At 42.7% G+C, this 70,847-nt stretch overlaps 4 protein-coding genes across 7 annotated transcripts in view; 2 read left to right on the top strand and 2 right to left on the bottom strand.

Annotated features, from left to right (window-relative positions):
- The window catches only part of LOC113036755 (pannexin-1-like), a 14,393-nt gene extending 5,153 nt beyond the window's left edge, over nucleotides 1-9,240 (bottom strand). Inside the window, exons 1-3 of one of the 2 annotated variants that reach the window (XM_026193217.1) lie at nucleotides 9,058-9,240; nucleotides 2,677-2,876; nucleotides 1,441-1,556 (exon numbers count right to left, since the gene is read on the bottom strand). In XM_026193217.1, coding sequence (XP_026049002.1) covers nucleotides 1,441-1,556; nucleotides 2,677-2,857 — 297 coding nt within the window. In that variant the 5' untranslated portion in view covers nucleotides 2,858-2,876; nucleotides 9,058-9,240. Of the gene's footprint in view, nucleotides 1-1,440; nucleotides 1,557-2,676; nucleotides 2,877-6,180; nucleotides 6,203-9,057 lie in introns of those variants that run through there. The other variant, XM_026193218.1, reaches the window with a different exon arrangement.
- A 5,587-nt stretch (nucleotides 9,241-14,827) lies between these two features.
- Nucleotides 14,828-33,129, top strand: rsf1a (remodeling and spacing factor 1a). 3 transcript variants are annotated; one of them, XR_003274387.1, is made up of 19 exons: nucleotides 14,828-15,206; nucleotides 19,018-19,109; nucleotides 19,227-19,319; nucleotides 19,405-19,610; nucleotides 19,698-19,822; nucleotides 20,605-20,712; nucleotides 21,041-22,361; nucleotides 22,495-22,696; nucleotides 22,790-23,002; nucleotides 23,739-23,843; nucleotides 24,842-24,921; nucleotides 25,058-25,106; nucleotides 25,458-25,564; nucleotides 25,975-26,039; nucleotides 26,428-26,602; nucleotides 26,680-26,912; nucleotides 27,578-27,775; nucleotides 28,024-29,043; nucleotides 30,522-33,129. XR_003274387.1 is itself a non-coding variant. In XM_026191485.1 (18 exons), exons 1-18 carry the CDS (start codon nucleotides 14,867-14,869, stop codon nucleotides 28,788-28,790), a joined length of 4,479 nt encoding a protein of 1,492 aa, XP_026047270.1. In that variant the 5' UTR covers nucleotides 14,828-14,866; the 3' UTR covers nucleotides 28,791-33,129. The 3 variants fall into 3 exon arrangements, 2 of the variants coding, with proteins under 2 accessions (XP_026047270.1, XP_026047271.1); XM_026191485.1 differs by having other exon boundaries at nucleotides 28,024-33,129; XM_026191486.1 differs by having other exon boundaries at nucleotides 14,829-15,206; nucleotides 22,519-22,696; nucleotides 28,024-33,129.
- Nucleotides 33,130-33,916: 787 nt separating this feature from the next.
- Nucleotides 33,917-66,108, bottom strand: LOC113035775 (calpain-5-like). The gene is made up of 13 exons (XM_026191487.1): nucleotides 65,850-66,108; nucleotides 58,781-58,940; nucleotides 48,537-48,668; nucleotides 39,603-39,811; nucleotides 38,400-38,592; nucleotides 38,135-38,328; nucleotides 37,963-38,040; nucleotides 37,675-37,870; nucleotides 37,469-37,591; nucleotides 37,151-37,347; nucleotides 36,719-36,840; nucleotides 36,223-36,359; nucleotides 33,917-36,110 (listed from the first exon to the last, which is right to left on the bottom strand). The coding sequence occupies exons 2-13, from the start codon at nucleotides 58,934-58,936 to the stop codon at nucleotides 35,934-35,936; spliced, it is 1,914 nt and encodes a 637-aa protein (XP_026047272.1). The 5' UTR covers nucleotides 58,937-58,940; nucleotides 65,850-66,108; the 3' UTR covers nucleotides 33,917-35,933.
- On the top strand, nucleotides 40,922-43,716 carry ompa (olfactory marker protein a). Its single transcript, XM_026191488.1, has 2 exons — nucleotides 40,922-41,383; nucleotides 42,241-43,716. Exons 1-2 carry the CDS (start codon nucleotides 41,309-41,311, stop codon nucleotides 42,670-42,672), a joined length of 507 nt encoding a protein of 168 aa, XP_026047273.1. The 5' UTR covers nucleotides 40,922-41,308; the 3' UTR covers nucleotides 42,673-43,716.
- Nucleotides 66,109-70,847: the final 4,739 nt, after the last annotated feature.

Below are 70,847 nucleotides of genomic sequence, written 5' to 3'. Positions count from 1 at the left end.
TAAACTAATGCCTGATGAAACAGACAGAGATAACAGTTTCACTTTCATAGAGAAATGAGAGAGTGTGTGTTCAGTTCTCTGGTCTTACTGTGGAGTAGTATCTCACATCATAAACCATAAAGTTTACAAGTGCTTTAAGAAATTAAACAGATGTGAATAAACTGAAATGTTTATTCACTAAATGTTTAATCTTCTCTCTGGCTCTGTAGCAGAGACCCTCAGCCAGCCGGCCCGATTACTGCAGTGGGATTTCCAGCAAAGCCCTGAAAGATCTCCACTCTGTCCAAACCTTCACCTTCTAACAGGCTCTTAGCTCTGGGCACATATCACCCCCACCCTCATAAATCTCCACTGACCCCTCAGCACCCCTCTGACCTGCTGCACCCAACCACGCGTCTGCTTTCTATCCCTCGCCCAACCTCCACGCCTCTGGGCTCAGAGCCTTCACTGTGGGCTGAAGGCTCTGAGCTTCACATCGACCTTTTTATGAAACATTTAAGAGACTTCTCAAAACTCGCCTTTTTGTTTATTGATGCTCTTATATTGAGTGTCAGCTTGTTTCTGTTCTTTAGGTGACAGATATTAATACAGTTCCATTTTGCTATTGAAACTATGACAGACAGATCACAGACAGATCACAGACAGATCACTTGGACTGGGTGTAAAATGTGGCCTTTTTAAGAAGTGACAGTTTTATGTGGATGCCTCCACGTAGTCTCCAAAAATAAAGTGAATTAAAAAGGGTGGAAACAAAGTTTCCCATGGCGATCACACTCACTTAATATCAACTCTTTATTTTAACAAACAAACAAACATTTTTAAATGAAAAACAAAAAGAAATCAGCAGATTTAGAGAGGGAATGAGCCAAGAGTGAAAGTGTGAAGGCGAACCGATAGTTTGATTTGAATCTAAGCTTCTCTCTGTGATTAGGCTCCAGACTCCAGTGGATTTTACTTAGAAATGAAACCAACTACAGACTGAGTGACATAAGAACCACAAACCCCCCCCAAAAAAGTGGTGAATCATAACAAAAGAAAGATATGGGTATGCCCTTTCTCATTAACGACAAAAACCTGAACCATGAAGAGGACTGGTAGAGCAGACTCACGTTTCAAACCCGACAGAATGAGCTGAAAGGCAGAAAGCAAAGCTCTGAGGGTTAACTGTGCTTTTGTGCACGATCAGCTGTTTGATCGTCAGTTTCTTGTGCAGGTTTATCCGGTGTCATTATAGAAAGATCGTTGTAGGTATGTAAGGAAACATGCACGCCCATTACAGTCCTCAGAATGCACCCTACTAAAAATATCCGAACCACACCCTGAAATCTCAAACCCGAGGCTGCCTGTGAACGTCAGAAAGCTTTCCTTTCACTCTGAATCAAACACAGTGAGATTAAGATGGCTTACACCTTTTCAGTAACTGTAGCACTGTGTGTGTACCTTGTGCAGCCACAGAGGTAGAGTCTGCGTGTGCACGGCCGCCCAGCAGAAGGAGTCCACATAAGCTGCCTGCCTCCATGAGAAGTTAGTCGGAGCAAAGCAGCTGATCTGAGTACCTGAGAGAAACATGGAGACATGAAATAAGCCCCAGCAGCAGGGTCAGAATCAACACAAGTGACACGGCATAACCTTAAGTCCACAGTCTACTTCCTGGAAACAGATCAGGATTCTTGCAAGACCAGATCTGTCTGTGGTTGAGTGGATTTCTTAGAAAGATTTCTCACAGAATGAAGTGACCCAGACAGGACTCGTACAGGTTCGAGTTAAGACTGTAAGGCTTTTTAAACATGACTGTGAATAAAATTGAAGAAAACATCAGTCACACGGCGTTAGAGACGCCAGCTGGTTGGTTCAGGAGACGTTCTGTCAGAAATGCCAGGCGATGAATAAAAGGCCTTCTGTAGGTTCTTTCATCTCTTTTAAACATTCATTTGTTGTTTGTCTGAAACTTGTGTTTTCATGCTGCTGTAAGACAAATTCAAACACACCTGGAGTTTAGCATCTTCCCGATGGACACCTAGACATGTGGACTGGTTCCAAGTTCAGATCTTTAGACCACTTTAGACCCACACAGACAAGATCCGAGGAACTAAGCTACCCGAGAGGCTAAAAAGCCCAACTGACCTCATATTTTATACAGGAAATCTTTTTATAAACCAATGTGTATGTGTTTATCACACCTGTGCCGTTTCCTTTATCTATGAACATAATTTCTGCATCTGCCACCAAAGTACGGACACAATTTAAGAGCAGCATGGAAGAAAAACTGCAGGTAAACCCAAGAAGCGAGGACAGAAAAACGGCCACATGTAAGCAGAAGCAGCGTCAGAGGAAATGGAAGTGTTTTAAGGAGAAGATATTTATGAAAAGGGTAGAACCGTCTGTTAGCCGACACGCACTGAAAAACATCACGGGGCAGTGATTAGAAGCGGAAAACTACAGAAAATGAATAAATGAAAAGCTTTAGGAGAAGAAAACTGACAAAAACGTTTCTATGATTAGAAATATGACAGTGGCGCGTACAGATGTGCAGCTGGAGTCTCTTAAAGGCTATTCAGGCTGGATTCTGTGACTTCTGATGAACTCTTCTTCATGAGATTACCACCTAACATTTAACTATCACACAGTCACCTGCGTCATGGAGCCAACTTTGCTCGTTCCCCCGGCTTCACTCACCGACTGAGACCTCCTGAGCGAAGGCCAGAGAGATGAGGAGGAGGGGAAGGCCCACGGCCACGCAGGTCACGATCTTGTCCACGGCGAGCTCCGTTCGAACGTTGCGGTATCGAGCCTGGTTCGGGTCCTTCAGCAGAAAGTCGCTGAACACGTACTCCGTAGCCACGTGTGCAATGGCCATGTCTATGCTCTGCTCTTACCTGTTGACACAAATCAACAAGCATCTCCGTTAGCACGTCTCACAGAGGTAATGCGGAATCAGCTCGCTCTGTGCCATGACTTTGGTTGTTTTACCTTCATACTATGAAAACGTTTGGCTTAAATCTGATGCATTTTCACAAATGTTTTGCAGTATTTTTGGGTACTGATGTCTTTAGAAATAGCAGATATTCAGAAACTTTGACATATCCTGTGATATTAATGATCAAAGTTGGTTACAGAAGAATTTGCTCGAAACAAAATATTTTTGGCTTTACACTGAGACGCTGAGTGTGGGCTTGTTTTCATCTGGCTATCTGTTGTACTTCTGAAGTTACGAGGGTGTGAAACATGCTTCGAAACTACGAATTAAAAACTGTCAAATTTCGACCCACACCCGTGCACCTCGAGGGCCTGTAACTGTGAAAACGGCCTTTATATATTATATTAAATTGAGTTTGCACGGCTCTGACATGTTCCCCGAGTTCCCGTCGCCTTTTTGCCAGGCAAATTTAATGTGAGCGATGCAAAGCAGCACACGAGGTGAACGTGTCCTGTTACAGCAGCTACTTAATTTCCCAGCTCGCTGCCTAATATCGCTTTAACGCAGCCATAATTAAATAATGCACTAACATAATAACCTGTATTAGTCTTTAATTAGACATTCCAGATTCCATAATGAGGTTTTGCTCATTTTGTTCGCCAACAGCAGCTTTATTTAACTCCACTTTCTCCTGTTTGTCAGTGTTCACTCCGTGAGCACTTTATTAGGATCACGGCTCCATGTGCATTCGTGCAAATTAGCCAGTCATGTGGCAGATTCAGATAATTTGTGTAAACTCTATTATTACTCAGAGTCACAGAGATTAAAGTTGGGATAATCTACGGGAAAAGAAAATCATCACAGACAGAAAGGACACGCTCCATCTGCAGTACTGAGAATATCTGCTAAAAATGAAAGGCAAACCACAGCCGATCTACAGTTTTATCTAAAGTGTCTGTATTTAAATCAAACTTTGACTTCTTGTCTCGATTATTTAGAGCTGCTGGTTCACATGAACCGAAATGGGCGCAGGGGGAGGATGAAGGAGCCTCCTCACTGGCAGTGGCGTGTCTAGAAAATTTTTGTTGGGGGGGCCAGGTAGGGGCACAGATTTGGAGAAGGGTGGCAGATGTAATTGGCAGATAATGTTAAAAACAATTCTATTAACCATAATTCAGTAACCCTGTAAACCTAATAACCGAATGAGCTTTTAACTCTTATTAGAATGAGATTTTAACCACTACTGTGCAAAGTTTTTAGATACTGCGTTGATAAAGGACAAGAGATACAATCAGTGTTTTGTCAGTGTTTACTCAGCATTCAAGGACAGCAATATTTGCATAGTATTTTTACTCACATATAGTACACATATGTTTTGGGCAAAAACATTTTTTAATATTAAAATATGAACATTTGTAACAAACAATTGACAAATTAGCCAATTCCAATGTAAAACTTTATCTGCCTGTTAAAAAAAGAAGATAATCTTCTCACAAACTGGTGTTTGATTTTGAAACAGGAAAAAAGTGGGGAAACAAATGAAAAGACTAACATTTGAATAAAACCTGAAAGCAAGTAAATACTTTCTATGCTGCCTTATGGTAAACTTTGGTAATATTGATAAAGAACAACACTGGCTGACGATGAAATCCAGTCAGCTGGCATGGTGACACTGCCAGTATTAACCTGCAGGGCTGGACTGGGACAGAAAATCGGGCATTTTGACTACAGACCGGCCCCCCAGGTATTAAAGCCATAAAGCCTTTGACTGAAAACAAATGCTGTTGTGACAGTGATGTACAGTCTTGTTGGTATATGTATGATTTCTATACATTTTACGTCAGATAAAAACTTTGGTTGTAAGATTTAGATAATTATTTAATAAAAGCTAGATATTTTAAATGAGAATAAGAAAGAAAAGTATTTCTTTGTGCCCACCTTTCCCTGTTAATGCCCTACCTGGCCCCCTGGCAAAACTTTGCTAGACCCGCCCCTGCACAGTTACCAGCTGTCAGCTGCTTAGAAAAGGATGCTGGTGTTATTTGTCTCTCAGAAACAGTTGATAACTTCAACTCATTCATGTCACCTAAAAGGTAAACCTGTTTCTCCATCACAGCTCTGATGATCCAGTAAGGACATCTCCTGGTTTCATCTTCATGTTTCCCTCTCACCACATATCCAAACCGACATCATGACCAGCAGCTTTACAGCTGTGGCTCCAGCAAACATCAGCTGATACTAGAAATTAATATTAAATAAATTCTAACAACAGCTGATCAAGCTTAAACGTGCTGCTGTTGTTTAGCGCAACATCTGCTGGTTTCCTCTTTCTGGCACAAAGTGGGTGATAAATAAACAAGAGAGACGATCAGCTGATCATTGATCAGTTTCATGATTGAAGTAGCAACAGGAGAGAGAGGGGGGAGAATGAGAGAAGAAGAGGCAGCTGTGCAGCGTAAACACACAGAATAACTCCAGCATTGTGTCTTTTTCCATTCTAGCTAAAGTTCGGGACAAACTGCGTCTCTTCTCAGCTCAATACGAAACGTGTAATATTTTCTCTGAATGAGGGACCATTCCATTTTTTTAAGGAGCCGTTGGCAACTCTACTAACCTTATGAATAAAATAAAGTTCACTATCAGTAACATCATAGCACCCACCCAGCTGTATAAAAACTCCGTCAAACTGGCTAGAACGCAGTATGAGTTATTGCAACTGACAGTAAAAAGTCAGCAACATGAAAATAAACTCCACCTAAACTTAGTTTATATCTGACCCAGATAGACTGCAGGTCATAACTTCTTACCTGAAGTTCAGTTCACCTGACACTCACTGGCGGCTGCGTCGGGGCTCTCCTCCTGCCTCACCTTTCCCTCATCCACCTGTTGCCTCTGTGGAAGCCCCGCCATAGCCACCACCAAACAACTGAGTCATTTTTACACATCGACCTGCATCTGGCCAATCCACCACCTCTCATTGTTCATGCCGTTACAAAAAAAATAAAAAATAAGTCACTGGGGATATGCCCGGTATGCCCGATGGCCAGTCCAGCTATGTTAACCTGCAACCAAATCTGCAGCTCCATACAGCAATGTTACGACTTAGATTACATCTTATAACTCATAACTCTTATGTTAGCTGCCCTCAGTAGCATACTGTCTGAAATATTCGACGGCTGCAATAATTCTTTAAGTGTTATTTTTTCCTTGGTATTCTAATTTCACCGAAGTTTACTAAACTCAACAAACTTAATATTACTTACCGGGACATTTATTCTGTCCTCATTTTCTTTCACCGAAAAATTGTTTCCTGCAGTGCGTCTTTCGTGCTTGGCTCTTCTACCTTTGCTAACGTGATGCACATAGCGCAGAAGCCGATGCTGCATTCACTTACACTCGGATATCTGAGCGTCACCGTGAAAACATAATCGTACATTTGATATTTGATTGAATTTTATTGTTTTGCCTTTGGGGTGGCACCTGGGGTGGCCAGTCTGGTTGGGGGGGTGGCCTGTGCCCCCCCAGGCCACCCCGCTGGACACGCCATTGCTCACTGGACATTTCTTTGGTCTTTGGAGGAAAAACCGCTCACACCACTTAGTGAAGGTCAGGCCACGTTCCTGCTCCACTTCCTGCAGAAAACTCATAATCAGCGAGCTGTCAACATACTTTAAGACAACTCTTGGTCCACGACAGCTCTGACGATCGATCCCTGAGGGGATCCAGTGCAGGGCGAGAAACTGCTGGACAGGGTTTTATTGAGGCCGACCCTCTGAACTCAATCTTCCATCTTTGGGCACCTTTATTTTTTATTTTATCAACTGTAGAAAAGCATTAAACAGGCTGGAACAGTCAGGCTGTGCCACTCCGAGTGACCTTCGGCGTAAATTCAACATGTTTATGGAACGAGGCTCAGCTGTGAGCATCACTTCAGACCCTCAGCAGTGTTTTCATGCTCAGCTCTTAAAGCCGGCACTCAGAGACACCGACAGTCATGTCGATGTTTTCCTCCATGATTCACGGTGACAGCAGGCGTTTTCTGGATCTTGTAGTGTGTTTGGTACGGGTTCTGTCTGCAAAGCAAACTGCTCTACAGGGATATTGGTTTCATTTTGCTCTACTGAACAAATATTCCAACAATTTCCTCTTAATAAACTGAAGCTCGCACACAGTTTCACTTGTCAAAGGGTCAAAAATAGCAGGAAAACACACAGACCTCTGTTAAGTAAAGCAACACAGCCTCTTTGTCTTCACCGTGTGTGCCAGTCCTTCTTACATCCACAGTTTCCCTCCTGATCTAAATATTCATCATGAGCATTTCTTGGAAGTCTGGTTAAGCTGAGAACTTTTGCTCTGTAGTCATTAACATAACAGCACAGAGCTCTTTAAAATCACCTTCTGTTAAAGCCTGGAGCCTCACGGTTATTATCCACAGCGTCATGCCATGAGCAAAGATTAAGATTAGTCACTATGAGTCATGAGGTACAGGCCACTTCAGCCACCAGCGCCGCTGCTCCTCAGCTGTGCAACCTCAGACTCGTGGAGTAAAGCGAAGCCTGATTTTAATAAAGAAGGATTTCAAAACCCCTCGTGATCATCTTCCCACGACATCATCGGCCTGCTTTGTTTGCTTTACTTGTTTGTTTTCTTCATTTTTAATGCAAAGTCTTCATTATTCTCAAAGATGGGCTGACTACGTAACTCCGGAGCGTCAAACATGTTTTAGTTCAGGAGACCCGACCTGATCTGAAGTGGGAAAGACGACTGCATAACAACACACGTCCCTCCAAAGGTTTTAAAGCTTAAAGAAGCAGAATTAGAAAATACAAGAAGAGTACTTCAATTTGTCATGAATTGTTGTACTTGGGAAGTAAGTTTTATCAGGCTAAATATACCTGATGCTAATGACAGTGTTACAAAACCTCATGTCAATCTCCATGGCACTTTTAAAAAAATACAAATCAGGGTTGGAGTTTGTTTCCTGCCGCGTGTCTTAAGAGCTTGAAAAAAGAAGGTAACACTGTGGTTATGAAGGGGTGGGTGTGGTCAGCAGCAACACTCAGGTATGCTGTAGTGTTTAGGTGATGATCAGTTGGTGCCAAGAAAATATCCCCCACACCATCACACCAGCAGCAGCCTGAACAGCTGACACAAGGCAGGATCCATACTGTTCTTTATGCCAAATTCTGACCCGACCATCTGAAACCCACAGCAGAAACTGACACTCACTCCTTCCAACCTTCTGTTGTTTAACGTCGGTGCCCCGTGTGAACTGTCGTCTTAGCTGAGAACAGGAAACTGAAGCAACAGCGATGCACCAAAAATACCGAGAGGTTGTGGTCTGGCCCTGCAGCCCATCTGCCGCGCGCTCCGACGCGCTGTGGATTCAGAGATGTGCTTCTGTGTTATCTTGGCTGTAGCACGTGTCTGTTGTTTGAGTTACTGTTACCTCCATATCAGCTCAAAGCAATCCAACCATTCTCCTCTGCCATCAGCGACACCACTTTACTCCAAAAACTGCCGCTCACTGGATATTTTCTCATTTTCTGACCACTCTCTGAAACACTCTGACCCACCTGTCTGGTAGCAACAACCATGCCACGTTCAAAGTCACTTAAGTCACTTTTAAGTCCCCATTCTGATGCTGTTTGAAAATCAGCTGGTCCTACATGTCTAAATGCACTGAGCTGCTGCCATGTTCTATTAATAAACAAATGGAAAAGTGTACCTTATAAAGCTATAGATAGAATTTAATGTCACAGAGGAAGGACAGAAAACCTTTAAATGTAGAGTTTTTGTATCTAAACAAGGTTGCTGTTGTTTTTTTAAATCTCTTAATGATTTTTGACCTGTTTGTCTCCATCTAACAATAATTCCAACCTTCCAGACACGTTCCCTCCTCTGTAATGCATCACCATAATGAAAAATATGGACTTATTAATAATTGTACTTTCACTTTCACACTTTAAAAACCGCCGGTGGACCGAAAACGACCGGTTCTGGCCGGCGGGTCGCAAGTTTGACACCCCCGACGGCTGGGGTGGCTAACAGCGATGAAGCGGCATAAACAGACGGTAGAGTGACTTTTAACGAAGCTGTGATTTACTCAAAGCTGGCACACATCATAAACCCGCGCTTACCTGCTGCTGCTTCCGTCAGGTGTGTATCAAAGCGTCATGGCCGCGGTGGAGGCTGTGTGCAGCGGGAATCACTTCAGGTGCTTTCCAGCGCAGCTGCTCGGCGGTGTGGCCGCCAGGCATTCAACAGATAGAACAAAACAACTTTCGAAATCAATCCTCTTCCTGTAAGACTCAAAACTCCTTCCGTTCATCTTCGTGATGCCTTCACATTGGCTCAGAATTTTCCGATCTCTTGCTGCCTTCAAGTGCAGCGCGGGATTTTGTAACTTGTAGCTCGGGAGTCAATCGGCGAGCAAACTCTGCTGAAAAATCTTTCTTTCTTTCTTTCTTTCTTTCTTTCTTTCTTTCTTTCTTTCTTTCTTTCTTTCTTTCTTTCTTTCTTTCTTTCTTTCTTTCTTTCTTTCTCTTAGTAGTATTTTATCTGATATATAGTAGTAGAAGTATTTTATCTGATATATAAATAGTCACTGATCTTAAATTTATTGCAGGCTACACACATCAGAGTTAGGTGCTCATCCAGAGGATGCAGCACTAACTTTTATACACTCTCCGAGGGATCGTGAAACTTCTGTTTCCAGAAGTCATGCAAATGACTAAAACTGTGTTTATTGGTTGATTCTTAAGATATTCATTCAACAGTCGCCTCAAGGTGCTTTATAATGAAGGTAAAGACCCTACAATAATACAGAGAACACGCTACAATCAAATGACCCCTTATGAGCAAGCACTGAGCAAGAAGTAGGCTGGGGCAGCCATCTGTGATGTATTTCAGTGCTGGACTTTGTAGACAGTCCCTGCATGCTCAGCAGGCATACAGACCAGTGCTGTTACAAAGGTCCAGGTCAGAGGTCAAGTTGTTTTTAATAAAAAGAGAGCAGAATGAGCTTCAGTTTGCTTCAGTAAGTAGTGTGAAAGACTACATTTTAAATTGCAGGCCTGCTGCTGCTGATTAAGACACGGACACCCAGCAGGACTGATGTACATGACACAAATGTACAAAGTTTGATGAGCCCTCACCGAGTTTATTCATTTTTTTCCACCCCTTCATCAATAATTACACGTAGAATGTATGAGTACATAAATCAGAGCACCTCAGCTACAAAAATTTAGGGCACAAAAATATCTTCAGTAAAAGCTTTAAAGTAGCTGATATCAGATGGAAAATTAAGCTTTTTTCCATAAGTGTGAATGCATCGTGAGCTGCTGCTTCAATAGTGGGTCAGTCGGCCTTTCTCTCCTCTTGTTCTCATATTCCTTTCATTTGCTAAAACAGCTCCTGCTTCTGTGACTCATTTTGGAAGGACTGTAGCTTCACACTAAGTTCAGTTTGGTGGAGACTAATGGCCTTGGCAGTGCAGTGGAAACATGAATGATTTTGTTGCACTCTACCTATTTTTTTTAATATACTTTCAAGTTTAAAGGTTTCAGGAAATAATATTCTAGTTCTTCATTTATTTGCTTGCTTGTTTCTCAGCTCTTGGGTGGGCCCCTGCGCAGGGCTCCCATTGGATGATTTGGCCCAGTAAGTATGTCAGCTCACAACCATCTCTGCGCATAAACCAGAAACAAAGCTTTACAGGAGACATTCACAAACCGCTGGAAACCTGGGAGACGATGCTGCTCTCAGAACAGCGACTAACACCTCTCCTCTGACATCAGGACGGCAGCGCAGAGTCTCGGCACAGTGAAGACACTTCAGCACCAAACTTATTCCTGCTGCTGTTACACACAATCATATACACACATCTTTATATGCACGTGATGTTAGGAAACTATACTTACTGCTGCACACAGTTTAGAATCCATTATGACTTTTTATTTGAACACTGATATAACTAAAGGCATTTGTTGGTTTTCATATAATATATTCAGTTTTCTAGGAGTGCACACATTTAATTAAAACAATCATATTTACTTTGTATGTTTTCTCCGAGCTCCAAAGAACTCGTTAACTGCAGAGGATCTGCAGTTAACGAGTTGTAATAAAAATGTTCTGGTTGTAATAAATATGATATAAAGGAACACATGTTTTATTATCTGTTAATTTAATATGTCCATTTGTTCAGGTTTATATACAGTTGCTGTGTAAGCTTCCCCTCCTTTGTGTTTGGTTGACCTCATTTTTAAACCTGTTCACTTAACAACTACTTTTCTTCATAGTTTGGGGAATTTTTCTCATAACTCTTCTATCTGATTAAAATCTAATTAGCTTCCACACTTTGTCCTTGAGCCTCACTGCTTGGGTCCCTCACAGGAGCTAACCACAGAGCAGCCGGTCATTAAAACACAGCATGTCTTTATCCCGTCTTCCTTTTCTCACCCAACCGGTCGCAGCAGATGGCCCCGCCCCTCCCTGAGCCTGGTTCTGCTGGAGGTTTCTTCCTGTTAAAAGGGAGTTTTTCCTTCCCACTGTCGCCAAAGTGCTTGCTCATAGAGGGTCATATGATTGTTGGGTTTTTCTCTGTATGTATTATTGTAGGGTCTACCTTTCAATATAAAGCACTTTAAGGTGACTGCTGTTGTGATTTGGAGCTGTATAAATAAAATTGAATAGAATTTAATTAAAACACACTTTCTCTGCTTGAATCTTTGCAGCTTGTATTTTGATTTAGTAAATTTGGTGTTTTATTTTAATCCCTTTGATTCTTGAATATAAAGATATTAATAAAAGAGTTCGACTTCCCTCTTGTTTCCCATTTTCTATTTAAAAAGTCTGGCATGATTGCCTTCATCTGTGTCTGTGCTTTGAATGGAGGTATTCAGTGTGTTTGTGATGGGTTCATGTGTAGCTTGAACATAACTTTAAAAATTAGTGTTCAAACAGGGTGACTGGTCCCTAATGTTTGCACTCAGGGAGCCTTCGGATGAAGGCTGTGGCACAGTTTAAATGCTGGCTTGTTGCTATTTTACTAGTTAAAATTATAATATCGTGTTAAAAATCGTGTAATTGCTCTTTTTGTCTATCTGTTGTAGCGCTGTGGCCACAAACTCTCTCTTCAGCTTTCAGAGCGATTAATTTGCCAACAAAAGAGACACACAGGTGACTGAGTATCACCTATACCGCCACCTGTGGTCCTTTCTTTTTCTTTTCCTCGTCAAATTTTCTATATTAGGTATCCAGTAACGTCAGCAAAGTTAATTATTTTGGTCACGATATTCATTTAGAGAAATGATGATATTATAAAAGTCTTAATCAACCCTGGAGTTTCCCTCCTCCCCGGCACGATTTGTTGTTTCTGAGCTGGGATTTCCGGCTCAGATTGGAGCCCGTAAAGGGAGCATCCTCCAGGGCGGCGTGACTGTGGATCTGCGCAGCATGCAGCAGCTCTGTGGCAAAGAGGAAAAACACTGATTCATAGAAACGCAACAACAAGCAGCTCTTCAAGCTGAAGTGTGGAGAAGAGTGATGAGGAGCGGCCGGGATCCTGTGCCTGCGTCAGGCTCCCGGTTCGCGCCTGCGCCTCTTCTGAAGTGTGGCCATCTGAGATGAGCTGTTCTGCTCTGGAAATATTTGGGGCGTCAGAACGAAAACCATTTTGAAGTCATATTGATGTTGGTCTATCGCTATGAATTCTGGGGATTCTCGTTCTGCCCTCCGCGGTCCTCCCAAACTTCTCCAGCTGCGTCAAGTTGCAGTGAAATGGGCACAAATGCGCCGGAAATGGGAGGATGTTACACTAGAAAACATAACCGAGAAGCTGGAGGGAAAAAGAAACCCTCAACTGTCCGCTCTCTTTCAGTGACTATCGATATAACGTTTTTGATAACTAACACTTTATTAATCCCAAAAGGTGGAAAAGTCCTAAAACCACACAGGAAACCGATTTTTTAAAATAGCTTAGTGCAATACAATGTAACGTATCAAGACATTGACCTTACTAAGGTAAACAATAATAAAATAATAATTTAAATACACATATTTAGTAATAATACGATTATAATTTATTGGAATCTGAAATTCAACAATGCAAAATAAACAGAATAAAGCATATTAAGATTTTAAAACATAAGCACAGCAATCATGAGGTTGTGTGGGTGCTTTGAGATCATAAAGTGGCCAATATGTTCCCAAGGTGTGCAAATAAGAAGCTGGTTCATCAAAATGGGTATGAGTTATTGTTTTTGTATTTTTTAAATAGATTTTTTTGTTTTGTTTTGTTTTTCTTGATGCATTCTCAATCATCCAGGGAAGTAAATCTCCAAAAAGTTGATTCTGTTCCTTGGGGTGGACCAATTTTTGGCGCAGCGTGTTTTGGGGTTTAAAAGCCACAGAGACCCGGTGTTTAGAAAAAATGTGTCTCAACTGCTCCGATACTCCTGACACGTATGGGATCACTACAGGTTTTCACTTGGGCAGCGGTTGTCCTTCTCTCGTGGATCGGCTGGAGCTTTCTTTAGGCGCCTTCCCAGCTTTGACAAAAGTCCAGCTGGGATAACCACATTTACTCAGGGCCTTCTTGATGTGCTGTTCTTCTGCCTCTCTGGCCGCTGTGTCTGTGGGGATGGTGTTCGCTCGGTGTTGTAGCGTCCTGATGACACCCAGTTTGTGCTCCAGTGGATGATGAGTCAAACCTTAGATACTGATCCGTATGTGTAGGTTTACGGTACACGTCAGCTTTTAGATGTCCCCCATTACTGATGGAAATCTCACAGTCTAAGAAGGCTAACCTGCCACTTTTCATATCCTCCCTGGTGAATTTGATGTGTCGGTCCACCGAGTTTATGTGATCCGTGAATTGTGGTACGTCCTGAGATTTGATTTTCACCCAGGTGTCATCCACATATCGGAACCAATGGCTTGGTGGTGTTCCAGGGTAGGATAGTGAAAATCAGTGGTCTTTGATCGGTGGGTTTTGGTCAGTGGTTGTTGATCAAAGGTCATGAGAATTTGCATAATTAAGATTAAGGAACTGACCTCCCAGCCCATTGTTCCTTCAGTGGGCTGGTTTCAGTCATTATGCAAATGTACTGTTTATAAGTTTGGGGAAACCTGCAGTCAGCTGAGACTGAAGTTACCTGGATGAGTGACGAAACGTTTCTCCCACAAAACGCTACGTCCAGATGAACACAATCAACTTTTTTGGAGATTTGTTTTGTTCTGTTTCTCAGCTTAGTATCGCTTTCTGGAGCGACGTCATCACTCTTCCGTTTTATTATTTCTTCAGTCATAACATGAGTCAGATGCCAGATGTGAATGGAACAGATGATGTAAATAGAGACCCACATCTGTCTCAAACACACATGTATCCCCCTTCTCGGGCTTAATTTTGTTTGATAAATTTGACACAGACTAAAACAAAATACATTTCCTGTGTGTTTTCTTTTCTTTTATATTCTTTTGTTGGTGTTACGGTTCACTTCACTTTCACTGCAGTCATTTTTTCTTTTTAAATTCAGCAAGTTAAAAAAATGTTTTTCATTCCTGCTTTTTAGTTTTAGTAAACTGTAGACACTGAGATCATGAACCGCTATAAATGATAAATGAATAATCCTCTTCCTGGAGAAACTTCGGCTCTGCTGCCAGGGGGCAGAAATCTCTATCACCTCATACCACACCTGCTTCTATTTGTTAAGATTTCTAATTATTAAACGCCCTGTTGTATCATATTAACATTTTATTCATCCATCTCTTTATTTGACCTCTTTGCTATTTTCTTTTTAACAGAACTCCTCGTTTTGTGTCTTTTAATGTAACAGTGCAACTCTGTACCATGTTTCGTTTTATTTAGATTCTCAACGTGGTTTTATTGTAAATTGTGTTTGATATTTTGGCCCTGGGACAGAATAAGTTCAAACCTTTCAGACAAGTATGTATTTTGTCTGTTTCATAACCTGGATGTTTTATTGTGAAAGTCTGGACCGGAAGCTCCGCGCTCTCCCTCCGCGCAGCCTGACGCCGGTCGACGCTTCGCTCCCTCCATTCATTTCATTCGCACACAGTCGCATCCCAGCAGCGAGCCGAGCCCTCCCCTCCTGTTTCTCTCCGCCTGGAAAGATGGCTGCTCCGGCGGTGTTGAGGAGCTCCGGCCCGCCGCTCTGCCCGAGCTTCGCGGAGGTCTGCTCGTTCCTGGAGCGGTACGGAGCGGCGCTGGATCTGCCCGAGATGACTTTCCCGCAAATGGAGAGATATCTACGGGACACGACTACAGGTGAGAGCCCGGTTGATGGTAGTGTTGGTGGTGGTGGTGGTGGTGGCGGTGGGGCGAAGAAGTGCTGGAAAGCTGCGACACTTGAAGCCAAAGAAGGGGGCCAACACCACCACAACAACCACCATCACCATCCTCGTCACGGTCGCGATGAAGATGACGAAAACTGGAGTGTGTGCGCCTGTGTGTGTGTCTATGGCCCAGCAGGACAGCATCACACCGAGAGTTTAGGCAGCTCAGATCGGCTGTGGCGTTTTTTCGGGTCCCGGTTAGAGCCACTTTTCTCCTCGCAGAAATCGAGTCCGACTCCCCAGTTTCCGAGGAAACGTTCGGGCAGCTGGAAAACACTGGCGTGCTAACATAGAGCTAGCAGACGCTCTGAATTTAACAGTTTGGACTCTGTGCTGAAGTTAGGTGAAAGAGACCGGGGGCACGACATTTGGCCCGGGGTCCCGCGGGGTTTTAGTTGATATCAGGTGACAGGTTATCGATGATTGTGTCGAGGTTGCTATTGATCCGCTCACGTTAAACTTGATGTGGGAGCCATGATGCAGCAGTGACCACACACACAGCCAACCAGCTCGCTCCGGAGCGCTGTCAGGTGTAATTTTTCACCGGCTGCCTCACTGGCAGGCGGGCTGAATTGACAGCAGTGTCCAGTAGGTTATTGGTGCTGTTTGTGTGTATGTATTACAGCTTTAGTGGCTATTTCAGACCGCTGTCACCGCACAGCGGCGACGTTAGCTGAAAACACTGGATGTTATTTTTTTGGCCGTTAGTGAAAGGCTGTTAAATGTGCGCATGCGCAGAAGGCGCAGATTCCAGCCATTGCTAACTAGTTAGCTTCAATTATTTCGTCAACTTTTAATAAAAGTAGAAGACTTACCGCTACACTTAACACACCACGTTAGGATTTAATAAACATCCATTTCAGGATTATATCTGTCGAATGAGTAGCTTTGTAAATCGCTTCTTCTTCGCTGGTGACTTTAAATGACCGTTAGATCTAGTGCTTACTAGCGTATAATTAGCCCATAGCGTTCAGATAAACATAAGAACTAAAATGTCCATGGTAGTCATCAGTAATGTATCCCTGATATTTTTGTTGAAATAAGTAATAACCATTACTAATCTGAATTCTAAATGTGATTCTGGGATTTTTTTTGTCAGTTTACCGTGCCAACAGAGAAAACTGGAATTTCCCCCAAATTTTGGAGTTGCGTAAAAGCCTCACACTAGACCACACAACGAGTCACAGGCGTTTAAGGACTTCCATAAAGCCCAGTTTAATATGTCTTAATGCTGGATTTGACCTAATCCCCATTCTTTTCTGAGTTCCCAAATAATAATAACAATAATGATAATAATATAATCATAATAAAGTTATAAATAGATTTAGTCTACACAAACGGTTAACAGAAGCAGAACCCAACAAACTAAATGTGAGACAAAGCATATTTTTTGTGGGGCAAAGTGGGACACGGTAATAGTGCTGAGAGGTAGTTTTAGAATTTAATATAGTATGTTATTCTGTATTTAACTGCAGCTAAAATATGGTTATTTGTATTTTTGTAATGCAGTCTTAGAACGTCAAAAAGACACTGTGCTCTTAAAAGTTCACATATTCAGTTAAATGGAAAAAAATACAAATTATTCACAGACAAGGTGAAGTTATTACACCTACCCTACCATTTATTCATATTAAACTGTTAATAGCAACATGTTTAGAGCCACACACAGTTAACTATATTTAAATATATATTTAACTATAAAGTATTTATAACATAGAAAATAAGCAAACTATGGATTTTACAGGTTTAGTGTTGAAATGTGAAGAACATTCATGCTTATCGTGTTTGCTAAGCAAACACAGTAGACATGAATGGAAGCAAAAGTTTGTCGTTATGGTGTGATGTGAGTGTGCTGTTATTTTTGCTGATCATCTCTGTTTTTCAGCTGAGATGCACACAGATCTGCGCTTCTCTTTTTACGCCAAACATCTCTCCTGAGACTCACCTAACTTTTGTAAACTAGAGCCTGTCATTGTCTCAATATAATAATACAAAGATTATTTTACTTATTTGAGATCTGGAAAACTCTTCAGTTTCAGCAGCTAAGAAAATTAAAACCAAGTCAGTGAATAAGTACAAGTATTAGTATAGTTAAATAAAGTGTAATAAGTGGGCCCGGGGATTAAAAATGGTGTGGAATTCCACAGAAAGAGGAAAACCTGGTAACTGTACTCACATTCCACATTTTAAAAAAAATTAATCATTAACACTAAAAAAGGATCCAAGTTGAATTTGAGTAAGATAAAGGTCAACGGGATAGTAATAGCAAACTCTTTATTTTCCCTACAGAAATCGTGCTAATTAAACTTAGTACCGCTGACATAAAGCAACAACATCACTGTTGACTAAAATTTAATTGCTAAAAAAAAAGAAAAATAAACATCCTTAGATTGAGTCTTGGTAGTTTTATTGAGTCTGGGATGTCTGTGAGTTGTCTGCCTTTAGAGTGTGTTTTTATTTGTAATGTAATGATGATTAAACCAGTTAAATGTAGTCCCTGAAGAGTACTCTACCATATTTTAATGACCAAGTAAATGGTCCCTACTGTGACAGCAGGACATCTTTTCAAGCATGCAATGAAAATGAAATGGCCAAAATGAATGAAGCATTTCCACAGTTTAAATCCAGATATAATTTAAATATAGTTTAATGCTTACCTTCTTCAATCAATTTCAGATCTTCATTCTTTTATTTTTTATTTAAATGTGTGATTCAGCATACCTCAAAGAATTAAACATTAAAAAGTGTGCTTTCTCTCCTGCAGCACCTGTCTCAGGTAAACTCGCTGATTAAATACTTCTGCCTTATTTGAAACTTTCTTGCGCCCCCTACTGGTGGCAGGATCTGTGACACAAACATACAGCATGGCTCTGACAGCAATAATAAAAAAGAATGAAATTAATAAAAACTAAACAGTTTCAAACGACAAAGACGTGAAGTGAAATGAGCCAAGCCACTCTTCAGACTAATGAAATAAAACTGTAATAATGTTTCATTTAGAATCTCAGTTTATGGCTTTTAACCCACTGATGTGATGGGCTGACAGTTGGCTGAAATATTCCCTGAAAATCAAACATTTAGTCGACTAAGTAGCTGCCTTACTCATTTATTTTGTACCCGTGACACAGTAAATATTTATTAGTTGGACTGAGTTTCTGTGCAGAGGTGATAAGAAAAATGAAGCTGCCATATATGATAACTGGCCCAGTGAGCAGTGTATTTGTTCGGGTGAGCCTGGTTTTATCGCAGCTTTTGATAAAAATGAATTAAAAAGCCCCCCCTACATCTGAAGTGGTACATGCCAGTCAAAGGAGCTGTTTTTGTCTTTTCACAGTTTACAGGTGGTCCTGTTTAGATTGATATTCAGCTGTGGTTGGTTGTTAGCATAAACTACAAATCTTCTTGCTTTTGATTTGTCTAAAGGATTTTTCTGCAGATATGGTTAGTGCATATTTCACCCTCTTAATAAAAAAATGGGAACATTTGTGTTAAACACTTTCTTTGGCTGCTGAGAAATAAAATAATTTAACAATTTGTCAACATGCCATAAGAATGTAAGCACTATCCGACAGTTTGTGAGTGACTGAGCTCAGAAATGGCACACAGAGAAGTGAGAGATCAGGTTCAGATACCAGAATAACACAGCGAGGCCACTTCAGTGGGGTGAATGTTTGTTGACACTGGTTCTGGAACATTACGATGAACTGTGTCGTGTTTCTGATCGCCCTGTCTGTGTTTTCCAGTTCCTAAACCACTCGTGGAGCTCCATGTGAAGCTGCTCAGGAAACTGGGGAGGTCTGTGTCTGCTGACCGCTGGGAAAAATACCTGGCTAAGGTGAGAGTTTGACATGAGCTCAGGAGTCAGGAAGGAAGGGTAACGTGTCAGTCAGTGGGTAAAGGGACGCAGTTAAAACTGAAAGCTTGATCCTAACAGAATCACTGTTTCTTGTAGGTCTGCCAGGAGTTGAATAGCACCTGGGCATGGGAGCTGGAACAGAAGGGCTACCAGGAGATGTCCATGGAGTGCAAGTCCAGCATCCTGAAAGTATGACACCCTACTTTAGTTTGTATAAAAGGCTGAAACTTCTCCAGACAAGGCGCTAACTACACTGATGTTCTCCACTCTTCAGTACCTCTGCGAGTGTCAGTTTGACGAAAACCTGAAGTTCAAAACGGCGGTCAACGACGAGGACCCGGAGAAGATGCGTCTGCAGCCTGTAGGTCGGGACCGGCAGGGCCTGATGTACTGGCTTCAGCTGGACCAGGAGCAGAACATCCGGCTGTACACGGAGGAGCAGGACGATCTGGACGGATCCACCTGGAAGTGCATCGTTAGGTTGTACTTTTGTGTCAAGCTAAAGTTATGTAGGTTGTCTCATGTTTGTCTTTCTGCTTACACTCTTATGTGCGCCCATCCTCTCAGGACTCGCAACGACCTGGCAGAGGCTCTGGAGCTGCTGAAGGCTCAGGTTGATCCAAACCACAATCAGGAACGAGACCAGAACCAGGCTGGATCCAGGAGTGCCAGCCCTGGACAGAAAGAAGCTGGTACGCTGGATTATTGAGTTTATATAGTTGAGTTTTAATCAGTGCACAGAGTAAATGGTAAATGGCTTGTATTTATATAGCGCTTTACTAGTCGCTTTACATAAAGCGCTTTACATATCCAGTCATCCACCCATTCACACACACATTCACACACTGGTGATGGCAAGCTACATTGTAGCCACAGCCACCCTGGGGCGCACTGACAGAGGCGAGGCTGCTGGACACTGGCACCACCGGGCCCTCTGACCACCACCAGTAGGCAACGGGTGAAGTGTCTTGCCCAAGGACACAACGACCGAGACTGTCCAAGCCGGGGCTCGAACCGGCAACCTTCCGATTACAAGGCGAACTCCCAACTCTTGAGCCACAATTGGATAACAGAGGATTTGTAAATGCATGGTAGTAATAACCGTATAGTTTAAATGGAGTAAACCTTCAAAATCATTTGAAGGTTACACTTCATGTCTAAAAAAACATGCAACCAAAACCTGAGAGATTCCTGATTTAACAACAGCGAAACGATAACTTCCATTGAGGCAAAAATTATACTGAGTAATCTCAAATCCAACTAATACAGGTCAAAACAAATAATCTGAGTCCACAGCAGCTGATCTTTGTCTAAAAATGTATAAAATCCCGCATCTCACCACAAAAAAAAAAAAAAATTATTATTTGACCCTACAGAAGCAATTTTAACGGCAAAAATTGTTGAGATTTTTTCTGTCCTTTATAATAAACAAACGTTTGATTCAAACTATTGTATTTTTTTCATATTGATGCAGGGGATGAGACGATCAGAAGCACCAACCCTGAGGCCTCAAAGACTTCAGAGGACTACGCTGACAGCAAGAAGGTTGACCCTCAAAACAGAGAAAAACAAACCAGGCCAGGTATGTAGGTGAACGAAACTGCCTCAGGTTTCCATCCACTATCCAAAACTAGCAAAACCATTAAAAGGACACACTAAATGCCCAACAAGGACATACAAAATGACCAAAACAAAATACGAGCAACCCGAAAGAGACTGAAGAATCAAAATGAGTTGCATCCATCCATCCATCGTCTTCCGCTTATCCTTGTCAGGGTTGCGGGGAGGCTGGAGTTTATCCCAGCTACCATAGGGCGAGAGACAGGGTGCACCCTGGACAGGTCGCCAGTCGCCAATTTACCTAACCAACCTAACTGCGTGCATCTTTAAAACCTTTTTTCTTTCTGCAGAGGTGAAGGAGGAGCTCACACCGCCGCCCATCAAGCAGGAAAACGCTGATGCTGAGGTGAAGGAGGAGAAGACGCTCCTCAAACCGTCTGTCTTTGATAACCGCGTGAGCACCATCACCACAGTCATCAAATCAGAATCGAGGGACGCCGACGCCCCCAGGAACACAGTGTCTGTTGTCATGGCGCCCGTGGCTAAACAGGAAGAGGAAGCGGAGCGAGCGGTCGTCAGGAGCAGCCAGCAGGCCAAGATACCACTGAAGAAGAGGGAGCTCAAGCTGGCAGAAAGCTTCCACAGCAATCACCTGAACAAGACCAACAGCAGCAGTATTATTGTCTGTAACCCGTCAGTGATCCACGCCAAGGACGGTCACGGAAGGGAGGCCAAGCTGTCTAACTCTTTAGTGCCCCCTGGTGGTTCATCTGCCTCGCAGCCGCATCTGGTCGTCAGCGCATCAAGGCTGGAACTCACCAATGGGAGAGCTTTGCTGCTGCCGCACAAAGATGGGCAAAATGGGGTAGTAGGTCAGGTGGTGGGTCACGTAGGAGTCATCCGCAGCCCATCTGAGCGTCACAGAGCGCCCGGTGCCAAGCAGCAGGAACAAAACGGGCCAAATTCAGACCTCCGGGACTTGAGAGCAGCGGAGGAACAACGTGAAGGGAGCCGGCAGTCAGTGTTGGTGAGGAAGGGCCTTACAGAAGGGGAGACACCAGCGGGAGCTGCCACTTCTTCTCCTCCCCCTCCTCCTCTTCCTCCTCATGCACTAACGGAGGCTCCGGCACCCACAAAAATGGACTCTGTTGGTGTTTCCTCGCTGTCTGAGAATGCAGAGGAACCCAAGAGGCAGACAGCAGAAAATGAGGGTAAAAACACCACAGACGAGCTGGACAAGGAGAAGAAAACTGGGCAGGATGATGAGAGGGAGGAGAGGAGCAGGGAGGTGTCTGTGCTCAGTGTGGCAGAGGGATTAAAAAAAGACGACCGAGTGAAGAATGAAAGAACTTTAGTACAAGCGGAGGCAGAATCGGGAAGCTCTGTTTCACCTCCGAAACTGGACCAACAGGATAAAAAGGACGACCAGGAGGAGGGCGTCAACGGTGGGTTAGCAGAGCAGAAAAAGGCAAAGGCCTCGGAGGAGCGGCAGGGACTGCTGGAGGAAGCCTCCTCTGAGCTCCAGAAGGAAGGAATCAGGCTAAAGATCAAGATTCCTCCCCACCGGAGAAACAAGCTGAAGGGGAAGGCGATGAAGGAGGAGGAGAAAGGGAGGGAGCTGGAGACGCAAGAGGAAGGGAGGCCGCTGAGGAGGTCTGCGAGGATCTGCAGGTATGTGTTCAGTAAAATCCACGAAGCTGGGGGATTACACAGTAATGTTTGTTTATTTTTGTCCATTATTCTCAGCTGCAGTCGGTTTGATTGTGACGATAAATTCATCCCATCTAAACCTCTTTTCTTGAAGATCATCTGCTTTGCCAACCTGCAGGCCAAGCTCGAAGGTGGCTGAGAGCCAGAAGAAGAACCCACAGAAAAAACATGCACTACCCACCAGAACGAGGGAAGAAGAGGAGGAGGATGAGGATGAAGAGGATGAAGAGGAGCAGAGCTCAGCTACGAAGAAAGACAAAAAAACTGAACCCGTCGAGCAGATAAGGAAGCGAAGGGTAACAGTTCCTGTCAGGTCATTTTTACCTTGTTGCTCTTTTTCTTCGTCTCTGTGACCATCTCGTTCTCCCTCTGGCTTTCTGTACTTCCAGGGTAAACGAAGGCACCGGCGCCCCCGGTGGTCAAACATACGCACAAAGAGACGCAAACTTAATGAGGGAGGGGAGGTGGAGGACAGGGGGAGGAAACGGGGAGAGGAGGAGAGCGAAGGAGGGAGCGACTCAGAGGAGGAATCGTATAAATCCGAGGAGATTCCCAGCGAGGACGCCTGCACTCACTGCTGCCTGCCCAACCACCCCGAACTGGTGAGTGTGCGCTCGCGTGAGTGCTTACAGATACAGAGATGTCTGGACGCTGCGCCCGGTTCTGCTTTAGTCCTCATGACTTGAACTCATCATGAGAACATAAACGTGAGAGCTCATCCTCCAGGCTGTGCTGACACTAGAAGACACTTGTTTAAGGTGTCTGCGGTCTGTGTGCACACGTGTGTGGGAGTATAATCCTGACTTAATGCTCAGGAGTCTGAGTGGGAGGAAATCCAACATCCCAAAATCTTCTGCAAGTCTTTTTTTTTTGTTTTTTTTGGAGGATGGAGGCAGTTTTAGAAGCAGGTCAATGGGGGTGTGGTCAGCAGACCAGATGGTTGTAGCCAGAATGACGTCACTCATTAGTTTGTGACGCCCCGTTATCAAACTCCAACTTGAGCATTTTCACCATCATGCATCGTGTTTCCTTAAAGTCATTTCTAAAAATAATTCGAGGGTCTGTGTCTCTTTACTTTGAGTATATAGTTTTGTGCAGAACCTAAAATGCTGCTGAAACCTTTTCATTTTTTATTGTGTTGTTTGTAAACTGTCACCAGTTCCAGCTGCACTCTGAAAGAATTCTGTAATAATGTCTAAATCACAGAGACACGAACAGAAACTCAGAGGCTGCAAAGCAGATGTTTGATAACTTTCTCTGAATAAAACCATAAATGTTAGAAGCTGTCATCTCTGCTGGTTTGTGTGGAGTTTAATGTGTGTGTGTGCCTGTCCTTAGATCCTGCTGTGTGACTCCTGTGACAGTGGATACCACACTGCCTGTCTGCGGCCGCCTCTCATGTTGATCCCTGATGGAGAGTGGTTCTGTCCCCCCTGCCAACATGTAAGTGTGACACTGAGAGGATGGACTGATTCCGTCATGTCTGCTGATGAGAATATAACTCCCAAAGTCCTGTTTATGGTTCAGATAACTGACAGGAGGAAGCAGTTTTGTACTGATACTTGATGCTTGCTCACGAAGAGTGAGTATAAACGCCACATTAACAAGTTCCCAGTTAACAAAAGCCTGGATCCTTCCAGTGTAGCTTTGCATGAGTCACAGTTTGAAATAATTCTCCTTAATTCATCCTCACACTGAGGGCCTCAGTATGCCTGCCACACTGGTCACTCTGTATGCTGACTGTGGCAGCTACATACCAGTTTACCAGTGCTGGGGTGCGAGTACTCACTGTGTTGTTCACCACTCAGACAAAAGCTCCAGATCAGCTTTTGTAAAAGAGGAGAAGAATTAAAACTGGAAGAAAAGAAACCTCCCTCATTGTAACCTGAGACTCGCTGAGCTTCTGTGTCATTAACACTCGTGTCTTCAACCCGGCGTCGGCACAACGCAGCAGATCACAGAAATAAAGAGGCTAAAATGGCATCAGTCAGTTTGCACCAGCAGATGTGGCGATCGTAACGGCCCCATGAAACAAGCCCTTTTAACTCCACCCACTTTGAGACTTTGTTTCGATTGGCTGGCCCTCGTAAACAGAGCTTCCATGGTCACATCCTGAGCTGTGAACCATATAAGGAGGATCCGTGTTTGCTGACATCATACAGATCCAAGTGTAGAAAAAACTGTCTGGAACAAAGCATTTAAAGCAGGCTGAAGCTTTTTATTTGACACTGGGTCCACGTTTGTTATGAGTATCTGTCATAATGGTGTATGCTTGCCAGAAAATATGTAAAAGCATAGTAGTTTCACTTAGACCAGCCCATCTGCTTGGCTTACTGTGTAAACAGTTTAAAAGGGAGGTGAGGAAGATGAGTCGACATCAGTGTATAATTTATAGATCACAGAGTGACAGAGCTGCGGTGGTTTGTTTTTCCTCTGTTCAGAAATTGCTGTGTGAGAAACTGGAGGAACAACTGCAGAATCTGGACAGCGCTCTGAAGAAAAAGGAGAGAGCAGAGAGAAGGTACACACACACACACACACACACACACACACACACACACACACACACACACACACACACACACACACACATTTGGATGAAAATGCTGCGATCAGCATTAAAAGTTTGACACAGCTTCTCTGTTCTTATCTGTCAGGAGGGAACGGCTGGTGTACGTAGGAATCAGTGTGGAGAACATCATCCCTGTGAGTACATGAAGAGCACGGCCTCTTCGTCACTTCATTGGAATGATGCTCCGCCCACTTCCTTTTGCCTCAGACTATGGAAATTAAATATCTGCATTTGTTAGAATTTTTCTCTTCACTGAAATGTTTGAAAAAAAAAATCAAAAGTGCCAAAAAACAAATGTAACAATCAAAGCTGTTACTAAGGTATGTGAGGCACAATCAACATGCAACAAACACGGCTTCTAGCTCCAGTGTCGCTGTTTTCTCCTGCTTTCACATAAACACTGTGTTTCATCTTCTGCATCTTAAATCTGTAGAAGTTTAGATTTTACTGTGGAGCATTTAAAAGAATGTTGTTTGGTATCCTAGGAGGGAGATGAGGAGGAAGAGGAGAAGTCTGCGAAGAAGAAGGATTCCAAAAAGAGCAAAAACCTCGGAAGGCGATCAACCAGGACCAGGAAGCACATCAGCTACAGGTGGGTGTCGCCTGGGGGTGTTCAAGGTGCTGGAGGAGGTTTTTACAGTTGACTCTCAGTTGTTGAAGTATAATATTTAAAAAAAACATAGAAAATCTTAGAACTACTTTTAGTTCAGTTTATCAACATAAACCGGCTGAAAATTCTGCCGTCATTGATTTACATTAATTGGGAGGCAATATGGTGGCTGTATTTATGCATCGTTCCAATGAGCAGAAGCCACGAAGACGACACCTTCGTGTGTGTCTGTGAGTTCTGGTGATGGGTGGAAGGGTTATGCTTCTGGCTGCTGACCTCTGCAAGCCACCAGGCTCTTATAACGCTGCCTGCAGGATGATTTAATGACCCGCACACGTGGGGGGAAAAAGTGAAATGACAGAAAGAGGCTTCAATCAGCTGTTTTGTTCCAGGTTTGATGACTTTGATGATGCCATTGATGAGGCCATAGAGGAGGACTTCAGGGACCTCTGTGGAGGTGAGTGGAGGAACTGCAGGCCCAGTAAGGCCTTCTTTTAGATCCCAGTTAAATACTCATTCACATGGTTTATATATCAAAGTGTCTTCATATGAATGTTATTCTCTTTTACATTCTTAGCACAGTTTTATTCTTTTGACTTTCAAATTTTGGATTATTTTAATCACTGTATGTACAAATACTTCAGACTGCATGTCTGGCAGTTTATGAGGGGCAGCCAATCATAAAAAAGCAGTTTTAAAGAGGGAGGAGCTTGTTTGAGACAGGAAGAGCTGAGGGGGTGCACTGAGGATGAACAGATGAAATAAATGAGAACATCCGGTCTGCTTTCATTTACTTTCACCCAAAGTCGATTTTTCAGCACTCACGTGCATTATTCTCGCTTCAGGAGCGGGGCGGGGCAAAGACCTCCCCACCAGCCTGTCAGAGGACGGGAAGGAGAGTCAGCGGCCAATTAGAAGCCAGACTCACGCTGCACGGAACAGGAAGAAGCGGAGACTGAACGACCTGGAGAGCGACAGCACGGCGGCGGAGAGCGAAGACGAGTTCATGCTCAGCAACAGGTGACACAGCGGGTTCTCTCCAGATTTCTCACTCATCTTGTTTGCCGGCTTATTTATCCCCCTCTTCCTCTCAACAGCTCAGAGGACGAAGATTTCGGCGCATCCGGAGCAGACGACGATGAAGAGGAGGAAGACGAAGACGCGGGCAGTGATGCCGGCAGCTGGGATAGCAAAACTCGCCCCAGACAGGCGCTGAGAGGAGTGGTTAAACACAGACCCGGCAGGAGCCGTGGGCGGGGCAGGAAGCGGCTGAGACGGCGGCGGAGACGCTCCTCCGACGAGGAAGAGGAGGAAAGCGAGGAAGAGATGGGTGAGACGGCAAGATTGATTGATTTTATTACAGACTGAGTTGTGTGTATTTAGTGGAATAAAGAAGTTTAACAGTAGATTAAATAAATATTAAGACAATTATCAGAAAACTATAAATATAGTTAATTATAACGACACATTTAACACAATCCTGGAGTCCTCTACTTTCCAGAACAGGGGAGATGTGAGACAGGCAGGCAGTGAGCAGCAGTTTGGCTTCATGCTGAGAAAGAGCTCTGCAGATGTAATGTTTGCTTTCAGGGTGTTGATGGAGAAGTTTAGAGAAGCTCAGAAGCAGCTGCGCTGTGTCTTTGTTGATCTGGAGAAAACAGATGATGGCGAGAAGCTGTGCTGCTGCATGAGGAAGCCAAGAGCAAAGTGAGGGTGATGCAGAACATGCACAAGTACAGAGAGGCAGTGGTCAGGTGTGCAGTGGGAGCGACGGATGGTTTAAAGGTGGAGGTGGGATTACATCGGGGGTCGGCTCTGAGTAGTTCTGCCTGACCTCATCTGTCAGCGGAGTTTCTGTGGACTGTGATCTGCGGGGAGAGCCGGGGAGGTTCAGATAGGAACAGATTACATGTGTGTGAGTGAGAGGGAGACAGATGGAAAGGTGTCTCAGTGCTGACTGATAACTAGTTCACTTGTTGGTTGTTGGTCTCTCAGACTCGGATCAGTTCAGCGACATGACGGACAGCAACAGTGACAAAAAAAGGCGGGGCCTGAGGCGGGGCCAGCGCCAACAAGTCAACTACCGTGAAACGTCGGAGTCGTCGGACGACTCGCGAGCCTCCGCCAACAAGGACAAGGTGAAGCGCCACGGCAGGCCTCGCAAGGAGCGTCTCTCCAGCGACTACAGCGACGGTCAGTCACCATCAGAGCGTAAAGGACGAGTTTTAATCAGCTCAGTCGCCCTTAAGGAGAAATCTGCTCGATGTTTTCCAGATTTATCTCCATAATGGGGAAAAAATGTCATATATCTTACTTTATCCATCAGTAAGTCAGCAGGTGGTAGTATCATAACTATCAATAAGCAAATGTTTACCTTTTGTTGATTTTAGGAGTCATTGATTTTTGTTCATAATGACTTTTTCTGTCTTTTTTTCCTTCAGTGTCGGCTTCTTCCAGAGATTCAGAGGAGGACGATTATGAAGACGAGGAGGAGGATGACCAGAGGAGGAGAGTGAACAGGAGGAGGAGACATGAGGAAGACTTCCGGACAAGGAGGACGAGAGACAAGAGGAGGAGGAGGTACGAAGAGGACGGGGGAGAGAGAAGGAGGCGGCTGAAGAGGAGACTGCAGGAGGAAGAGGAGGCCGAGGAGGAGAGAGACAAGCGGAGGAGGTTAAAGAGAACACACAGAGAGGAAGAGGAGGACCTGGAGAAGATGGGGAGGGGGAAGAGGAGAGAGATCCTGTCGCAGCAGCGGCGCAAACGGCTCGCCCAGATGCTGAAGAAACGGCGGCCTTCGACGGACGAGGAGGAGGAGGAGGGCGAGGAGGACGACGACTCGTATTCTGAGTCATCATCGGAGGAGGATCGTCCGGTCCGCAAAAGACTGAACCGCATCGACTCAGATGACGATGAAGAGGAGGACGAGGAGGACGAGGACGACGAGGATGGGAGACAGAAGACGGTGACCAAAAGATCTTCAACGGGGGAGAGGAGAGCTGACAGCGACGCTCAGGAAAAGGCGAGGGGCCGCAGCCTGTCTCCGCCAAACGGACATCGGACCTCCAGAGGCCCAGAGCCCAGAGACGCTGCAGGGTCGGGCAGGCAGGGCAGGCACAACGGTCCCTCACATCCGGAGGAGGGGGAGGGAGAGGAGGAGGAACAGAGGGACTCCCGAGACTCTGTCCAGAACAGTCTGCAGTCATGATGGCTGTGTGCGTGCACAACGCTCGCTTCTTTGTTCTGCTTTTTCTTTTCAAGCCTCCCGCCCACTGCCCGGATCTCACTCTGACTCACGTTCCTCACTCTTCTTCTTCGCCGTCGTGTTGTGTTAGAGCGCAATTGTCCACAGTTACACGCTGGAACAGAAACTCATGGTTACCCATTTTTATAGCGGGCAGGCGGGCGGAGCTGACGCCTCCCGGCAGCAGGATGGCTCCACCTCACCGTCCACCCGACAGGTCCGTGTGACACCATCACAGCTGGGGGCGGCGGTTCGTCTGTCGTGTATTTCATCTTAAAGCACTTCATCATTCTCATAGCACTTAATGAGCCGGCACCGAGGAGGGCGTCGGCATCAAAGCGAGCACTTTGGATCAGGTGACGGTCGGAGAAAACTCTCTCGAGGCTGAATATTTGTGGGTTTGAAGTGTCGCTTGGACAAAACTTTTATATATAAATATTAGGATTTAGAAAACTGGTTAATCATTATTTAATGATATTTTATAAAACAGTGATTCTCAGTGTGGGATGCAGAGCCGCAGTGAGCTACGAAGGAACTGCAGGTGGACGACCAAGTTAATTACACTAAATAAATGTAACTTTTCAAATTTCTAATGAAGTTAGAAATTAAATATTGACATTTAAAAATGAAACACCACTACTGAAAAAAAGCTGCCTGTTATGCCCCCAGAAAATGTAATTATTTGAGATAAAAATAATCAGAGCCTGCAGCTGGTCCATGAAACCGACACTTTCAGATAAAACTGAAAGTCGGATTAAACAGTTTGTGCTCCACAAAGATAATTTGGTTCTTCAAAGCAGCTCTAAGGTCAGATCTACACGGCTACACGTTCAGTGTAACCGACGATACATGATGTCCGGCTGTGATTGGTCGATTGTCTCGATCCTTCAGCGTTCCCGATTGAATCATTCACTCCAGTCAGTTCACATTGTTATTAATTTGCACAGATTTGTAGGAAAGAAAAAGGTCCTTAAACAGCTATGAATGACGTGAGCCGGCCGCCGGCCTTCATCGCCCTCTATAATCAGCTCATATTTTCACCTCCTTCCTCTTCTTTGCTTTTACCTGCCAGGCCTCAGTCACGAGCCTCATTCTAACCCAGCAAAACAAGACATCTCTCAGTACAAACTGAGTTTTTGCAGTGATGATTTTGTCCTCCGCTGGGATTTGGGAGGATTTTTTTAAAAAGTCCTGAGGTTAGGGTGACGGAGAGCTCCAGGGGTTAAAGGTCACAAAGCATCATCTGCTCTGTGATCTGTTTATTAAAAGCTCAACAGAAAAAGTTGACTTTTGCCCTAATGTGAGAGTTTATGACTGAAGAGGGAACGTCTGCCGTTTCATTTTGTGTTACCTTAAACTGTTCGTGCTGTCTGTGAACACTGACTGTGCTAATCCAGGCTTTGAGGAACCAAATAAATCAGATTTCTGTTACCGGGTTTAACCGATCCTGGAACTTTTTTAATCGTCCGGAGGTGCCGGCGCTGAAAAGTTTTTAGAAGTTGTTGTAAATATAGACTCTGAATCTGTAGCGAGCTCCGTCTCCACGTCACCGCTTCGGATCCAAAGTGTCTGGCTTCCTCTCGTCCTCGTGCCGGCGCGTTCGCTGTACATACTCTGCCTGTTCCTTGTAAGATAATAGACGTTCTGTTCTCTTAGTCCTCTTGTAAAATATAGTGTTATATTTTCTATACGAAGGAGAGGAGGAGAGATGCTGCTGCGAGCGACCTGCAGATCGACCGGCGACCAGCGGTTTTTGTTTCCGCAGCGGAGTTCCATCAGAGCAGCGTGGAGCCCGTTCACCAGTAAAACCCCGTCTCACGGCTCAGTCCCGCCCCGCGTCTCCGGAGCGTTTTAACAGTTTGAACGCCTCGTTTTAAGGAGGAACAAATCTTCATTTCTGACCGAGGCTCAGGGGAGGAAAACGAACACCGATCACTAATCAGAGTTTTGTTCCGTCAGCTTCTGTTTAACCGTCGCACACAGTCGAATCACTGTCAGGGCTTTAACCTGCTGTTAATGAAAAGAGGCTCCATTTATCTTTAAATTTCCACCAAGCTCACCTTTAAAAGTTGGACTCAAACATTTCCGCTGACCTTACCGAGACTTTTTTTTGGCACTGAAAAGTTTTTCTTTAGAGTTCAGATGATGATTAAACTTCAGGCCTGCGTTTATCAAACTACTCAGAGTTCACCTCAAAATGCTCTTAGAGGTGTAAAAACGTTTAGAGCAGCTGTTTTTGGATACTTTAAAATCATTTAATTTTACTCAAATACTAAATATAATTCAGTGTAATATAGTTATAATGCATAATTATATCAACAGGAGGAAATACATGGAAAAGTACAAACCCAGTCAACATGTTTGTTTTTTTATGCATTAGTATATTATTGTTTCCTCACAGCCATCACGATGAATCTGCTTTGAGACCTTATAAATGGCTGATGGCTCACAGCGGGCCTGTTCTGCATGATTCAAAGTTCATAATAATCTGTATTCATCTGGCACTGGGCCTCAGTTCAGCTCCAGTATCTGAAATGAGCTGTCTTTGCCCCGCCCACTTTAAGTTTCTTCTGATTGGCTGCCCATCGTGAATGGCATGTGGGTGGGGCATCTCTGCCACAGATGACCATATGAGGGATATCCTCTCTCTGTAACATTATACAGATTATCCATTTCTCTTTAAGTGGTTTGATAAATTCAGCCCTGATGATTCGGTTCTGATTGGATGATTTCATGATTTCAGCTTTGAATATTTTTTAAGGTGTGATGTGTAAAAACTACACAGGCCACTGAGTCCGCTTCCATCATGACAGACGCAAACCTGAGCGTTAATACTGACTCACAGAAAACAAGGCGCCTGTCTGAGCAAAGCTACTTCTTGTCAGGTTGGACGTTACAGTCAGAGGCTCAGAACAAGGCTAACGTCGCAGCTGTTACATCTTTACGTTGTGCTGTTAACTTTTATTAGTATTTCTAAACTGACAGTTTTACAAACGGCACCCTTTAAAGGTGCTTTTTGTAATGACCCTCTGCTACATGTAACTAAACTTCACCAGCAGGGGGCAGTGTTTTACTGGCAGTTGTGTTGAGATGTTTTCAGACGTGTGCTTCTGTTTGTTGTTTTTGGGGGGTTTTTTTAAACCACCGCGTCCACTTGACTCCCGCAGGCCTTCGTTGTAAATAAGTTGTTCTTAATGACTTGCCTGGTTAAATAAAGGTTACGCTTACTCACTTGTGGCATAAAAGTGGCATTACAGGAAAGTGCAGCCCCAGTTCACCTTGAACTGAAACTCTTTAATGGACAAAGTCACAGCATCTCTTTTCTTTCAGCTTTGGTTAAATCAAAAAAGTTTGAAACTATTTTTAAATACAGGAATTTACAAAAAGTTCCTTTACAGAGACCTGGCAGCAGAAACGGAAGGAAAGACAAAAAGATTTCATGTTTTTAAAATAAAGTTTCCTGTTGGTTCTTCTTTTTATGAACAGAGTTTACTTGGTCAAAGTCTGAAGCTTTCGACGTTCACGAAAGATTTGATTTTTCTGCTTTAAACACATCACAGAATAATCGGTGTCCAGTGATGCTCTTGAACAGCACAGACGCCGATACGTCAGACGGGAAATGCCTGAGACATTTTTATTTTTAAATGAACCGTCAAAGAATCCAAAATATCTGAGCTGAAGATAATAAAGATGCAAACAGTGGGAGGTTCTCACATGCGAGCAGATGGTTTATTTAGTCTTTTTTTAAAATCCTTTTAAAAGCTGATATTACTGTTATTGTTGTTCCTGAGCTTCAGAAAAGGCTTAGCTTCCTGCTGGAGAACCTCTGTTCCCTAAAACAGAGGTTAATACTTCACTCATGGCCGAAGCTCACCGCCAGCTCTCTTGGTAAATATTCTTTCAGGTACTTTCCGTGCTTGTTCAGGTGTTGCGGGACGGTTTGTCTCATTATCATGTTGTGTTGGATTTAAAGTGGGTTTTGGAAAATCCCCTCCATGCTGAACTGCAGTGATCTGAGTTTATATTAATTTTCAGTCCCGTGTGTCAGTAAAAGCTTCTGCTGACCCTCCACTCACCTGTTTAGCATTAAGGGCAGGTTAAAATGTGCTTTTTACGCCTCTAGTCTGAAATCATTCCACTGAACGCGATGTGCTGAGTGTCGGCCGCCGAAGCTGTTTAAACTGTTCAAACTGGATGTGACTGCGGCTCCTTCCATTTCTCTGTTGTACTGTTACCGTAGTACTGGTGTAACATAAATGTTTTCTAAGTTATTAAAACCGACATCCCGGCATCTCCTCGAAAACAGTCTCCGTGTCTCATTATCATTCCTTCACCTGGATCTGTTCTGCTTTCCGTGTTTGTTCATTCCAGTGAAAATAGCCACACTTCCCAGATGAACTCCTCACAGTCAGCTGGTTTGGTGTATTTTAATCAAGCCAGGAAAACTTTGAAACTCATGAAATATTCAGAGTAAAAGTCCAAATTTTTTGCTTTTTATTTCACTTTATTTTTCCAGCATTTTGAGATCCGGGGCTGGAAAACACTTTAAGGCAACTGAATGCAAGACGGTCATGGTGAGCCTGGTAGCAAATGGATTTAAAGGGAAAAAGAGGTTCATTATTGATCAGCAGATCAAACCACATGGTATTGAAAATGTACTTTTAACATTTTTACAGTGAGATATTAGAAAGGGATCACACATCACGAGTACTGATGCTTGTTTCTGTTATTATGGGTCATTAAATGAAAGCAGGTGTGGCTGTGATATCACATGACACAAAAACGGGGTTTTATTTCTAAACTTCATTTGGAGCTGCAGGTTTTGAACAGCTGAAACTGAAAACATCACGTGAAGATTTCACAGTAAATCCTACATAAACACTGCTGATCAGTTATTTTAAACTTCTTTTACACGATCATTTCTATTTTTTTTTCGTAGAGATACATTTATAGAGTTTAAATGTAGTTTGAGGACACATGCAGTACTCGGCAAACTGGCTTTTGTGATGATCAGTGAGTTTGAAGTGAGGCTGTGGGATTTTTATGAAGCACAACTTTAGTGCAGTGCCTCCATCAAACCACACAAAGGGAAAGTTTTTAAAAGTAAACTTTATTTAAACGACCATCAGACACTGCAGGAGTTGAACATAAGACAGAAACAAAGCTTCTTACAGGCCTGATTACATCAGACTGAACAGCACTGAAACAGATCGACTGTAATCAAAGATGGACAGAACCTCGTTTGTGGAGGTGAGAAACAGGATATCAGACATGCAACTGAATTTCATTGTCTGTCTTGAAACCAGAATAATCGAGCCGTTCATCTACTCAAAGCTCTCCTTTTATCCTGTTATAAATTGAACACACCCCTTTCCTTTAAAGTGGTATGCTCCATAAAAGCTTACACTAACTTAAAAGCTCATTCCCTGCCAATTGACCCTGTGCCCCCTTCACCTCCTTTTCATTTCACTTGGGTTCATCTGGATTTGATTTAAAGTTGAAAGCAAAAAACTGTAAAAGTACACAAGACGATCTCGATCTGAAGAAGTGCGCGTTTGTTGATAACTAATCATCTTGTAGGACAATGTTGGTATCGGACACTACCCGATGACTGTAGGCCAGAAGGAGTAATATAAATAGAAGTAATAGAAAGTTTGACTATATGGATTACACCCAGAGTAAATGGTGTAGAAAGACCAGGGTCAAAGTTTACCAAAGGAGCCCAGATCTTCAGTCATGTTCAAAAATTGAGATTAAAGGCTAAAATAATTGTGATTCTGACTTCTGCAGTAATCAGAAAGCCTACTGCACACCTGAACACCGTGTTTATTCTGCTTTTTCCCCCCTAATACTGGCCGTAAATCACAAAATAAACAAATAACTGGCACCATGAACTCAAGCAGGGCTGCATTCTCACAGGAGAGTGGCTGCCCTCTGCTGGCCATTAGAAAGAATGCAGCTGCCCCCTCACTCAGTGGTCTCAGCGGGTTTGTGAGCACACAGCTCATCCACAGGTCTACACACATCAAGTCAAAGATGGACAAAGTGGTCATTTTAGTGTTACCGAGTGATCTACACTCACTGAGCACTTTAATAACAAACCCTAAAAATACTGAGCTGAGACCTTGCTCTCCAACTCAGGGTCGTGATAACTAGGGAGGCGTTATAATGAAGTGCGAAGCGAGCACTGAGATTAAATTGAATCTATAATGAAACATCACAAAAAAAAAATCATTATTATATTCAACTAAGATTAAAGTGACTCTGGGACAGTTTTACAAAGAGACGACAGCAGGCGGCACAAACCTGCTGCAGGTAGATAATCTCATGCACGTCTGAACATGTCTGCTGTCCGGATATTTTACAGACTGCTGGTACAAATAATGAAGTGGCAGATTTTAAAAATCTTTGGCATGTTTCTGCCATGAATAACAAACACAGAGTCCTGTGCGAGGATGACACGTAAACAGTATTAGCTTCATAACGAGCGAGAGCACGCGACCAGAGTTCACCTCGGCCGTCAGGAATGAACGCGTGGAAATTAAAGATAAAACACATTAAACTGTCTAATAAAAACTGACATAGAGAAGCTGCTGACAGAAAGTTAAATCTGGGGAAAAAGAAAACGTGAAAGTGTAAACAAATTTTTACAATCAAACTCTGACGTTTTCAGGATATTCCATAGACCGTATAAGAAAGATGGCAGCAGCCACAGCCATGTTATCCATTGGTTTGCCGTGTCTGGTTTCTGAAGCCTCCAGTTGAAACTTTTTGAAGTGGGTATTTGGACTTTTTAAAAACACTTTTGGTCTCTGTTAGATTCAAAAAATTCCCTCCTGTGGTTTTTTTCATGAAGGAGGGAAAAGGAGGAAAGATGTGGAGAATTCATGAGGATTCAAAGGAATTAGATTTTTCTCTGCTGCCTGTTTCAAGGACTACAACATCCTTAAAATGGACTACAAAAATTCAGGCTGTGTAGATGAGATCATGCTGCTGAGAAATATCATTTCGTTAGCTGCATCCATCTTTTACTTACAGTCTATGGATATGTCTGTGAGACATTTCCGGGCGTTGTGGAACTTCAGAAATGTTTCCCGGCTCCAAATCTTAGATACCGGTGAGTATCGAGCTCGTCAATATCGCAACAGTGATGGTACCAGAGAGGTCGTTGTCACGGCGATCGCCCTTGTCCTTCAGGTGGAACGTTTTCTTTATTTCTCCCTGTTCGGCGGGCAGCGTCACCTGACCCAGGAAGGAGTCCTTCAGCACGTTGTTGTTGTAGATCTGAGAGACACAGAGAGACAGAAGGTCAGCGCTTTAAATGTACACACACACACACACACACACACACACACACACACACACACACACACACACACTTCTGTGTGTTACAAACCTCGATGCCGATTGGCTGGTTTGCTTTCTTCCTGTAGAAGAGCCCCTTGGTGTCGAAGACGGGACTGCACGTGTTTTTATAGACCGGCGAGCAGACCTTCTGTCCTTCGCAGCGAATGATCACGTAAGGATCCGACGCTGGAGAGACACAGTTGAGTTATCAACACTTCAGTGGACATTTCATGATGTTTCTGAGCTACAATTTACAGATGTCCCCTAAACGCATCGCATGCAGGTCTCACCACACTTTAAACATTTATTTATAACAGGACTTTAAACCACTTTATTCTGAGTTTTCCGGTTTTATGATCGGAAGCCACTGAATTCAAAAGCTGATTAATCATCAGGCCGTGATCTGCGGTAAAAGTCTAATACCCCAAAACGTTCTCACAAAGCCAAACAAACATGCCTGAGTGGATCGCGGTGGTTACGTCCGTCTTTTATATACAGTCTTTAAGGTGTAAGGCAGGTTTCCTGTGAAGAACAGAAGCATTTACCTCCGTCTGAGTCCTGTGCAGCGAGTCCGTCGGCCTGCAGTATGTGGACCTGAGTGACCAGAGAGGGATAACCACACATCCCCGACCAGCAGGTCTTCTGGGGCTCGTCCAGAGTCAGCTCCCTGCGGGACAGACAGGAAGATCCGTTTCTGTGGTTCAGTGTTTAAATGTGCAATGCTGAGTACACACAGAATGATAATTAATGCTTTCATGTGTTGTTGTTTTCATAAAGTCTTTATTGGCTGCGTGTCTGAACTGAGAGGAAGCCCAAAGATCTCCCCTCACTCTCAGTTCCCAGCATGGAAAACAAGAGTTTATTTTCCCCTGAAAGTGCAGCAGGGAGGCCGTCCGCCGTCTTTACTGTTCGCCTACATTAATAGAAACAGAAGAAAATTTCTAAAAATGGCGAGCTAAACCACGTGTGCCGCGTACTTGCAGTCTGAGGTGACATCGGTGAAGACGCGGAGCAGGAAGTCTCCCTCCAGGCCGGGGTCGAAGGTCGTGGGTATGATGACGTAGCGGCCCTCTTTGAGGTCGATGCGCAGGAAGACAGACCTTGAGTTGATGTAGATGCTGCCGCCAACCTTCTGCTGGGTCACGTGCATTCGGTACGTCCTGTTTAACTCCACCTGAACAGGAAGCAGCAGAAGTTTTCACTCCAGTTTAAATGACTGAATCCAATACAGCCACAGCCGTCCTTTAAATACAAACGACCTGGACATTTTATAACAACGCCCATGAATATCTGACCTTGTGTATGTCGAAGCCGATCGCCAGGTTTTCTCCTCGCCCCCCTCTCAGAGTGGCCCTGCGGTCCTTCTGCTGCAGACAGATCAGCACCTCATCCTCCGGCTTCTTCACGTCAAACACGTACTGCGACACACAGAAACGAACATGCGCACAGTCATAAACGCACAGGATGAATTTTAACCTGAAACTCTGAACAAATGAGACACCTGCGGGTTCTGGAGAAAGGAGTGCTTGTTGTTGGTGCAGCCCCCAGCTCGGTTGAGCAGCGGGTCATCGTGGCGGTGCCAGGAGCCCCGCATCACCGCCTCCTCCCAGGTCTTGTGTAAACTCAGGTAGGATGTGTTGATGAGACGGCACAGGATGAGGTCGGTGAAGTTGGCGATGAAGTCATCAAATGTCATCCTGCAGGAGGAGGAGAGAAAGGACTGGTATGATTTACTGTGAGATAAAGTTGAAAAAGAGCCACCAGGTGGCAGCGCAGCACTAAAACTCACCAGAACTCTCCGTCGTCCTCCACAGTGACGCCCATCTTCTCCCGCTCACTCTTACTGACCTTCTGCCACTCTTCAGAGCTGCAAACAGGCACAAACGCTTCATCTGTATCATCTGTATCACACCACAGATCTCAACAAGAGAACCTGTTCAAAGGATTTCTCTCTTCCTCACCTGTCGCTCCACGGCCCGTTCCACTCTCTCTTCCCCCAGGGGTTCCTCATGCGGATCATGTTGAGTTTGTCTGACCTGAAGTAGGCCAGCAAGCCGTGGCCCAGCCTCACCTTGCGGACGTCCGTCACGGCGTAGGCGTGGCCCTTGACCAGGCCGCAGTCCAGCCTGGCCTCCATGTCCGCTTGAGTGGTCGCCTGGAACGACACGTCGAGAAGATGAATGAATTCGTTTGGCTGGCGTGGGTTTGCGTTTGACGTGTCCTTACCCGGATCGAGCAGCTGATGAGGCCTCCTCTGTTGTGAACCTTCAGGACTCTCTCGAACAGCTCGTGCTGCTTCTGTTCGTCTTGTTTGTACCCGTTCTCTATCAAATCCATCGGCTCGGACACGCCTCCCGTGAAATCCACGAGAGCATCGGCCGTGTTGCCCCCATCCAGAGCTTCGTAGCACCCGTACATCCTGGAAAACACACAAACATTTACATTTATTTTTACTATAAACAAACGTTTGAGTCTCATTCTGCTTTTCAAGTAACTGTCCAGATTTACAACAGAGTCAGGGATTCATGCCCTCATTTTTATTGCTAATTAAACATAATTACAGGGAGTAAAATTTATATTTAATCAATTTGACGTTAACATTGTGAAATGTTAAACTAGGATCACATCAGCACCTGTTTGAATTTCACTGTTGATGAGAAAACAGATCTGCTGTGGTGGTCCCTGAGTTTAAGGGAAAAATGTCAGAGTTAAAAATCGGACCCCTCAGATTTCATCTCTAAAAGCACAGAAGGAAACTTTATACTGGACTCATTCACGGACTCAGTTCACATTAATCCTCCTTTATCTTATGCTGCCTTTGTGAGGCTCCTCAGCCCATTTTCATCTGAAAAGGGTTGTTTTAGCTCCTCCCCCTTTAAACTAACCCTTTTCTGATTGGCTGCACCTTGTAATCAGAAGGTTTCAGCACTTGTGAGACATGAACGTAGCTTCCGGGTGGGAAAAATGAAGCCACTGTGGAGGTGGCTTAAACCTGCGTTCTATCTGAAGTCCACCAGATGGCGACAGCTGTGCAAAGAGACTTCCTGTCCTATGTTAGTTTGTGGGAACACTTTCCTTCAGAGTTTAAGGTGTCAGTCCTTATTTTGGGACAACCTCACCTGTTTGTATGTTTCAGGAAAAAAACCCCATCCAATCAGAGTTCTTAAAATTCCTCCATGTATCGCGTTATTGGTTCTGAGCTAAATTACTTTAATTTCAGTTCCTGTTTTTATGTCACTGGAGAGCCTTGGGTCAGTTTCTAATGCATTTGTGTATTCCTGAGTCATTTCTTCAACATGAGTTTCCTCGAGTGTTTCTTTTCTTTCCACAGCTGTAAAATATTTAAGTGATTTTATTTCTTCCTGCCTCTTCATATCCTCTGTTTTTATTAGCTGCTGTTTTCAGTTACTGATCTGAGGAAGTGCTTACTTGGCGTAGGCCTTCTCCACCAGCGCGCTCCAAAACTCATTGCTGTCGTTGGAGTGGCAGTACACCAGCTGTCCATTCACCGTGGGGAGCCGGTCATCGATCACTACGTCCACCCACTCTCCAAACCGCCAGAAGCGGAAGTGGAAGATCCCGGCGTAGGAGTTCGGTTTGTCTTTGTCCCACTCCTGATCCTTCCAGTCAGGAATCACCTTTGAAAAAAAAAAAAACCCCAGAAAAAAAAAAACATAAAAACCATGGTCATCACCCCACTCGAGCTCAGACGTAACCGCGGTGTGCTCAGCTGTGTCATATCTGGGGAGCAGCCTCCCGGGGATCTGCGCCCTGAATCCAACAGGAAGTCGCCCACAGATGCCGTTTTGGTCATTTTCAGGCCTTTTACACGCCTGGAAACATCTGCACGTCAACGTTAAATGAGGTTCAGCGCCACCTTGTGACATTGGGAGTTTTATAACTCGTTTGTTCAACAGCCAATTAGAATCCAGGGCCAGACCTCAATCACGCCCAAAGGAAACACCAGGACCGCAGCTCAAAGGTGCGACTGACCATCGCTGCTTACAGCGTTATTTATTTTACAGGTGATGTCCTTGAAGGCTGTTTTAAATGTAAGCCACATATTAAACAAACAGTATGTGGACATAACAGTGTTTAAAAACGTGTTCAGGTGCAGACAGGGAGCGATTGTGGGTTCTCTAATGTAAAATATATTTTCTCATCTTTACTTTCTATTAAAAAAAAAAAACCAATGTAGATAAACACAACAGCTCCACACTACAAACACGTACAGAAAAAGATTGAAACGAGCGATTTTCACTCGTTTCCCATTAATGACATTAAGCGTCTCTGATTAACAGGAGCAACTCAGGATTAAAGTTTTTAACGAGCGAACGTCATCCATCCACATCCTGCGCTGAAACCCCAGCTGACAACACGTTGACATAATCCATACACACACACACACTCCCCAGTGAAGTGAGTGATATAAATAAATAAGCGATCCATTGAGCTAAGACGAGCCGGGCTCCCAGAAGCCCTCAGGAAACTCCCACCGTTCCCTGTCATACGTCAGCAGCGTTTCCTGTTGCTTAGCACCTTCACACATCACCTGCCTGCTTAACACCTTAAAAAAAAAAAAAAAAAAGACCTCAAAAAGTATTTTCAAACGTTTTGTACAGTCTGTAGAGAAAAACGAATCTACAGAAAATGCTCTCAGCTGTTCTGTGTTAGCTTCAGCGTTCATGTCAAATATAAACTGCTTTACAAACAGCTGACCTGTGTGATTCTGCAGAAATGTTCAGTTTCTGCAGGAACGTCTGACTCAGGCTGGACGACCGAAATAACCCGAGCAGGGTTGGCTGCACAACCAGACGACTAACAAATGTGACCGTTACTGTCACAATAATCAGATGTTTGCATCGATCTCATCTCTCCTGCCCCCTCGTGCTAATCAATACGTCCCAACCAAACTACCCAGTGGGCTCCAGGGGGGAGATGGGACAAAATGAGAAAGTGGTACACTGTGATGGAAACTGTTGGGAAGGGAGGAGGGGGAGAGGAGCCTATGAGAATAGAGTGAGAGAAGAAAAGAGGCTGAGACTAGAAACTCCATCAGAGCTTCATCTCTCACAGCATCCATCCACACAGGCAGGCTCTTCCTTTCTGCTTATCCCAGGAATAAAACCTTAGAGATGGACGCTGATGAGGCCAAATCTCCCTCCAACACGATTGTGCTGGAATTCAAAGAAGACACCGCGCTGACAGAGGTGAGGCTTTTACTTCTCAACTTCAGATGCAAAACAGAAAAGTCTGTTGGCACAATGTGTGGATGAAAATTTCAGAATAAAGTGCAGCTGGATCAGAGCAAGTACGGTTTTTAATGTTTATTTCATATAAAGTTTCATTTTCTGTGTAACTTTAGCTCTTTTTAATTATTATAATGTGGCGGGGCAAAATGTAAAAGGTCAAGTGTGTGATGGTAACAAAGATGCACAAAAGTCCCATCAGACTGACGTGTGATCACTCAGCTGTGTGGCTGTCACAGTGAACTCCTCAAACAGCACAACAGGACATATCTTTTGTTGGCTAATTCCATTAAATATGCTCCAAAAGGCACAGCTGAGAGGTCCAGTTCAGTGCGTGTGTTCATTAGCAGATGTGTAACAATCAGCTGTAACAGTCTGTGTCGGCAAGCCTGCCAATCAAAGCAGCCGCACTAACTTTACAGTCAACAATTTATTTATTTTTTAAACATTTTTTAAAACATTTTAAAAATAGAGCAGCAGTGCCTGTGACACTTCAACTATCATCTCCTCTGTGGAGTTGCACAAAATATTTTAAAAAAATGATAATAGTTGATAAAACTGCAGACTCATAATTTTAATTTTATAGGTGTGAACGGCACTTTGTATAAAATAGCCCAGAGAGCACATCATCCGTTTGTGCCATTCATCTGCTTTTCTTTTAAAAACACTGCTTATTCTGACACAAATGCACAAACCTTTGAGCCCCATCACCTTCCCGTCATTATGAGTCTTATCAGAGACTGATACCGGCACCCAGACTGAAAGTTTCCTCCAAACCAAACATGAACTGACTTCCTGTGTGCTTCTTTCCTGTGCAGATGATGCGCCTTCGCGTGTCCTCCCTGCAGCGGTCAGGGCAGAAGCGTCAGGACGGCGAGCGTCTGCTTCTGCCCTACGAGGCCGTGTATCGGCTGGACTTCGCCATCCAGGAGCTGAACTTCTCCCGCTGGTACTTCTCCCTCTCCGGCTACGGCCGCGTCACCATCACCGGTATCTGCCAGCACTGGACCCCCGACCTCACCAACCTGATGACCCGGCAGCTGCTGGAGCCCATTGGAACATTTTGGCGTAATGCCGGCGACCCCGAGGACTCGCAGCTCAAGTGCCTGGAGGCGGATATGCAGGAATTCGGCGAAAGGATTGCAGAGCTCGCCAAAGTCAGGAAGGTCATGTACTTCCTGCTTGCTTTCAAGGACGGGGCCGAGGCGGCGAATCTCAACTGCTCGATCGAGTTCACGACAGAGAAATGACTTTTATTTAGTGCCAGTAGAATCCTGATAGAGTCCAGAAGAAGCCTTTAAAAATTTCTATTCTATCAGCCATTGTTTTACTGTTGATTAGAAAAACCTGACAACTCTGTTTCAACCAATCAGAGATAGATGAGCTTAAATATTCTCCCTCGAACTAGTTAAACAGTAACTCTCTTTCTATCTTTGAGTGTAAGTAAGACGCCGGTTTGATTTTTTTTTAACAACAAAAGTTACATAAACACCAAAAACATGCTTTAAAGCAAGTATTTCAACACAAAAGCAACATTTTTTGTGAAAATAAAACCTGAAACGAACACAATGACAAGAGAAAGAAAACAAATGCTCTGAATTAACACTTAATATGCTTTTATATATGTTGGTGCTAATTAAAGGGACAGTTCACCCCAATGGATGCAGTCCGGTTTCTCTATTTCACAGACATAAGATCCATTTGTCAGTGTGTAAAAAACAACTACATTAGAAAATTATAGAAGATATCAAGCAAGATGAAGAGCCTGGTATCAAAGTATAGGTACAAAGAAAACTTTTCATATGTTTTAACTGGTTTGAAGCCCACGTGGTGATATGAGTTTCCAAACATTCTCCAGTAAACAATCAGAAACATTCAGTGTATCAATGCTGGTTTCTGTTACAATGTATCACATCTGAGAAGTTTTGCTATTGAAACTATGCTAAATACAATGTTACTGATGCTCGCAGGTCTATCTACTAGATTATTTAATTAGGTTTCATATAATAAATATTGACAGTTTTTAGAACCTCTAAAATTTTCTGAAATTATTTACCTTTGAATAAAAACACTAAAAAAACAAAAACAACTTATGATCAGCTGACTGTTTTAACAACATGTCGATTACTTTGTTTTGTGACTGTTGACTTGCTGCAGTTGTTGTTTCGTTGTTTCTTATTCCTTTCATTGTTTCTATAGATAACCAAATATTTCCACTGCATGCCTGCTGATAGAAACAGAGATCAATGGTGTGACGCCAATTAAATAACCACTGAAAGCCGTGTGTGTTCTCATTGGTGCTGGTTTTTATTGGTGTTACTGAGCAGGAAAGAAGTAACGAGGGTGGGGACAGTCGTACACAGTGAGGATGTAAGGAGGCAACAGTGGAGGAACTTAAACGTAGTTACAGCACTTCAGAAAGACATCTACTGTAATGAAATTTATTCCCCACGCTTTGCAATTCATTATTGTAAATGTAAATGTTTTTAACAAATGATCAGACAAAGGAGGGGTTGTGGTTGTTTATAATTTAAACACTCTTTGGATCTTCAGATAAAGCTCCAGAGTGTGATCAAAGTGTGGGTGGGCTCTTTAGTTTTTTTAAAAGAAGCCAAATGAGTCTAATTATAGATTGAATGCTGTGTTGAGGCTGTCATTTTCAGCATCTATGTGTATGTTAAAATTAAATTGCTCACAATAATTATTTTAGCTGAGCACCAAATTAGATAAAAAGTCTGAGAAATCAGAAAGAAACTCAAAGTGTCAGGTAGATGAGAGAGAAAAATAAAACTGGTTTTTGAGTTTTCTAATTAGCATTGACATATCTACAAGTAAGGCTTTAGATAAGTAAAACTCCGCCCACAACTTTATCCAGCATCAGAAACCTAAATGAAACAGAGCTTTTAGATCAGTGTGGACTCACAGGGATTGTGCACTGACCGCATTACTGGAAACTCAGGCCATGGTCAGCAGTGTTTTCCCTGCTCAAAATGGGCCCTTGAGGGAGTCTACTAACGTTAGCACAATGGGTCATAGTTAAGACACCCACTGTTTACATGTTGCACTCTACACCTGTTTAGCCGCTTGATAAACAAACTATTTTATTTTTAAATTTCTATCAGGTCATTTCCTGTTTTATTTTGTTATTGTGGGTACTTGTCTGTTCCTGTCAGCTCTACTTCCTCCCTTCCTGATAATTGCTCCGCCCTCATTAGTGTTTTCTGCGTTTAGCTTCTCTTTGCTCGCTGCCAGATTGAGCTGTGCTGCTTGTCAGGACTAGTCGAGCTTTCTAGGAACACAGGAATTTGTGTTCTTGCATTCGTTCGTCTGAACCTCATTTAGATTGTTTGTCACACCATCTTCTTCCCATGTGTGCCCACTACACATTTTTGGACTTTTAGACTGTCACCTTCTGCCACGTTTACTAAAAAAGTAAATTAAACCTACTTATAAATGATCAAAAATAATCTTTATTACAGTTCTGCTGATTTTCCTACAAGTTTTCCTACACCTGTGTGTCTATAAATCCACCATTATAACAGTATATTTAATTGTTTGAAGAGGTTAGAGGTCTGTGTTGTAACTTGTGTGATCCTGCTTCCTCCTCTCTGTGTTTCTCTGTTGCGAATGAATGGAAACAGATTAGAAAAACTCCAGCGTGTCTTGGTTTGCTCTACAGTATCTGGTCTTGGCTTACAATAGTTCCCACTGTGGTTCCACTCAAACTTTCCACATTACTGAAACAGGCTTAGCAATAAAATGATGGGGGCTTTCTCTCCAACAATTCCAACAACAAGAGCTGGGAGAAGCTTGCAAGTTGAGTCGAGTTGTTTTTCCTTTTGACAGTTCTGACATTTCCTTTTCATGCCTCCTAACCACTGTAATCTTTGCATCACAAGATAATAAATAAAAAAAAAGCACCCTTTTAACTGGACATTGTAGCAGATAACTCGAACATTTTGCCCTCTGGATTCACTCATTTGAAAAATAACGGCAGCTACTTTTAAAAAATGGTCACAATCTTCCAGGATGAACATTTGCAGCTAAGAAAAACGACAGTTTTACCTCAAGATTTCAACCTCTGCATTTAGGTTCAAAATGTTTCGCTCTTACTTTCTGTTTATGATTAAAGAGAAATCAAGTTGAACAACTTTTAAGTAACTTTAGAGCTTCTTCCTCTTATTTTACTTTTTAAAAAGTGCAATTTATAATCAAAACACAGGAAAATTGTACCACAGTAAATAGATTGAAGAAATTTCCTTTTTAAAAAACAGAAGCACAGCTGATAAATATGATGCTTTTTCTTTATGTACTATTTTGTGTAAATTCTATAGCAAGAGAACAGAGTTGTGTAAATGGTGCCAGGAGTCCATCCAGGTCGTGTGGCTGAAACTACAGCAAAACTCTGGAAAAGTCTATTTGCCTTTTGTCCACTTGAGTCTCCGGGAGTATTAAGCTAAGCTGTTAAAGTTAATCTTCATTTTCAGGCCCTCCCCTCCTTTATTTATTTTTAAATCCTTAACGTGTCTTACAGGATTTCAACATTAAGGAGAAAGAACTGAAAGGGAGTGTGGCTGTTAGCTCCTGGAAGCAAAGCTGTTATTAGAGAATCTGTCTCAACAGGCAAATCATCAGAAAGTGAAAATAAATCATTTCAATCAAACACAAAGAAGGAAACATTGTTTCAGATTTAAACAGCTAGCGGCAGTCTTAGATTTGGCGATATTTAACAGTTCCCAAACTAAGACCTTAACTTTATTAATTATAAATGTGTTATTTATGTTAAGTGTTACTGAAACACTTCCACGCTCTGTGTGCAACACAAACACATCATTTCACACAACAGTAACTGTTGTATAAGCGTCCGTGTGCTTTGCTGTCGTCACCACAGAAGCGGTTTTGTTTGTTTTCGGACCTTTGAAGGGTGTCAAGACAACTGGGTGCTCCACAGAGGCAACTACATCTAAAACAGACTTCACTTTCCCTCCAGTTGATGGAAAACTAGGAGGCTGAGAGGAGGCCCTTTGAGAGCAGAGAGGAAGCAGGAGGCAGCAAGTGTGTGTGTGTGTGTGTGTGTGTGTGTGTGTGTGTGTGTGTGTGTGTGTGTGTGTGTGTGTGTGTGTGTGTGTGTGGTTACACAGGTTTTTCATGTGTAACAAAGTGTTGATTTAATGGTAAAAAGAATAAAAGCAGCCTAATTAAATACTTCTAGAACAGTGGTGATCTTTCCCTCAAAGCAGCAGAAAGTAAACACACTTTATATCTCAATATTTAAGACAACATTTTGGATTTTAAGCATGTGGCTAAGTCATTTTGTCTGCAACCCACAGCAAATCTATTCATCAGTTTATACCGCCATCTTATGGACAACAGATGTTACTTCCATCGGTGACCTCCGACACCAAAGGCTGCATGCATTTGGATTTGTTTGGCATTTATTAGCAGGAAGCTCCAACAGTTATGGATGGACCTGCATGCGAGCATTACCAAAGATGGGGTTTGATCCAGATCTGCATCCTGGAATATTTTTGGAAGGAATCTTTATCACGAGATGGTTCGAGATTGGGCGTATTAGATCAAATCTTTGAAAAAGTATCCGATTAGTTTAATGCCCAAAGGGAGAAATCAGTTTGATGTTCTCAAAAATATCAGAAACTATCGGTATATCCCGGAGCAGGGAGACGTGTGCAGTCCTGTTCGTGTGCTCAGTAAACCGGTGATAACACAACAGCAGAGGATATTTGTGTGGTCGAGGATATAAAACTATGAACTGAAGATATCTCACGAGCACAGTTTCATCTGGAGATGTAATCTTTAATCGATTAAGTCATGAAACATCGCTTCCCTCGTCCCTTATTTCATAAACATTTATACGGACAGCACTTAATCGCTCATCTTAGACCGTTTCACGTTGTCTCACTTATGGACCTGCGTTAAGCCAGATGATTTTCTCCAGTTTAAATGATGAGCATGTTAGTCAGCAGGAACAGCCCTAGTCTTGTAAGCTCTTTCCTCTTCAAGACTCAGTTCATGGCTGGTGTGGAGGTTTCAGTTTCAGAGAACTTCCATTAGCAGCTAATCGATAAGAAAAAATCACTCAGATTACACAAAGTGCTGCTTAAACACAACTAAAGGCAACACACCCACTCACAATAATCTTACAAGCTTCTCCACACATGTCCACACACACACACACACACACACACACACACACACACACACACACACACACACACACACACGAGCCTCCTTCTCTCAGTTCAGCTCAGATAACATGAAAAAAAACAAAGTTATAAACTATCGAGATAAATTTAATTCAGTTATTTTCATTTTCTCCCTTTTCCCTCTATTTTTATTAGACATTACAATAATGAATGTTTAATTATTTACTTTTACTTTATTTTTTTTTAATATATATAGCATTTACTTAAATCACCAAGCACATTTTTTCCTTCACAATTCTGAATTTTCAATCTATTTTAAAATACTCTGATATGCTACAAATTGTAGAAGTGCATTAATGATACAGGACACTTAAAACTGCATGTTTTTATCCCATGTCAGGCCTCGTATCTAACGTGTTTAAAATAAATATTAATATTCTGCAGCTGCTTGTTTGTGAGTTTTGCTGTAAAAACTTCATTAAAATCAACCTGACTGGAAATAAGAGCTGAAACATCATTTTATGACTGAGGATGGCGTCAGACAGGAGCATGCTGTCTTCACAGTGCTCGACGATGCACCAAATCATTCCTACCTGTAACACCTGGATCATCCTCACTCACTGTTTAGTTTCGCACATACTGCAGTTTATATTTTTCTATATTTCACACTCACACTTGAGCACCTTTAACAAATGAAATTTCCCCTTTGGATTAATAAATGTCAGACTTCTGGATTATTATTATTTGTTGTTGCAACAGTTTAGGCCTTTATTTAAGAGCCCTCTAGAAAAGCCCCCGTGTGCCTCACAACAGCCACGGCTGCATTGTATCCTGGGAGTTGGATGCCACAGGAGTGTGGGACCAATGCCTTCTCTCTCCTATAAAGCCTTTCCCACCACGTCTATAAAAATCTCTGGAATGAGTGCAGCTTTTGTTCTTCCTTCTCTCACCTTCTGCCATAGAGCTTCTCTGGAGGCCAGACTGGAGCAGGCGGCTACGAACCAGCAGTTTCCCAGCTGACCTTGGTGCAGGTCATGAGCGCTGATGCCGTCCACAAACAGATGGGGGTCGCTGGTCAACTCCTGGAACAGCAAAGATGAGACAAATCATTGTTGATAAACTAATTTTCTTCCTTAGAGGCATTACATACACTCAAAACTCTGTAACTGATTACTCATAAAATCGGACCCACAGGCAGCTGTACAGGAACCATCACGGCCCCTGTAAAGTTAATACTTATCCTCATCTTCTTATTTACAGGCACAATTAATCCACTTCTAACCGTATTATAATTTAATCCAGGTTTGAATCTTTTTATACTGTCTATTTTATTGCAGTGTGTCTCTGGAAAACAGCAGGCGGATGTGGTCAGGACAGCTGCCAGGTGTGGATGAACGTAAAGCGGGGCGTTACCCGGAGCACTCGGTCAAACATCATAATGTAAATACAGAGTAAACTCACTCCCCGATTAACTACAAGTCTCTTCTGAGGGTTCAAAGCCAAACAAACCACAGAGGCAGACTAACGGGACGGCAGCCAAATGATAGAGGTGGGATAAACCAGAGCACACGCCCAGGAAGACCACTAACTGTATGTAGAGACAAATGTACACATGGCTCCACAAAGTTAGCCTCTCAGGGTCTTATATCTGGTGTAGAATTGATTAAAAACAGTATGTTTGTGTACTGCAGATCTGAGCAGAGCCAGCCCACGGCAGGAAGAAAGCTTTACTGTGTGCATTCTCCAAATTAAAGGCCACTTTTAGTGCATATAGCTACTATACATGCACAGACAGTAAAGATCCAGTGTTTCCCTAAGACTGTATTTGAGATGATGGAAGAGGAGAAAGATGGAGGATGTATATGTGTTTGCTCTCTGGGACAAGAGATAACAGGTCTAATATTCAGCTCCATTTCCAGTCAGCTCTCCATCCTGTGGGCTGACTGCAGTTTGACTACAGATGGTGGTCCTTGGTCTGCTTTGCAGCCTCAGCATAGTTGAATGCAACTCTCCACCTTCTGCAGGTGCTGGGTAGAGATCCAGTCACAGAGAGGTAAGAACCTCTCCTGGAAACAGACAGTATAAAAGATGAATGTCGCCCTCCAGGTCTGAAAAGTGAAGCCAGTGCAGAAGTGCCTTAAAAAACAGCATTCTTTTTAATGGCCACCAGGGGGAGACTCTTCTGGTCCCCAACAGACTTTGGTGGCGCTGAAGTCGATGTTGAAATGAGCCTCAGCTGCCTCTCTCTCTCTGTGACGTCAGTAAACACGATCCTGAGGAGTTTGAGATCATACTAAATAAAGCATGATGGTCATTTAGTTAATTATGATTATTATTAGAGTCAGAGTTTATAAACCAAGAGTTATGATTGATAGCTTGTTAGCCAATGAGCACGTCCCTCGGATTCACTGCCAGAGCTAGCCTTCCCCTGTCGCGCCTGGTTTCAAAACACCAAGATAGCGATGCTGAAAACGCTCCACACTCTCATAAAAGGGCACGGTGTGATATCAGGTTCCTTTATTTGTACCCGTAAGAGGATTTAACCTGCAGCAGGTGAGTCATCCATACAAACTCAAAAGAGATAATATCAATTTAAAAAAAAAAAAAAAAAAAGAGTCAAAGGAGCTTGCAAAGAAAAGCGTCTGGACTTCTTTAAGTTGCTTGAAGACGTTTCACCTCTTAATAAACCTAGTGGGAGTTTCCCCCCACAGAGGGACAAAAGGACCCCCTGATGATCCTCTAATCGCCTGAGCCAAGGTATGAAACTGGGTGTGGGTCCCAATCAGCCAGAGTTTCGGGTGTGTTCATTGTGAAACCTGGCCCCACCTTATCATGCGAATTCCTGAGGTCAGCTGGCCCAGGATGTGAGTGGGCTCTCAAGGGATCTCAAAACTGGATTATAGATGGCAGAGAGTTGGTGTCGTAAACCACCGCCTCTGTTCAAAAATGGTCGCTCACAGTGGACATAGATGGCTTCTTTCACTCCTCTTTCAAACCATCTGTCCTCTCTGTCCAAAATGTGAACATTGGCATCCTCGAAAGAGTGTCCTTTGTCCTTAAGATGCAGATGGACTGCTGAGTCTTGTCCTGTGGAGGTGGCTCTTCTGTGTTGTGCCATGCGCTTGTGAAGTGGCTGTTTGGTCTCTCCGATGTAGAGGTTTGGGCATTCCTCGCTGCACTGTACAGCATACACCACATTGTTAAGTTTGTGTTTTGGAGTTTTCTCTTTCGGGTGAACCAGTTTTTGTCTGAGCGTGTTGCTGGGTCTGAAATACACTGGGATGTCATGCTTGGAGAAAACTCTCCTGAGTTTCTATGATACACCGGCTACATAGGGGATGACAATGTTGTTGCGTCTGTCCTTCTTATCCTCCCTCGCTGGTGTCTGGTCTTCTTTTCTGTGCCTCTTTGCTGACTTTAAGAACGCCCATTTAGGATAGCTGCACGTTTTGAGTGCTTCCTTTACATGTGTGTGTTCCTTCTTTTTCCTTCAGGCTTAGAGGGAACATGTTCTGCCCGGTGGTGTAGGGTCCTAATTACCCCAAGTTTGTGTTCCAGAGGGTGATGGCAGTCAAAGAGGAGGTACTGGTCCGTGTGTGTGGGCTTCCGGTAAACTTCGATGTAGAGGTTGCCGTTCTCTTCAATGTGCACAGCGCAGTCCAGGAAAGGCAAACAGTCGTCCTTTGTGTCTTCCCTGGTGAACTTGATGTTCTTATCCACAGCGTTAATGTGCGCAGTGAAGGATTCCACTTCTTGTGTCTTGATTTTGACCCAGGTGTCGTCTACATATCTGTACCAGTGGCTGGGTACTCTTCCTTTGAAAGAGCCAAGAGCCTTCCTTTCCACTTCCTCCATGTAAAGGTTGGCTACAATAGGTGACACGGGGGAGCCCATGGCACAGCCATGTTTTTGTCTGTAGAAACCCTCGTTGTATTTGGAATATGTAGTGGTGAGGCAGAGGTCTAACAGTGGGCAGGTCTGATCGGGTGTGAAGTTGGTCCTGTCTTCCAAGGAGCTGTCTTCTTGTAGTCGTTTTCTGACAGTCTCCACGGCCTCCGTGGTGGGTATGCAAGTGAAGAGAGAGACTACGTCAAAGGACACCATGGTTTCATCTGGATCCAGGGTAAGTTTCTGGACCTTGTCGGTGAAGTCGGTGGAGTTCTTGATGTGGTGTGGGGTGTTCCCCACGAGAGGTGCAAGGATGGTAGCAAGGTGTTTAGCAATGTTGCAAGTGGCTGAGTTTATGCTACTGACTATGGGTCTGAGTGGGACAGCTTCTTTGTGGATTTTAGGAAGTCCGTAAATGTAGGGTATGGCATCCCCTGGGTAAAGGCGGTGATATGTAAGCCGGTCAGTGATTTTGTCCTTCTCAAGGTCTTGAAGGCAAGCTATAACTTTCTTTTTGTAGCTGCTTGTGGGGTCTCACTTTCAGGTTTCATAGGTATTGTTGTCACTGAGGAGAGTAGTGATCTTTGTGTGGTAATCTGTAGTGTTTAGGACCACGGTGCATCTTCCCTTATCAGCTGGTAAAATAGTGATGTTGTGGTCTTTGCTCAGGGAAGCGACGGCCTTCTTTTCTTGTAATGTGAGGTTGGGACTCTCCGCCATTTGACCTTAGAACTGAAGAAGCTTCTCAGATGAGAGGTGAAACATCTTCAAGCAACTTAAAGAAGTCCAGACGCTTTTCTTTGCAAGCTCCTTAGACTACGATGACCTGGATGACTGAGAACCCTCACAGAAATTTAAAAAAAAAAAAAAAAAAAAAAAAAAAAAAAAAAAAAGATAAAAGAAAAAGAAAAATGGGAGAAGTTTTCTTTAATGATGAATCTAAAAGTGCTTTTAATACACAGTTAACACTGTCAAATGGTTAATTTCAAATATGAACTTTACTCTAAAAGTAAGAGCACTGTGAGAAATTCATAGAGTGAAAAAATAGTTCCTTCTTCACTTTTGCATCACTGCAGGACACAAAATGTCTCAGGGATCAAAGTCCTCACTTTGACGCTTTAATGCACCACAGCTTCATCTTTATACGAACTCTGCTGCTCTTCCACTGCAGCACGAGCCGTGCTTTAGCATTTTTCCATTAAGCTGTAAATCTATGACATCATACCGATTTGCCCGAAACATCAACACATACTGGCGTGTACAAAATTATCTGGGCGGTGTTCCTCGTCTGTATCTCCCGATTCGATCACTGACGCAGACGGAAACATTTCTAATTTACGATTCAAAGATGAACTTTGAATCACTAAATAACCTTTGATATGTAACTGCCTTACCCAACGACCGCGACCATCATTATCTGCATGTCAACATAATATTAACACGCCATGAACCACCTCCTCGCCATCCTTATCATTCCACACACCTCATCGCCTACATGAACAATAATTTACTTCCACACGCTTTCAATTAAAACTGCTTGTTAAATCCTGAGTGCTGCAGCGCTTCTTTTCGACTCCACGTGGAGTTCAAACATGGACTAGAAATGTGAGCAGAAACCTTCAGGTCACTTGCCTACGTCTGTATCATCTGTTTATAGAAGTTAGCAGTGCAGGAGCCATTTTTGATTCGTGTTTCACCTCTAGCCACCAAACGCTGCTTCTCCATCTTAACTTGTGTATTTGTGCATTTACTTCATGCATTCAGGAGAATTAGAGGTAAAAAAAAAAAAAGCTTACAACCATGTAACATGCAGGATGCTGGACAAGCGAACTATTCTGATTTTAAACTAATGATTTCTTTTATTTAACTTATTACCTCATTATTAACATTTCTTTAGTTCAAAGCTAAATTGTTAAACAGAAATTTGGAAAGTGAAGCAAGTATCAGTCAATAAGCCTCTCAGTGGCATTTTAAAGACATTAACATACTCACAATGAATAAAAGCAGTATGAGAGATCCACATCAGAAATGTTTATGAAAAAAGAAAATGCTGGCAAATTATAGTGCTGTAAACTCCAGTGTAGAAAGGTCAGTAAAAGCCACAGACTGTATCTAAAGGATGTAAAGACAGCTTTGGACGCTTGGTGGTTCGATCGCTGGCTGTTCCAGTCTGCATGCCAAAGTATTCTTGGGTAGAAGTAGAAAAGTACTATACAAGAACCAATCCATTTACCAAAGCCTGGAAACATGACGATGAGGTGGTGTCAACAGGTGTTAGCTAACAGGGAGGGGACACAACAGCGAGAACATAACACTACAAAAAGAAACAAGTCAAACTGACCGAAACAAACAGACTGACAAAAACAGTAAACAGGAAATGACTTGGCACAAACTCGACATTTAGTCACCACCATGTGACCACACCTGAGCCGTAAGCACTAGCTAGCTTGGTTAACGAGTGGCATCCGTAGCCCATAAGCACAGACACAGAAAGCTGTTGATTAGTGATAAATAACAAACAAAAAATAAATAAATAAATAAATACTCATTATCATTTAAAACTGATGCACAAACTTTTTACACAGGAAGCAAAAATAATAATTTCACCAACAGCACAAACTCAGTCGACAGATCCACTTTGTTATACCTGCTTAGCATCAGCACCTTTATCAAAGCAGCCACAGCAGATGATTTGACAGACAGCTCAGCCCTCCCAGAGCTGAAGCTGAAAACTATCCACAGAAACCAAAGCTAGTTTTTGTACCAGGTCGTGAACTTGTTTATTTCTGCTCTGAAGTGAGACATTTTAATATGGGACTGACCCGTTCTGTTGAACACAGCCTCAAGTGGACGTTAGAGGAACTGCAGGCTGGGGCACTTCACTTTTTTTAACCCTCGAGGTTGCTGCCTTATAGAGCTTGAAATAATAAGCTCTTGATATGATCACTGGTTTAAATATACAGCTGTCTTTTGAGTGCTGGAGCTGAAGCATTGATATTGAGTGCTAAAGTTTCACGAGACACCACAGAGAAGTCAGGGTTAAGTTTAGGGTGTAACCAAAGAAATATTTCCCTTATCTCTCCACTCCCTGAACAAATCAATAATATTGATCAAATGCTTTAAGTGCTCTGTTTAATAATTTAGCATGAATAATTAACAGTAAAAGCATACGAAATACACAGAAATCACTCTTTCATAGTGTATATACACTACAAGCCTAGAGGAAGACAGAAAATTACACATTTAATCAAATAAGACTCAATGAGAAGCACTTAAAGAGCAGTGCATTTAGATTTTATGCAGGTCAAGGAAAAAAAAAAAAAAAAAAAAAAAAAAAAATCACAAGACAAGAAAGAAATGAATCTTTTGACTCAGCATTATTAACGTGAAAAGCCGAGCACGGATTCTGTACACAGCAGCAGAGCGAGGCTGGAAATCTGTTAAGCAACAATTCCATTACGAGCACGATGTTCAGCCAGCATCTGAACTTAAACAGCTGCTGTTCCACTGCATAAAGCTTTCCTAAGGTGCAGTGGGGCTGACTCAAAGCCTCTGACAAGAGGCACTTTTGCAGTTTAAGGATCCTAAACAAATCCAACATGGAATTAAGGCAACATTTGACATTTATCCACCACATTACAAAAGTAATAATAGGTCTATAAAAAAAACGTTGTTCACTTTTAAATGATCCTCATTATCTCATACTCTGTCTTGGTGAAGCCCCTCAGTTCATTTAATCTGAAACAAGCTGTTTTAACTCCTTCCCTTTAAGCCAACTGTCTTCTGATTTGCTGCTTCTTGAAAACAGAAGGTTTTAACAATGGGTGGGTGGAGCTTCTGTGCTCAGTCACATATGTGTGAGATGACCATAAATAAGGAAATATAAATTCTCACAAGCAAAAACTGTATGAAGCTAACGGTTACGCCTTTTCTTCATTAGCAGAAACCTGCAACGAGTAAAATGGCTGCGCACAAATCACCACCGTGGTCCAATGATGAGGTGCAGACAACCACCCTGAGATAACGGTAGCCGAGTAAACTTGTATTAAATTGGCTCTAGAGAAAATCATCAGACACTTGGCACACTTAGCTTGATAAAGCTACCTCCTAAATCAGAGCAAGCTAATGTCTCAGTCACACGAGTAAAAACAGGAAAGCTGTACTGATTTTTTTCACATTCTGGAGAGCTTGAGCGTTTTGAACACTCTCGGTCACTTCTGATCGTAAGGTGATTCCACAGGTTGCCTGATCGGACTCAACCTTCCTGCATGTCTCTGTAAAGCACTTTGAATCACCTTGTTGTTGAATTGTGCTATACAAATAAACTTGCCTTGCCTTGCCTTGCAAACAGTCGCAGTGTGACCTGGACTGACTTCAGTCACGCAGAGAAGTTGTTGGAGGTTTGCAAATAACTGCCTGTGGATGAGGAATACAGAGTTCGTCACGTAACGTTAAAGGTATGTGCCTTTTTCCACGTCACGCTGTGCGCCACGTTATCGTTTACAGGAGATGAATTACAGAATAACAGTATTTTGTCTCTATCTGCCAATCTGACTATCTTCAGGTTTTACACGCTTACATACACACACGCAGTTACTGTCCCTCTATTTAGAAAGGCAGAGGCGTCACGGTGTGATTATTTTACGTGTAGTTGTTTTTTTCCTGTGTAATAATATTCAACATTGCTATCAATGCATTTTTCAATCCCTCTGCAAAATAGGTTTAAAAACATAAACAGCTGGGATACTGTTTGTCCGTGATTTGAACCGAGGGAACAAATCGTGGCAGGATCAGCCTGATATTATTCGTATCCCGCTGTAACTTTACTGTATAAAGAGCTAACATCTCCAAAATGTCAGGAGTAGTTAGTCATTACAACAAGTGTTTGTGAACTAAAAGTCAAGTATGTGGGATGCTGTTTGTCCGTGATTTGGAGAGCCCAGCGCGTGCTCTCGATGCAGGGAAAACCAATCCTGCAGGGAGACCTACCTCGGCACCTGTGCAGGTGAAGCCAAAGGGAAGACATGCTTCACCATATTTTCTAGTCTTTGGCTTAGAATGAAGTTGGTTTGGAAACATATTCAGCGATGCTTCATCTCCTGCTTTGCGTTTGTGTGGGCGCCCCGTGCTAGCAGCGTCCAAGCGTCGTTTTGTTTTTTCCCCTTTTCATGCCGCGCCCCCCCCCCTGCAATGGCTCTGCGCCCCCCCTAGGGGGCAGGCCCCACACTTTGGGAAGGTCTGACGTAGCACATCATTATATACCAGCTAGCCCAACTTCAGTAACCCTACAAACGTCACTGCTGTTTAGTTTTCTGTCTTCATTTATGTTGGAAGTGACAGCAGAGCTGCACGTATGAATTTTTTCAGAAATCTCTCAGTCAGAACATGCTACATCATGTTTAGGTAACTAGCAAAACTAGCGAGCTAACTTCCTGCTAACTTCTAACTCCGTTAAATGTAATAAATTCTGTTTTCACGAATGCCTGGATGTTAAACTTCATAGTTACACCTGGTAAAGCAGCAACGCTGATCGTTTTATTAAAGATGAAAGAATGTAGACAGTTTTTAACTCTCAGTGAAGCTGTGTGTTCGTTTGACTTTGGGACCTGAAGTAGACAGAGTTTAGGACCCAGATTACTCCCAGATTTACGAGCACCTTAGTCCGACAAATACGGTAATAACGACGGCCTGCTTGCATGTTCTACAAAAAAAATGTGTTTTGTTTTGTATCTGACGGACAAACACCAAACCAGTGAAGTTGCACCATTTTTAAAAACCAATTCTGGTTCATCCGTTTCACTCAACAATCTGCTTTTCCCCTTTGAAAACAAAGGCACTGCGCATGCACGTTTTACCCATATTCTATCTCAATATTTCATTTTCTTATCGTTGCCTAACATTGTCGGGCGACCGTGGCTCAGGGGGTTGGGAATCGCATCTGTAACTGGAAGGTCGCCAGTTCGATCCCTGGGCTCTCTCCTGGTCGTTGTGTCCCTGGGCAAGACACTTTACCCTACTTGCCTACTGGTGTTGGCCAGAGGGGCCGATGGCGCGATATGGCAGCCTCGCTTCTGTCAGTCTGCCCCAGGGCAGCTGTGGCTACAACCGTAGCTTGCCTCCACCAGTGTATGAATGTGAGAGTGAATGAATAGTGGTATTGTAAAGCGCTTTGGATGCCTTGAAAAGCGCTATATACATGTAAATCCAATCCATCATTGTACCGGTATTACCGTGAACGGTATAATATGGCCCAGCCCTAGTCACAGTTGTATTTAACTGTTATATTTAACAGGAACAGTTCAGTCAAAAGCTTCACAGAAGGTGCTTTTTGCTCAGGGTGAGTGTGAAGACGACCAGTTGTAAAGCACTTCACACCGGTCACAATACAAAAGTAAATTCAAGTTCCTTTTGTTCAGTAACTACCAGAAACTGCTTACAACATGAACACACACACACGCACACACACACACACACACACACACACACACACACACACACACACACACACACACACACACACACACACACACACCTCCTTGCTGTTGGCTTGAAATTCCATGAATTCCTCTCCCATTCAGCCGCTTTAACCTCTCCTCTCTTTATATGGAGCCTTGTCTCATGATCACCGCCGCCATTCCCAGCCAACTGCCTCTGTCCGTCTCCACCGTGAATAAACAGCTGACCCTTCGTCTCTGATGTATCACTAACTCTCCACCTTCTTTGAGTTTACTGTGTTCTTCTTTCACACAGGGATAAAATAAGAGCTCTACAAAAGATCGCCAGCGCGGATGATTATGCAGCTGATCCCACTGAGCTGTAAAAGATGGAAACAAGCAGCAAACACTGGGAACTGCAGTTCCTCTAGTGGCCACTTGAGGCTGCCTTTATAAGAAACTCAGTCCCCATAGCTCCCATGTTAAAATGACCACCTTTTCAGCAGAAATAAACATGTTTAAAGTGTGTGACTAAAAGCAGGGCTGGCCTCTATGGATAGTTTCCCCTTTTATAACGACTCTGTGAGGGCTTATTCTCTTTTATACCTCATCTCGGGGTTATATGAGCAGCTGTAGCTGATATTTAAAGACACTGAAACAGACCTCACAACCGTGTTTGTTTTCTGGCCTGTTACGTGATACAAACCATCAAAGAAAATATATTTTTTAAAATACTGCTAACCTGACTGATTTCACTTTGCAAAATATCATCTGTCATCATTATTATTATTTTCCACATGTATACAATACGTATCAGAATAATTGTGCAGCACTACTACTTCCCCTCTCGGTAAAACATTATTTTCACTCACATTTGGCCTTTTCCAGGTGACTCGCCCAATTTGATTTCGCTGGTAGAACAGAGACTGGTCGGAGGTGGGGAACAGAGGGTCTTCAAACAGAGTTCCTTTATGCTGGCACTGCCTCCTCAGAGCAGAGAAAGACTGACCCTCGTACGGCACCGCCATCCTCCTGCACAGAAACAAAATGCTTTACAATGAAGCACAAACAGCATTTACACGATATATAATTACTGACTCCTCACTATCAGAGGGCTGTGCTGTGAGGAAGGATAAGGGGTTTAATTAGTTAGCCTCCTATGAAGTGTTGGGAAATTTATCAGCATATGCAAAACATGAAAAGACTGGAAAACAGTATCACCATTGCATTCACTTGTAATTATGCCATGTCGTATTGACTCACAGGTTTGCTCCCTTCCCTTGCAGGCTTTGGTCTTACTGACCTTATTCCTCACACACACAGTCTGTGTAGCGTACTGAACCTCTTTATATTGTTCTAATATTACAGTTTTATGTGAAATGACTGTTCACACCATATGACCGTGGAATGGGGAATCGCAGCTTGACACATCCAATCAATAACCGCCTTCACTTACTGCACAGACAGATTGTTGATGTTACAGTAAGTGAATTCAGATAGTATCAAAAACATATCTGACTATGTTGAATTTCATTTCAACCACAACACATCAAATGAGTCTGTCTGAATTTAGAGGTCAGTCTAAAGGAAGAGACTTCACCATAATCTAATTACATGGACAATATATTTACCATCTGAGGCAAAACCAACTATTTAGCCACTATACAACCCTAAACCAACAGCAGCATGATTAGCATCACGAGTCATGTTTTAGGAGGGTGTGTGAGTGTGCAGGAAGGGCTGTATTCTTAATAAAACAAAAAAACCTCTTATTAATGATAAAAAGCCATAACGACTGATTAATCTTCTATATTTCCCATTAAAACAGTCAGAGATTTCTAAGAAGCCTCAGTGTCTCCTGATCCTGTTCAAGGCCTCACACTGCACACAGAGCTGTGGATGAGGATTAATAACAAGGGAGTACTTCTTTAAAACTCCTTAAACATGCACAACACACACACACACACAAGATAGTCAGATCATCACCAGTCATGTGACAGGATAGCAAACAGAAACTCGGGCGGTCATGTTTGACTACGGATCGGCAGCAAAGTAAATACACGATCAAAGTTTCATGCCTGTGTGAAAGTGTAGTGACATTAAAGCCTGATCTGACCAAAAACGTCCTAACAGCAGCTTCAGCTTCCTGTCAGATAAATAAAAAGTGAGACAAAAAGAGGAAGGGCTGTGATTTGTTTCCCAGGTGGAGAAACCAGAGGCCTGCTGAGCACTAAAGGAATATTTTTATTTTGTTTTCCAGGAACGGGATTGCATCCAGATTCAGAGTGACTCACTGAGGTTAGAGCATGTTTTCTCACACTGATCTACAGAGAAGGACTGACCACAGGACTTCAGCTGAAAGCATTCCTCAATTAAACACTGTATTCATTGCAGGAGAGCTGCAGATGCCACTTAGTACTGCGATGTTCAGATATTCAGGATACATTAAAGGCAGATTTTTTTTGTTTTTAAAAAGTGACTACCAGGTAAAATAAGTCACTGTGGCAGGGCGTGGTTTGTGGCTCAGTTGCAGGGGAGGGGTGGATCAGTGGGTTCAGGGTGTGGTGTCAGGACAGGCTGATCAAAACAGGTGCTCTTCAACACCTGGTCATGCCTTCCCCATTTCCATAGGGTCACAGCTGTGTGCTTCGGGTCCTTTTTGTGTCACAGTGGTGCCGAAACCCAGGAGCTCATCGAGCCGGGGCATGGGATAAGCATCAAACTGTGACAGTCACCTTATTTATAAGGACACTCAGAAACAACTGTGCTGTACAGCTAAAAGAATACAATAAGAAAATCAATAAAACTGAAAACAACAAATAAAGTCATTAGAACTGAGTCGCATTAAAAGACTCAGACGCTAAACAACACGTACAGGCAGGACAATCAGCCTTCAAAACAATGCCACAGTTATGAAAACTGACATGCGCATGTCATGCATGTATGAAAATTACTGGACTGACATGAATCTACCTCTGCTCAGACTGAGCTCCCATGCAGACTCTTCACTGGAATCATCAGGCCCATTTGTAATGATATCACTGTCAAATAAGGCCAATAAACACGGAGATGATGCTGAACAGAGCAGAATAATGAGCGCGTGTGTTTCCCCCAACAAATTAGATTCCTGCTTGGTGGTCTGGTTCAATAAACACAGCCACAGAACGGATTTCCCGAATGATGCAGAAAACACTGAACAAGTGCACGGCCTCCGTTTTAGTTTACTTCCTGTTTTATTTGAAACTTGGCTCCTCCTTTGTGCTTTTCCCACTCGATGGAGTATTAGGGCCAGATTAAGAAAAAAATATATTATCGACCATTTTGACACTAAAGTCGAAATCTCGGGATTAAAGTCGTAATTCTACTTTGAGAAAAAAACAACAGAAATCTTCACATTTAGATTTTTTCCCCTAAGAATACATGTTCAACGTTATTTTTGACTTTATTCTACAAAAGAAATCTAATTTTTTTTTCTAAATGTAGTCTAAACTCTGTTGTGCCTTAGCGCCTCTGTCAGGGCCGGCGTTTTATCTTACTCCCCCTCGTTTTTGTTTGTTACAAACTATTATTTCACCGGAGTTCATTCCCGTGTCTCAGGAGCTTTTGTTAAACGTCCCCGTTTCCTCCCGTCATCAGCACACAGAGTCCTCCTGCCAACATTTACTAACTACAAACTAAACGTGACACACTTATGGATGTAAAATGACTTTGATAAAACTCAAAACACTTTAAATATTTCAAGATTTAAACTGAAGACCTTTATATTCATGTGGACAAACATGAACATACAGTTAAGCCAAGTTCGCGTGACAAAAAACAAAAAACAGTAAAACGACCAGTAAGACAAAAAGAATAAAGTTTGAGAAATATAAAAATACTGAACTTACATCATGCAAATAATAACTTTACATTTTTAGATCCTCTAACATGAACTTATTTATTGCTTTTTAAATGCAGCTGAAATGAACCTTTATTACTTGGGTTTTATCTGCAGAGCTTTTAAATTTCAGAAGCGCTTCTACAGAAAACGGCTCGTAAGACATCTGAAGGTTGAGCGAACGTAAGAATAAACATCAAATGTACGACAGAGTGAAAAAGAACAGCCAGTAAACATTTCTGAAGGGAAGCACGCAGACCCTGAGTGGATCTGAGCGAGCGTCTGTTTAGAAGAAACCACTGTGACCTTCTTCAGCAGCGTTACTGAGCAATGACTCACTGCCTGATGGGAGGAGGGGGACGCTGCGATTTTCTGTGTCTCGTATTTACAGCCATTTTTAATAAGTCGTGGCAAATTAGTGGCACCAATAACAGATTGATCACCAATAAGATGGCGTCTCCACTGATTTGCATGAACAGTTGATTTGCAGTTATTTGACTTGAAGATGAAAGTAAAAAATGTTTCAATACTACTTTTGTTTCTGGGGGTCTGTCATTGTTCCTCAAAATGAATGTAGTTATATATAAGTTCCTGTTTTGAGGTGGTTTTCCTACGTGACTTCATCAAGTTTATTCAGATTTTATGAATGTAAATGTGTTAAAGAGACAGCACGTTGTTTCTAAGGACATTAAAATGTAAGGTGTGATGATATAAAGCAGAGGTGATGTACGTTTATATCCTGTTACGGTGGCAGACATTCACACTGAAGTGCAGAGTACACACCAGTACAGCTGTGCAATTAAATGTGAATTTGATTTACAACCTTGGCTTTCATTGAATATTTATATTAAACAGGATAATAAAGATAAATAATTATCGTGCTGCATTTGGTATTGTAGTAATGCTCTCATTTCATCACATCCTCTTCCTGGTCCCTCCATAAAAATCTCAACCCAGCAGAATTTGAATTAATGGAAATCCTCTTAATTAAAAGAACAATTTTTCATGTGTAAGATAAATAACTAATCTCAGTGCTGATTGAAATAACCTATTATGATTTCTGCCATAAAGGAGCAACAAAAGTTTAGAGTCTCGGTTTCAGACCGTTTTCCCCCCCCTACAGAAGCCCCACCCACCAGCTGTTCACACTTACCCTTTGTAAGTGGCATCCAATCAGAAGAAAGCTGGCTTATAAATCCTCTAAAATAACGTTGATGTCAAAAGAGGACATCAGTTTCCAACAATGGCGGCAGCTAGTTAGTGTTAATATTACTCTTATTATTCTTAAACGTTTAACATATTTTCAGGCGAGAATGTAGCTGTGTAAACCTCAAATATCTGCTCAGTTTATCAAGACACCACATATTTTCAAAAGCGCTCCGACGTTTTCGGAGACGTCTGTTACCCACCAGCTCGATAGCTAGCCGGGGGCAAGGTCACTAGAGCCGTGAGAACACCGGACTCCCGGCAAATCGTTTTCAAACCCACCGCCATCTTTCACTACTCAGGTTAAACGTATATAAGTCACTTAGATAACTTAAAACTGTTATTTTATTTGTTCCTGAGTAAATCGGTTTGGCTGAGATTAAAGTTATAGTTTTTACACAGCTGAATAAACGTCAAGCAGACAGCTGATTATCAGAAGTGTGAGATGCTCCAGAATATACTCCGGTGTCCTGTTATATTTTAGATAGCAAGGAGTTTATTAAACTTCACCGAAACAATCTGCAAATTTCATTAAAATTTAATAAACTATCATCTTGTCTTTATTTTTAGTTAGCACAGACCTTAAACACTTAAAGCTGTAAGCTAATGATAGTTATATAAGAGCAGATGCTGCTGGTGCAATAAGCTGTACGTTTTACATCCAATGGATGATGATCTGATTAGTCGACTAATCGCAAAAATAATCGGTGACTAGTGACTATCAAAATAATCGTTTGTGGCAGCCCTAGATCACGCCAATAAAACCAGTATAGCAAGACTTTATGAATCAGCAGATGGAGCTCATAACGCTTGAGGGGTCGTCCACTTTGGGCCAGTCGGTGCAACTTCGGGCTGAGTTTTATTAGATCACTGTGGCTCTGTGCACAGATTAATCTTTGTGCAGGCCCCCCAATCCCACACAGACATTCAAGCCCAGAGGTGCCACTATTGCTCACCTGGTTGAGCTGACACCATATACCAAAAGCTGGAGTTCGGTCCAGAGTACTTCCCAAGTGTCACTCCCCCTCAAGATAAATTGCTAAAAATAAATCTTAAAAAACAAAAAAAACAAAAAAAACCAACTTGCCCTGTTTGGATTTATTTTTATCTGAATGGATTTATTTTCTATTGTTTTACATCTCTTTCATCTTTGTGCCTTTATTGTTTTATTCAGACTGCTATAAGGGCGTCTATTTAAAAGAGGGCTTGGGCTTTATCACCTACCCTGTTTACAAAAAGGTGGTAATAAACAGGTGAAAGAGTCAAACTATTTGTTTCACACAGAGGATGAAGTGAAGGGCTGCAAAAAAACTGAGTGCAACACATACAAGCATTCATTTGAACTACGAATAGTGCAAAGCTACTGTAAAAGAGCCCAAGAATAAAAATGTGGGCCGTACCTCATAACAAAACCCAATATTTATCAGATAACTGCAGGAGGCAAGGAAAGCTTTACAAATGCTCCCTAAGTCACCAATTACACCCTCTCAAACACACTCACACAGTCGACAGGAGCCTTTGAGTCACTCAGGTGAGGTCTAACAGACACTGATCGGACACCTGTCAGTCAAAACAGCCACGCTCCTAACTATATATATATTGAAATTCAAACAGGTGAGTTATTAACAAATCAACCCTCATTTTCAGGACTTTTATAGTGGAGAGCCAAAAATTAAAAAGTTGGTTTAGAGGTTTGGGGTTTTTCCTTTAATCTGTCACCCAATGGAATCTGCTAACCAATGCAATTTATTAAACTCAGACTTAAGAAGTCAATTTGTTGACAGGTTTATGCAAGAGGTGAAGGAAAGACAACATATTTCATTAGGTGTAGCGTCTGCAGCCGTTTCAGGACAAACACCTTAAAGACTCGAACACATCTGTTTACATCAGTCTGCTAATAACAGCTGCAGGTTGCTCGTCTTCCTCCTTCCAGCAGCTGTAAAGCTACTGTGTTGTGACGTGACTGGATTAACCCCTGGTATCTACAGACAGAGAGCTTTAACCATGGAGCAATAAGACCAATACCAGCCAGACATGGGTGTGGTTTTATGCGGGCACGAACACACAACGGATGTGTGACACAAACAGCCCAAAGCAGATGTTGAAACATCGCATGATGTGTGATATCATGTGACATCACAAAAATGCGTGTGGGGTGAAGAATTTTCACAATAATCTGCACCACAGTCCACCTGCCTCACTCTGCCTCAGATGAGATGACATTAATGAAGACTTTCGATGTTTACAGCTTTGTAAAGACACCCGGAGAGAGATTAAAATCAAACCGGAAACTCAAACGTTAACCATCAAAATGACTTACAATATCCCTAAACGTTTCTTTCGTTATTCTTGAAACTACACAACGCAAACACTTCTATTCTATTTTATCTTTTGTTTATAGTCGAGTCTTATACCACGAGCTACACTACTAAACCCATTCAAAATCTTGCAACAATTTTTAATCGTTGCCTTTATTTTGAAGGGCGCGCCGGATGTGTATGTGAAAGCTAGCTAGCTTAAAAGATGAAGTTTTGCTCGAAGTTTTTTTTATTATTCCTAAATCTTGTGATCTTAGTGAAGGCGAGGAAATCGAAAGCGTGAACAAATACAGAGAGCCCTTTGCTGTAGGGCAGCTCTGTAGCACAATATTCATCTTTTTCCAGCGTTTTCTTATTTTAACGCAGACTCCAACAGTTCTGCGTCCCGTTTGCTAAGGAAAAAAGCGGCAAATTTAATAAAATATATTTGCATGAAAAAACAACAACCCAAAAACTATTTAATAAGAGTTCCAGAGTGATTTACGACTGCAGACGTAACTGCATTTCAGCACCGAGTTAGCTGTAACTAATTATATTCACCTGGAAATGGTTGTGTTTTGGTTCGGGCTCCCTGGCTGCTTCACTCCGCGTCTCTCGCTCTTTTCACGGGTGGTTTTGGCGTGTTCTCCCTGCTGTCAGCTCGGTGATGTGAGGACGTTTCTTTTGGTTACTTTGCGACCCTAAAAATAAAAACCACACAGAAACAGGCAGGAGGAGCTTCTGCGCTGCTGCTGTCACACCGACCAGCCCGCCTTCACCGAGGGAGGAGATGCGTTCACGTACCGCTCAGACAAACCACTCCTCTCTCCTTTAATCATTTTTGGATTAAAGCGCTAAATCGAAGTAGAGATTGAGGAGGGGTGGCACATTTATGAGATAAAAACTTACAAATTAAACTTTACAAGCAAAGTTACAAGAAAAAAAAGACTGTTTTTAAAAAGCTAGCAATTTTACAAAAAATACAGAGAAAAAAAAAGAATTTGTCAACTTTACTTTGGAAAAAATGTTTATTTTTAAGAAAAAAGTACAAATATATTTAAAAAAAACTGTCAAATTTACACAAAAATTATAAGGAATACCCCCCCTAATTCTAATAAACTAACCAAACAAATAAAAAAACCTGTTAACTTTACACAAAAAATCTTAACGCTGTAAACAAAACAGAAATAACCATTAAAAACTGTGAAATTAAATCAAATTAAAACAAATTCAGTAACAGCAGGTGATAAATTAATTAAGATCAGATGATTTTCATCACGGAATTATTTACAATTAAAATTTTAAACAAGAAAAACGTCTTACTGTGTTTTAAGTTGTAAGTTATTCATAGACGCCTTCCTTCTGAGCTTTTTGTTAAACAACGCTGACCTCTGGTGTCCCAGTAATTGACATGAGAGAACCATAAACACATGCATCATACTTACTACTTCTACTGCTACTACTACTACTACTATTGCTGATAATAAACATGAACATTTTAGCAATATTAATTGAAGTTTTATTTAATCAATAAATCCCGTGTCATTAAAATGCCTTCATGAAAAGAATAGAGACCACAAAGACAAACCCCTACAAGGTTAAGCAAATTATTTCAGAAAAAGGTAGCACAACAGAAACAGATAAAGTAAAATAAAGCAAGAACTAGCAAGTAATATGACCTACAAAGACCATGCATAACTTTCTTCCTCATAAAAACCATTAGTGAGTCCTTTACCACATTCTTTTTATCTTTTAATTCAAGAGAAGTTTCCATAGACTTGGTGTAGGTGTGTGTGACAGATCACCTGAGCTGTGTAGTCAGGCATCACCTGGTGTTCTCTCCAAGGCTGCTGGTTCTCCGTTCTTTTTGCCACAAACTCCTCCAACTGGTGGATTCGCTGCTCCACCTTCATTTTTAAACCTCTCTTTTGTGTTTCAGATGTATCGCTACATTCTTCCACAACACCTGTGAGTACTGTCACCTCAGTGATTTTACAAAAGAGAAAGTTGATGCGTGTTGCCTGAAGTTGTTGCATTGTTCTTGCAGCTTCACACACACTGAGGCACTGGATTCATTACAAACTCATATCCAGGTGTTGCTTTTCTTTGTTTCCACAGCTTGTGCTATTCATCTTCAGTAAACCCTTTATTTTAAAAGAGGTTTCAAATCACAGTCTCTTCTGTGCTGCCATTACTTTCTTCAGATTTACTTCTATACAGTTTTAGGCTTTGCTTGGCCTATTTCATGTTTCATAGGTACCCTCAGCCCAGCTCGTTCAGATTAGCACATCTTATTTAGCATGGTCCAGTATCCCACACTCAAATGTGAATAACCAGCAATTAATCTGTGATTGAAGACACTTTTGCTAAGGCCAGAATGAACTGTTATGAGTTTAGGTGTACTCCCAGCTTACTTTTAGTACTTTCTGGGGAGCCGTCCATTTGTGTTTATAAAATAGAGGTCAGTGGTACAAAGAATCAAGACTCTGTATATCCGAGGAGGTGGTGCGTACATGTACTGTATCAGTGTAATCAACCACAGGCAGATACCTGTCTGCACAGGGAGAAATAACACAAGCAGATAATTACCTGTTTTCTGTGTTTGTTTATAGCAAGTAAAACAGTTTAAAGCAGCTCTGTTCAACACCTTACCAGATGTAAAATGTTTACAATTTAAAACTGCATCTTTATTCTATATCTATATACCTTTAAGCCCAACTCATAATGGACTATCTTACTTTGGAACATAAATTCGAGAGAAAGAGAACACTATGGCGTTAAAGGGGTTAGGGTACTCCCTGACCTCACAGTCCATTTACTGTTATTCTGAAGTTGTGTGAGAAGTGCAGGTCGTACAGAAGGCAGGTGAAAACAAAGCCACTGTCAGTGTGACGTTATTAATCTTTAACACCATCACAGCAGAAGACATCCACAGAGTCATGTGAGAAACTGCACTTTACACTTTGCTGGAGGAAACTGTAGCAGCAGCACGAGCATCAGAGCCACGAGATCAGACTTAAAGGGATAACACGACCACATTAGGAAGGAACCACATCAGGTAAATATGAAACACGTGGGCTCTACTTTAGCTGCTTTATTTAAACTGTACTCATAGATTCACTCTTTTTGGTTTGAGTTAGTTTGCTGTGAACCAACTCACTCAACAGTTCACCTCATAAAATAATTTAAAAAGGCTGAGAGCAGAACTGAGGTATTTTCTAAAATACTGTCTCACTGTGGACGGTTTGTCATCTGATTTATTCGCACTGACTTGTTTCTCCTAAAGCTGTAGGGGTCCTGTGATGTGTTCAGGTGCTCTTTTATTGTGAGTAAAAAACCTGAATCATCACTTTAAACAGCTGACTTTGAATAGAAATGACAGTAAAGTCCTTTACAAGCACTCCTGTTACACCTTTAACAGAACAGAGTGGTTTTGCATGACTCACAATTTGATATACTCCTGATGCATCTTATATGGTGCGGCCAAGATGCTTGTTGTAATTAAATTTACAGCTCACTCAAGTATTTTACTCGTCAGAGCAGGAATTTGATGGAAGTAATGGGACTGCTTCTTTTTTTGGATCTTGCCACAGTAACTTTGCACGATACACGATTCACAGTAGTCTTTATTTTATCCTGGCTGTTTTCTGTAACAAGCTGTTTTAGCTTTTCGCCCTTGTTTGCATTTAACTTCTAAACTAAAAGCTTCTTACCACAAGCTGGGAATGTTCTCAGCTGCTCTTCTTTTGACTTGCAGGTCACTTTCTTTCAGCTCCGTTCTGCATCTACAAGCTCCACTTTCTTCCTAACTTGAATCGTTGTACTTTTACTGGCTGCTGTTTTTAGACTGAATTAGGACACTAAAGAAGCATACATTTAATTTCATGTGCGATCACATACTCGTGTATTTTACTGCCCTCAAACTGTAAAAACCAGCTGACTTTTATTTCCTCTGCAGGTTTAAAATGTTAACCAGGTGGTTAACTTTCACAGCCTTCCTCGCCGTCCCAGCCAATCCAGGAAGAGGAGCTACCGGCCAGGGCACTCTGACTGTGGCCCCCACCTGCCGGGTCAAAGGTCATCCAGAGGTGGAGTTGACTTTACACTGTGGAGATGGAAAGGACTTAGGTGAGTGAAGACTCCATCTCACTCTCTGCTCTCTGAAGGCAAACGCTGACTTCTGTTAAATGTAGAAAGCGGTCACGTTCCTGCTGTAAATATTTCAGACTGTACATTAATAGAAACCAATCTAAAGGAATCTAAAGCGATAACACTTTATAATAATTTTGGCTAACAATGAAACTTTAATTATTCAAGTATAGCTGCTAAATAGCTGGTTTGTGAATCAGACGCAACTACACAATAAAACACAGATAATGCTTACAGATGTTCACTGTAAAACACAGGTGTAGTAGGTGGATGGGGTTGACCACTGCGCCTGCTGTGTGTCCCTCTGTGTTGTGTTGCAGGTTCTCAGTAGGTGGAGTTATTTAGTGCACCTGGCCGGCCTCCCTGGAGCATATAAGAGCTGTTGTCTCCACCACACACCCAACATTCGAACACGCATCCAGCTGCTAACACAAACTAACACACCTGAAGATGTTTACTCTGTTTTTTGTCTCTTTTGGTTGATAAATCAGAAAATTTGTGTCTCTCTGGGTCTCTGACACCAGCAGCTCTGACATGAGAGAAAACTTTCACTGAACTGAACGTTGGTGGTGTCCCACTTATTACTGTTGATTATCATGTTTATGAAATGTAACCAATGATTTTTAAAACAGAAAGGCCTTTATTTCAATTTTTCTTTTAAAAAAAAAAAAAGCAGCTGCTTAGCTCCTCCCCTTTAAGGCGCCTTTCTTCTGACCAGCTACCCCTCACAAACAGAGGGTTTGAAAAGCAGGTGGGCGGAGCTTCTGTGCTTACAGCCATAGCTTTGTGCCCATTTCAATACCGATAAACCATAACTGTTTATAAAAGATGGATGGATTCTATTTATTATTTATGTTGGAACCAGTCTCGAGTGGATGAAAGAGGAACTGCAGCATTGCCACGTGAGACACAAAGGAAAGGTTTTTGTGACACTCTCTCTCTTTTGGTACTCATGAAATCATTACTCCTCACCTGTAGCTGCTTCTTCTCTCATATGCAGGTGTGGTCCAGTACTGGCACACCCCCTTTGGAGACCTCCACACTCCTGGTTCCCATGGTAAACTGGACCCCGTCGTCATGCACCATGACGGGAGCCTGCTGGTCCCCAACACCAGTGCTCTCCACAGTGGCCTGTACTACTGCCTCCTGCAGCACACAGAGGGTACTACACTGTGGCCGTATGAGCTCCACGTCGGTCACGATGGTCAAAACCTTCAGGAACTGGGAGAATACAAGCAAAGCAGCCGCTGTGCTGCATTCAGGTTCAGGAGGGATGCTGGGTCTGAGGAGGCGAAGCAGGCAGGTGTTTCAGCCGAGCTGTTTGCAGGAGCTGTGGCTGCATCAGTGCTGCTGACCTTTGTGTTGGGATTCAGCATTGGAGCTTTGAGCAGGACTCATGTTCTGAGGTGA

This window comes from Astatotilapia calliptera, chromosome 14 (assembly GCF_900246225.1).
Source record: "Astatotilapia calliptera chromosome 14, fAstCal1.2, whole genome shotgun sequence".
NCBI lineage: Eukaryota > Metazoa > Chordata > Actinopteri > Cichliformes > Cichlidae > Astatotilapia > Astatotilapia calliptera.
Note: the sequence above shows the minus strand (reverse complement) of the source record. Positions and strands in the feature narration are given on the sequence as shown.

Coding starts and splice junctions, on each gene's coding strand:
- LOC113035775 (XM_026191487.1), bottom strand. CDS start 58,936: ATGGCGGTGCCGTACGAGGGTCAGTCTTTCTCTGCTCTGAGGAGGCAG. Junction 48,669..58,780: donor TCACCTGGAAAAGGCCAAAT/GTGAGTGAAAAT, acceptor TTGCTGTTCCAG/GAGTTGACCAGCGACCCCCA. Junction 37,348..37,468: donor TCGGCTTCGACATACACAAG/GTCAGATATTCA, acceptor CTTCCTGTTCAG/GTGGAGTTAAACAGGACGTA.
- ompa (XM_026191488.1), top strand. CDS start 41,309: ATGGACGCTGATGAGGCCAAATCTCCCTCCAACACGATTGTGCTGGAA. Junction 41,384..42,240: donor AAGACACCGCGCTGACAGAG/GTGAGGCTTTTA, acceptor TTTCCTGTGCAG/ATGATGCGCCTTCGCGTGTC.
- rsf1a (XM_026191485.1), top strand. CDS start 14,867: ATGTATTTTGTCTGTTTCATAACCTGGATGTTTTATTGTGAAAGTCTG. Junction 20,713..21,040: donor AGAAAAACAAACCAGGCCAG/GTATGTAGGTGA, acceptor TTCTTTCTGCAG/AGGTGAAGGAGGAGCTCACA. Junction 22,697..22,789: donor AGCAGATAAGGAAGCGAAGG/GTAACAGTTCCT, acceptor CTGTACTTCCAG/GGTAAACGAAGGCACCGGCG.